A 72,089-nucleotide genomic window follows, 5' to 3' on the forward strand; every position below is an offset into this window, starting at 1 on the left:
AACTGACAGCTCACTTAATTTCTGTCTAATGTAATAGTCTTCTTTTGATCTAAGAACGAGTATTCTGTTACATAGCGGAGAAGCGTCGTCTCAGACTGTACAGTTGTTTCATTTTGTCAGGGAGTTTAGACCAACAGTCTGTCCGTTCAACAATAACGGTATGTCTATAACTTTGTATAGCTTAAACAGGGTTCCTTCTGAACGTTACAGTGTGATGTTTACAGCATTGTACAATAGAAATGTGTAATCTTTGAAGCTTCATTTCAACATCGCCTGGCGTACTATACTAAACTCCGTCCAAACAGGCCTTAGAAGGCCCAACGGTACCAACCGGCCGCTGTGTCATCCTCAGTACACAGGCCTCACTGGATACGAATAGACTAATCTGAATAAAACATTCCATGTACATGCGTCAATTTTTTTTTATAACAGATATAGAATTCGACTCTGGTGTTTACTTTTTCTTTGCATACTTAGCCTTTCAACCATTTCCGTAAGCAAAACTCTAAACGCATTAGGTCCGGGGAACTTGGTGTTAAAGAAACGCAACTATTTCTGGAGAGCCATCTTCCGGAGGACGTTAGGTTTAGATGAGGTGTTCCGTGATGACTCGAATGTGCAGGAGCCCCGTCATGCTGGAAGGACATATCCATTCTTGTAGTCAAAGGAACCTCTTTCAGTAACGCTGGGTGTCCGTTTTCATGAAGTTGTAATATATCTTTATATTCGATGAATTGTTCCGATACAATTCTACCCTGGAATGACGTTTACTAATTTTCTATCTTTATACTCGCAGAATCCATGCCCAAACTAGTTTCATACAATAGCTATGTCATTAGCGCATAATTATTCTTTGTAGTACTCTCTCTGGTGGCTGTTAGAAAAAAAGAGCATCCGAGATTGTCTTCGCGCCGATTAGCCTGAGCTTTGTTTGAAGAACTGTAATTTGATCATTGAGATTTATGACAGACGATAACTGATACGAAATTATACGATTAATAATATATATTGCTCCTTCATACAAAAGGTGTGTATTTCACATTTAGAATTAATGATATTCATCGATATATTGCGTAGCTGTTAATCAGAAGGGAACTTCCGAAAGTCTGGATCCGAACCTGCATTTATTGATCTGAGGTTTCCCGACTGATTAGACAACGCTCCCAAAATTACGAGGCATTTTATTTGTACAGATTAGCAGACTGCGGCAAAGTACGAGCCTGCAGAGAAGAAGAATCATCGCCTAATTTCATTCTAACAAGTAAAATTTCTGAATCATTTTGAGTGCCTGAGCTATGACTGTGTTTTCTATTATCAATGATTGATTGCTCGAACGAATTGAGAACTACATAATTACATAGATAGGAGGAAAAATTACAAAGTCTAGATAACGGGGTGCTGTAAGACGATGAGACGATGCGATGAAAAATAGGTCCAGTCAATTAACTGTCTATCAAATCACACACCAAACATTTACAGAGGAGCTTTCTTGAAAATGTGTCTTGACGGACTACCTAAGTGACGTACGAGTGTTATTGATACCGTCGCGCGGAAAAGTAGTTTCTTCAGTAAACAGTATATTAATGGCATTAACGGCGATCTCCAATTAGGCAACGGCTAAACTCCAATCGTCTACCATCATTTTCTCCTCGAAAGTGTTGAATTTACAGTTAATAATCGAGCTACAGTCCGTGAAGGCTTAATGTCCGCCATGTTCTTGCATTTGGAACACTGATACATAAAGAAATTCTGCCTTTTCTTGCTGAAGGACTACGTTCAAGCGACTGAAAAATGTGTTCTACTCCATCCACAGTCTGTTCATTTGCCCGTTCAGATGAAGTATGGCTACTGTGCAATAGATCAATAAACCCATAGCAACTGGGGTTAACAACACACGTGAAATGAAATCAGATGTGCCCCTAAACCAATAAAAACTGGACACCTATATCGAACTTTCCATTCGAATTAGGCCGTATTTCTACCTCCTAAAATATTTACTATTCCTGCTAAACTATCGTACTATCCCACCTAACTCTGCCACCTCTTATATTTTCGAAATGAAGCAAAATGTGAAAAAGGCACTTGACCAGGAATACACCTGTCAGGGGCACACACTGAACAGGAATGTACAATCAATAAATGTAAATAAATATCAGTTTCAACACAAAGTTACGATTTTTTAAATGGCACATGTATCTTTTTTTCCTACGGAAATGAAAACGAGCGGGACAATTAGTGACAGCAAAATTGTTTTCATTCTTCTTAACCTCGTACATTATGAAATACGTAGACTTTAAAGGAAGCAACGGCACCTGTAAAAATCCCCTTCTGTGTGACTTGCGTTTATTGACGGGGAAAGAAAAATTGTTGACTGCCAAGTGAGAGAAAGAAAGTTTAATAATTTTGAAAATCAGATGGGCCCGCAATTTGAGGATGATTCTTGATGGAATCGTTAGAAGCAGCACACAAAAGGGATTTGCATTAGCGAGAAAGGTACAAACGGGCTATTTCCGGTCCCATGTCCGCTGGGCGGCGAGAATGCCGGCACCGGGCGAGGTGGCGCAGTGGCTAGCACACTGGACTCGCATTCGGGAGGACAACGGTTCAAACCTGCGTCTTGACATCCAGACATCCAGATTTAGGTTTTCCGTGATTTCCCTGCATCACTCCAGCAAAATGGCAGGGTGGATCGTTTGAAAGGGCGTGGCCAACTTCTTTCCTCATTCTTGACACAATCCGAGTTTGTGCTCCGTCTCTAATGACCTTGATGTCGACGTAACGGTAAGCCCTATCTTCCGTCCTTCAAAAATGCTGGCGCGTACCTGGGTACACACGCAACAATTAGTGCGGTACCACAACGCGACAGCTGGTCTTCTTATCAACCACAGTTGAGCGGTGCGGTATACTTTATAACCGTGTGTGTGATACAAGCATATGTTGCCAACACCCAGAGAAGAGTAGCAAGGTTCTTGAAGAAGTCGAGAGTCCCATCCATACTACCAAATCCCGGTAAGTAACACGGCTTAATGTTTATTTGCTTGCGCCATGCTGCCTTTAGTGACATTTACTGTCCATCGTCTCAAATCTGAAACCATTTTTCCTCCATAATGGAAAGAAAACGTTCTTAAAACACGGTTTTCACAATATTAGCACTATTCGAGTGGAGTCATTCAGTTTATATTTATTTTTTAATTTAACTTCATAACAATCTTCCTTCATACCGCACTCGCTGATGAGCACAATCCGTACCTGTTTGAGAACATCACCTGCAGCATATGCATTTATTTACAATTTATTATTTACAAGACAGTTTTTTGAGGTACTGTTCCCTCTCATTATTATTCAGGGCGTAAACAAGACGGATTACAAGAGATTGCTTTGTACTACCACTACACCGTATGTCCAGACGGGTCGTCCAGAAAGCACGCGCTGTAAGTTACAATACATATTTTCCTCATAATAAATGTCCAGACGGGTCGTCCAGAAAGCACGCGCTGTAAGTTACAATACATATTTTCCTCATAATAAATGAGCTTTGTTTGATTGCTTGGTTACTTTCACATAAAACTTTCGGAGCACCGCCAAGCGCTCGGAACCGTCTCATGTTTGAGACGTCAATTCCTGTGTTCACCACGAGTTTACTGGGATGGAGGGGGAGGGAGCGGAGAATTTCATTTCCAGGAGACCCACAGAGCTACTTTGCGGTAATTATCAACTGACAGCTTTAAAACACTAACAATAATAAAAATATATAGAATAGACAAGATTATTTAACTTTCCTTTCCTTATTTATTTTTGGTTAGTGACATATTACCGTAGATAGCTTTACATCTAAGAGCGTTCCGTTTGTTATTCTCCTACTAGGTTATTCATAAAAAGTTAATTTAATTGTGTCTTTTACTTACGTTTATGCTTGCTGCATAGATCATGCCTACCAAATAAAAATAGTTTGTGCTAAAGCTGAGCTCTTTTCGTGATGCTACATATATTTCTGTCTCTTCATTCGTTTCTATGCCTCCGTCAGAGTACCAGCGTATGCTAAAAATTTACAAACGCTTGGGTCCTGTCCCTCATTACAAAACGAAGTTCTTTGCTGGTTCTTCTCAAGCGATTTGTAGTCCTACTCTTCTATAGGTTAGAAGCGATTTTTCCTACCAACTCCAAAATTTAGACCGGGGCACTCATATAATTATCTTAGAAAAAGATAAAATTAAGCCACTGTCGTTAATAGTATTTGTACTTTTCCATATGTTCCCAACAGTTGGCTCTTATTGGCGCCAAGAGTAATATTTACGTTGGTAGTGGCATGGACTATGTATATTTATACAAACACAAAAAAACATACTTTGTATCCGTTCTCTATTTCATTCCTTTAAGGAGGTGAACTTTTTGTCCAATCCTTTGTCCACTCATTTTGATAAACCTGTAGCAAAATACTTTGCTAGGATTGTGCCTATAGATTCCGGATTTCTCTATTACTTTACCTAATCTACAGTGACTAATATACTACCTTGCCTGATAGTTACAACTACATTTCCTAACTTCTTATCTGCCAGTTACAAATGTATCCTAGCCCTAGCACTAAGGAAAGTGCCCCAGTTTCGTGTGAAAGCCTTTTCTGGAGCTACTTTCGCGCTAGCTGCTGTTCCTTGTGCATGAGAAACTGGACTACGATATTCATCATTACTCCCACCTGTATAGCTACTGTCATTTCGTGCTTGTTCTGTAATATTATTCCACTCTTCTTCTAATAGTGTTCCTTTTCTTGTCTGCACTTGATACTTCCTACTTACAAGGCAAGACCGCGATGGTGGTATAACAGATTTACTTCTTTTGTTTTTCCTTTATTGACTTTATATTCCCCCCCACAGAGGAGGCGAGCTGTCAACAGCTTAGTACGCCGCTCTTCAGCCTACATAATAGTTATAAACACAGTAAGAAGATAAGAAAGAATAAAAACAGGCAATAAAAACGGCGACTTTTTAAAACTGTAAAATGACGGAAAGTTGTGGAAGTAAAAATACAAAAATAAAGGGTTACTGTTGCTAATCAAGACACGCAGTAAGCTGACAGGAACAATAGTAGACAGACAATGAAAAACGCGGCGACAGTCTGGTTTCTGTTCGCAAGAGATAAAAAACCACACCTAACATTCACTTAAATACAGCACTGAAGAGCAGACACTAAGATGAGACACCACAGCCTAAGGCAGATGGGGTTGGAGGGTGGTAGGGGACCCAGATAGATGAGGGGGGAAAATGTAGGAAAAGGGGGAGAAGAGGGAAAAGCAAAGGGTGGAGGAGCCGATGGAGGGAGGGGACACATACAAGGGGGGCGGACAATCTAAATATACCTTCATCAGGAGCAAAAATACACTAAAATCACATCCTGCGGTGGAGATACATAAAACAATCGTGCCCAAGGCTTCTGATGAAGGTATATTTAGAGGTACTGAAACCGTTGTCAAGGATTTGAATAAATGTTTATCCTTCAACTGTTTGGCTGTTATCGTTTAGTGTGAAAAAGGTCAAGGTTTTTCTGGAGAAGGTTTTGGGACTGTTGAAGTGTAGGAGCAAGGGCAAGTAAGGCGGTGTCATTCGCATACTGCAGAAAATCTGGTAGCCACGAACAGACCAGACCTCATCTACGGTGTCAGTGCTGAGACAGGGATTAGTGATCATGAGGTTGTCATTACGACTATTGTTACGAAAGTTAAAAAGTCGGTCAAGAAGGCTAGGTGAGTATTCCTACTAGAAAGAGCAGATAACCAGTTTTAGCATCCCACTTAGTAAATGAATCGACTTCATTTACTTCCGGTACGATGGACGTGGAAGCATTATGGGCAAATTTTAAGCACATTGTAAATCACGCATTGGACAAGTATGTGCCGAAAAAGTGAGTTACGGACGGAAAAGACCCACCGTGGTTTAACAGCGCATTTCGGAGAATGCTCAGGAAGGAAAGGCAGTTGCACTCGCGGTACAAGAAAGATCGGGAGAGTGAGAACAGGCAAAAGTTAGTAGAGATTCGCGCTGCTGTAAAAAGAGCGATGCGCGAAGCATACAACCACTACCACCGTCATACCTTAGCAAGAGATTTTGCTGAAAACCCAAGGAAATTCTGGTCTTACGTAAAATCGGTAAGCAGGTCGAAGGCTCCCATCCATTCACTCAATGATCAGTCTGGCCTGGCAACGGAAGACAGCAAAACGAAAACTGAAATTTTAAATTCAGCATTTGAGAAATCTTTCACGCAGGAGGATCGTACAAACATACCGGCGTTTGAGTCTCGTACAGATTCCCCTATGGAGGACATAGTGATAGACATCCCTGGGGTTGTGAAGCAGCTGAATCGGTTGAAAATAAATAAATCGCCAGGTCCTGATGGGATTCCAATTCGGTTTTAGAGGGAGTACTCTACTGCATTGGCTCCTTACTTAGCATGCATTTATCGCGAATCTCTTGTCCAACGTAAAGTCCCGAGTGACTGGAAAAAAACGCAGGTGACGCCTGTATATAAGAAGGGTAGAAGGACGGATCCTCAAAATTACAGACCAATATCCTTAACATCGTTTTGTTGCAAGATTCTCGAACATATTCTCAGTTCGAATATAATGAATTTCGTTGAGACAGAGAAGTTACTGTCCATGCATCAGCATGGCTTTAGAAAGCATCGCTCCTGCGAAGCGCAACTCGCCCTTTTTTCGAATGATATCTTGCGAACCATGGATGAAGGGTATCAGACGGATGCCATATTCCTTGACTTCCGGAAAGAGTTTGACTCTGTGCCCCACTGCAGACTCCCAACTAAGGTAAGAGCATATGGGACTGGTTCCTAAGTATGCGAATGACTCGAATACTTCTTAAGTAACAGAACGCAGTACGTTGTCCTCGATGGTGAGTGTTCATCGGATTTGAGGGTATCATCTGGAGTGCCCCGGGGAAGTGTGGTAGGTCAGTTGTTGTTTTCTATCTACAAAAATGATCTTTTGGATAGGGTGGATAGCAATGTCCGGCTGTTTGCTGATGATGCTGTGGTATACGGGAAGGTGCCGTCGTTGAGTGACTGTAGGAGGATACAAGATGACTTGGACATGATTTGTGATTGGTGTAAAGAATGCCAGCTGACTCTAAATATATATAAATGTAAATTAATGCAGATGAATAGGAAAAAGAATCCCGTAATGTTTGAATACTCCATTAGTAGTGTAGCGCTTGACACAGTCACGACGATTTAATATTTGGGCGTAACATTACAGAGCGATATGAAGTGGGGCAAGCATGTAATGGCAGTTGTGGGGAAAGCGGATAGTCGTCATCGGTACATCGGTAGAATTTTGGGGTAGATGTGGTTCATCTGTAAAGGAGACCGCTTATAAAACACTAATACGACCTATTCTTGATTACTGCTCGAGCGTTTGGGATCCCTATCAGGACGGATTGAGGGAGCACATAGAAGCAATTCAGAGGCGGGCTGCTAGATTTGTTACTGGTAGGTTTGATCATCACGCGAGTGTTACGGAAATGCTTCAGGAACTCGGGTGGGAGTCTCTAGAGGAAAGAAGGCGTTCTTTTCGTGAATCGCTGCTGAGGAAATTTAGAGAACCAGCATTTGAGGCTGTCTGCAGTACAATTTTACTGCCGCCAACTTACATTTCGCGGAAAGACCACAAAGATAAGAAAAGAGAGATTAGGGCTCGTACAGAGGCATATAGGGAGTCATTTTTCCCACGTTCTGTTTGGGAGTGGAACAGGGAGAGAAGATGCTAGTTGTGGGACGAGGTACCCTCCGCCACACACCGTATGGTGGATTGCGGAGTATGTATGTATATGTAGAGGTGGACTGGTGATTGGGGGGAGGGGGTTGAGGCATATGTTTTGTGTACAGGAGTTAGAGCAGAGAGGAGAGAACAGAGCCCTGGGCCACACCTGTGGAAGGGTGGAAGGTGCGGGAATCAGGGTTATGGGCGGTAACACTGGAGGGCCGACGGAAGAGGAAGAAGTCAATCAGACAGACATAGTTGATAGGAAGGATGTAAATCTGGAAGATGTACTTCGAACTGTCTACACGTTTAGGAGGCCACTGAAACAACATAACGTGAAAGTAGTAAGGAACACTACTCTGGCAATTCTGAGAAAATTGCAAGAGAAGTTTTGCGCTTCTGCATCCTTGTGTAGGGCCCATATTCTAACAGTTCATGCTGCTCGAGAGGTTCAGTCGGCCTTTGCCTACTCTGGCAATTCTGAGAAAACTGAACTGTGGTGAGGCACGGACGTCTTGTTTGCCTGTTTGCCTGTTGTATAGCTTGCGAACGAGTGCGCGTTTCTTTACTTCCCTCTGGCGGTTTGTTGAACGATGACTGACACCAGGCACCAGCTGTCTGTCCCGACCCCACGCTTGTTGACCATGGAGCTGTAACTTCGTCGGCTTTTTTGCCATTTGTCTACGTGTTGGACCTTCGTCGCCCGCTATCCGACACGGAATAGCAAGTTAGGAGGCAACGATCGACGAGGAAACGGAAGAAAAAATGGCGTACCCCTTCTGGTGTCTGCCTCCATCGGATGTCTGCACAGGACGACGACCCTGCTACTGATGGTGCGCTGCTCTCTGACGCCCTGACACCTAACGACGTCTCCGTCCCCTGCCAGCGTCCACCTCAGGACACCGACCTTCCCCCGCCTTCGTCTGACGCGGTTGCCTCCCTTGCTGTGTACGACATTACCTATTATTGTGTTCTACTGAACCGGCGCAGTGAGGCATCTGTCTTCTGGGCTGACCATGTCTATCGTGAGGATGAGCATTCTAGAGGTGTACTCTCCTTAATGGTATCGGCTTCCACCCTGTTATAGTGGTGTGCCATACCATGGGGGCCTAACAGAGAGTTTCATGTGCTTCCTCCATGTTTGAATCGCCTGTCTGCCTGGCGATGGCAGCTTTCCATGCTTTACTGCATGACATGCTGTATGCTAGGTCTGTTGACATTGCTCTTCTTCAGAAGGTGGACGTTGCAATTTTGTGCTCCCCTCGATTTTACACCACATGTCTCTCATGCTTCCCCCACTGGTAGGGGATGGTTATCCTCTCACATGACTGTATCCTCGCTGATGCAGTTGCCTGTCTCCCTGATGCCAGAGGTATAGCGCTCAAATACAGTGGCGTCTGGATTGTCAATGTCTATGGTCCATCTGGTTCAGGCCACCACCACCTTCTCCCCCTTGTCTAAAGATGGCCTTGTAAGCCGAAAACCTGTTAACAATAAAAGTTTCACATTCTTCTCAGAGGCAGTCACGCCTCTCTTCCTGGGTCAGCAGGACGCATTGATCATGGGAGCGATTTCAACTGCACCCAATCTCCCAAAGATCACCTACCCTGACACTCTCTATGCGTGGCACTAGCGACAATTCTCCAGTACCTCAGCCTAATAGATTCTTGGCTGGATGTTCATGGTGATCATCCCGGATTTACGTACTTCACTAGCCATTCTTCCAGCAGTCTCGATCATATTTACATCTCCAACGATATTGTCAGCAGGATGCAGGCTCTTGAAGTCTGGCCCATTGCCTTCTCTAAACATGACACATATATCAGTCTTTGCCGCCAAAGGGTACAGCAACTGAACATGATCCACCTTACTTCACCCGACTGCTGGACAGCTTGTCGTCGACACCGTGATGCCTATGAGTCTGCCCTGTATTGGTGGGTGCTCTGTGCAAAGCCTGCCCTCCACAAGGCATTGATTGGCTGTGGAAGGGAGGTTGCGGTGTGGCGGTGACAGACTCACGAATTCTATTTTAACCCTCTCTGGGACTTTAGTATGATTCGTCAGAGCGCCAGGCGCTAGCGTATTGTGCCTTGTGTGGCTCACACACCTCTCTCGCTGCCACCTTGAAGATGTTATGTTCATGGTGGGCACACATCATGGGTTAGTGCAAGAGGGTTCATCTATGTATCATCTCATAGCAGAACGACGCCACCGTCGTAAAAATTTGATTAATGTTCTTATGAACGACGATGGGCAGCGTTTTGACACACAATGAGATATCGGGTCTGCTCTCCCTGAGCAATATGTTATGCTGTACTCTGAACAATGTCATCACCCTGCCAACATTACTGCGCTCTCCGCACTCTGCTCTGGCTCGGTTCCTATGGATGCGATGATGGATCTGCTTTCTAACGTCACAGAGGATGAGGTCCATGATGCTATCCAGGCAGGTTCTACAAACAGGTCTCCTGCCCCTGACAGTCTCCCACTGGAGTTTTATGGGATATTTCGAACCCTTTTGGCGCCAGGGTGGACGAAAATTTGTTACGACCTAATGTCACCTTTCATGCTGATTCCACATGGCTTCCTCGATGGTTTCCTCATTCCCATCCAAAAGCCTCGGGGTACCTCACAGATATGCGGTTTCCGGAACTTGGCATTACTCAACAACGTCGCATAGATCTTTACGCGGCTGTTGGCTGTTCGGTCTAAACAGGCAGCATGGTGCGTGGTTTCCCCCTATCAAACTTCTTTGGGAACTGCCAATAACATCGGCACTGCCTCTGTCGATATCGGGGCATAATCGCTTTTGCTCACGCTCGTCGTATTTCTGGACTTTTGGCAGCTCTTGCCTTCAGCCAGGCGTCCGATCGTGTCGATCACGATTACCTGAAATGGGTGCTCCACAGTATGGGTTACTCTGATACTACCGTTGAGGTCGTAATGCGTTGCCTCGTGGAGGGGCCGAGTGGTTTCTACATCTACATCTACATTTATACTCCGCAAGCTACCCAACGGTGTGTGGCGGAGGGCACTTTACGTGCCACTGTCACTACCTCTCTTTCCTGTTCAAGTCTCGTATGGTTCGCGTGAAGAACGACAGTCTGAAAGCCTCCGTGCGCGCTCTAATCTCTCTCATTTTACATTCGTGATCTCATCGGGAGGTATAAGTAGGGGGAAGCAATATATTCGATATCTCATCCACAAACGCACCCTCTCGAAACCTGGCGAGCAAGCTACAATGCGATGCAGAGCGCCTCTCTTGCAGAGTTTGCCACTTGAGTTTGTTAAACATCTCCGTAACGCTATCACGGTTACCAAATAACCCTGTGACGAAACGCGCCGCTCTTCTTTCGATCTTCTCTATCTCCTCCGTCAACCCGATCTGGTACGGATTCCACACTGATGAGCAATACTCAAGTATAGGTCGAACGAGTGTTTTGTAAGCCACCTCCTTTGTTGATGGACTGCATTTTCTAAGGACTCTCCCAATGAATCTCAACCTGGTACCCGCCTTACCAACAATTAATTTTATATGATCATTCCACTTCAAATCGTTCCGCACGCAAACTCCTAGATATTTTACAGAAGTAACTGCTGCCAGTGTTTGTTCCGCTATCATATAATCTTACAATAAAGGATCCTTCTTTCTACGTATTCGCAATACACTACATTTGTCTATGTTAAGGGTCAGTTGCCACTCCCTGCACCAAGTGCCTATCCGCTGCAGATCTTCCTGCATTTCGCTACAATTTTCTAATGCTGAAACTTCTCTGTATACTACAGCATCATCCGCGAAAAGCCGCATGGAACTTCCGACACTACCTACTAGGTCATTTATATATACTGTGAAAAGCAATGGTCCCATAACACTCCCCTGTGGCACACCAGAGGTTACTTTAACGTCTGTAGACGTCTCTCCATTGATAACAACATGCTGTGTTCTGTTTGCTAAAAACTCTTCAATCCAGCCACACAGCTGGCCTGATATTCCGTAGGCTCTTACTTTATCAGGCGACAGTGCGGGACTGTATCGAATGCCTTCCGGAAGTCAAGAAAAATAGCATCTATCTGGGAGCCTGTATCTAATATTTTCTGTGTCTCATGAACAAATAAAGCGAGTTGGGTCTCACACGATCGCTGTTTCTGGAATCCATGTTGATTCCTACAGAGTAGATTCTGGGTTTCCAAAAACGACATGATAATCGAGCAAAAAACATGTTCTAAAATTCTACAACAGATCTACGTCAGAGATATAGGTCGATGGTTTTGCGCATCTGCTCGACGACCGTTCTTGAAGACTGGGACTACCTGTGCTCTTTTCCAATCATTTGGAACCTTCTGTTCCTCTGGAGACTTGCGGTACACGGCTGTTAGAAGGGGGGCAAGTTCTTTCACGTACTCTGTGTAGAATCGAATTGGTATCCCGTTAGGTCCAGTGGACTTTCCTCTGTTGACGCCATGTCACGGACTTCGCGGCCCCTGTCGCCAGATGCGCGAGTCCTCGCTCGGGTACCCTCCCTCAGGTATGGGTGTGTGTGTGTTGTTCTTAGCATAAGTTAGTTTAAGTAGTGTGTAAGTCTAGGGAGCGATAAACTCAGCAGTTTGATCTCTTAGGAACTCACTCTCACAGTAGTCGTAATGCGTCTCCCTCGTGGAGCTACGTCTCGTGTACTCTACAATGCCCAACTCACACCTCCCATCTCGATTCGTCGATCAGTGCGTCAAGGATGCCCGCTCTCTGCACTGCGTGTGGCCGATGCTGTCCGATGCTTAGGACTCGATTTCGAAAGTGATCTGCGGCGGACAATTGCCCTCAACTGCTGGCACCTACTTTTCCAACTACAAGCTGGGCTCTTGGATCACCGTTTACGAGTGCTCGATCCTCTGCAAAGGCCACAATATGTAAATGTATATTGGGCGTCACGTATCACCCACGTGGTACAGACACTTACTATTCCGCCACCCATGCCCCGCCGCATGCCAGCGGCATGGAGACCACTTGTTTGCCGCGAATTTCTGTTCGAGGTAGGGTACGGGACTCGCACACTCCTGCATTGCAGGGGCGGTTTAAGCCTGCATGATGTGCCTGACAGAGCAGTATTCCTTTTCGTTGGCACCCACATCGCGTTGTGACGTCATTGTCCTACGTGCCTCACCAACATATTACTGGAGACCCTTGCACCACACTGTCTCTCAACACGTATCCAGCTTTCGAAAGTCCCACCGCTCTTCTTTCACTTCCGTCAATTTTTTTCTCCAACTGAGCTACGTCCGTACTGACAACGCACTTGACATCCTCGAAAGCAATCTATGGTTTCCTTCAGGAGCACAGATCACCGCATGTGGTTGAGAGGAAGCATCGTCATGTCGACTTGCGTGGCGTTTGGCGAACGGTGTGCGCTCCTTATTTTCACGCTGACATCCAGTCTTCATGGTACCTTACTGTCAATGGGAAGTATGACAGACACACCTACAGAGAATTCACCTCGCAAACACCCTGCTGTATGTCGCCTGTGATGTTTTGGACACAGACGAGCACCGCCTGGTGTGCAGATCGGCAAGAATTGTCCGGTTCATCAGATACCTACTCAACTGCTCCACTCTCAGGACGCGGGATACTTAACGCAAGCGAAGACGAACTCCTTGAAATGGATTACCGGACAAGCATCTCACTACTTATTTGCTGATGGCGAAAAAAAAACATCCTTGATTTGTGGCAGTTCCTTAATGAACGGCATTGTGGAGTCACCCGGAATCCGAAATACAAACAATTTTTCCCCAATTTCCTTTGCAGTGTCTTCCTTAACCCATTTCAGAGCTGCGGTGTTCCTGTCCTGAAGAGTTATCCCCGCCTGCTCCTCATTGAGAATCGATATATTCTCTGGTCGTCGGGAGGTTCTTCTCGGAAACACTATACATCGATAGTCTTAATGAGTCGGACATCTTGCTGCGGCTCCTCCTCGCGACACCGGTTTCCGTCTATTCTGGGTTTTATTAATGTAAGCATAAATAAATAAACGATGTTCATTGTACCTCTACTTCACGTTCGCTACGCTTTCCTTGGTTCCTTGAAGGTGCGAACGGGACGTCGTGGCCAGGCTTCGGGTTGCGTCCCAATTTGCCCCCATCGCTCTCTTTGACCACCGGGAAGGTTCCTTAACACAAAAAAGGGGTGTAGCGTCTATGATTAAAAAAACATGGTCAGCGTTGGAGCATCGTAAGGCGATCGCGTATAAGGCGACGGTTCGACTCTCGCTCGTACTTGATTTTTAATATATATTTTTTCATCACTGGTCATATTATTTAAATCACATCACATCTGAGAAATAATGTAACTAAAGTAATCATGTGCTTTTGCAAGACGTTTTAGTGAATTTCATGTTATTTAACTACATACTATCTTTAATTAGAATTAATTATTCGAATAAACATACTTATAACTATCGAAAAGTAAATGAAGAAACGCATAGAGTTTTCCTAAAAATGTACACTTGTCGTGATTTGCGAAATCCATTACACATGCAATCTCGTAAGGTACCCGAAACTACTTTGCACCTCGACTCTTCAGGCTGCAGACATAGAGGCAGATCCCATTTGGCAGTTAACCTGCTTAGCGGTGGAATGTTGATAATGTACCAAGAACAAATACTGTAGGTGCAAAATCTTTGAATATCACAGAATTTATACTGTACTTCAGAAAATGAAGCTATCTACAGGATTCGACTCGTCGTCTCACACACGTTTGTCTCACGAAGCTCGAACGCCAACCACTTGCCCACACTGACTTTGTTCAGCCGTTCACATTAGTTGCGTAAGCGAGGCGTAAAACTTCCTTGCGATTTTCTCGGAACTGCCAGAGTAGTGCAACCTTTGTACTTGCATATTACGTTGTTTTAATATACCGCTACAGGTGTACAAAGTTTGAAGTAAATCCGTGATCCTGTTAGATACTTCCTTTGTAAGTGTCCTTCCTATCCGACCTAACTCACATTGTATCTTTAATAGTGACATGTTTTGCTCTGTATACACAGCGGTAATCGTTTGCTCAACAGCCTTCAGTAACTCTGTCTCTAATTTGTTATCAATTAAAGTCTCTTTCTCTCGTAACAAGTCTTTCATGTTTTGTTGCTGTTTTTTCTACTTGTTTGACTATCTGTGGAAATGTGAACTGTGCTGTTGTGTATTCTAACCGCATTGAATCAGAGTCATTTGTCAGTTTTTTTATCTGTTCTGGCATGTCTTTTACTGGTTTTCAGTGTTGAAATGTCATTAGATATTCTCCCTAATTTGCCGTGTATCAGTAGAATGACGTGATTCGAAAGTCTTTTTTCAAAGTGTTCTTCATCTGAGTAAGATTACTAACATCGCTAGGCAAAGCCTCTAATTCTGCTGTTGTCAAGTTTTTGATTATTTTCGTCAAGTTTTGATTGAGTCAAGCTTTTATCCATTGATATAACTGTACACAAGAGTTAGATGAATGGTTTGCCACATCGGAACTAGTATTGCTCACTGGCTGTGACGTTGCATCATTTGGTGGCGCGACAACATCTCCATCGCTCCCCTGAACATTTTCACATCACTCTCGGGTATAGTATCTTTCAGTGGTTGATGTCTCAGACTTAGTTTCAACCACAATTTCCGAAATTAAGTAACCTTCCCTGTCTTACTCTTATTCGTCTTATGTTCACAACGTAACCATTTCACAGACGATGTTTAGCTGTAACTTACCTCTGGTACAGACAAATATTTCTTTGCAAAACAATTGCGAAACGCTAAGCGTTTTCCCACGCTGCTGCAAGAATGTTTCCTGCAACTCGTGAGACATCGTAATGAAAAGTTACTTCAAAAATAATAAATTTTGGAACTACGCACATAAAGAAAAGGTTTGCATAACCTCGGTTCCGTGAGTAAGGAACCTGTATAGAAAATTGGAATATATATCAACATAAACATCATTTCTGTTCTTTTTATTGCTCATGAAAAGCACAAATTGCATATTGTACCACCATACAGTGAGACCTACAGAGGTGGTGGCCCAGACTGCTGTTGTAACACGACGTCCTGTGGCTGCACGAAAAGCATTAGTCAACACTGTGGCGCTGCTGTCAGGGTTCCTCCTAGCCATAATCCGTGGGTAGCTGTCATCCACTGCAGTAGTAGCCCTTGGACGGCCGGAGCGAGGCATGTCATCGACCGTTCCTGTCTCTATATATCCTCCACTTCCGAACAACATCGCTTTGGTTAACTCCAAGAAGCCTGGACATTTCTCTTGCTGAGAGGCCTTCCTAGCACAAAGTAACAACCGCGGTATTGACCGTCTAGGGATGGTTGAACTACAGACAATACGAGCCGTGTACCTCCTTCTTGGTGGAATGACTGGAACTAATCAGCTGTCGGACCCCCTCCGTCTAACAGGCGCTGCTCATGCATCGTAGTTAACATCTTCGGGCGGGTTTAGTGACATCTGTGAACAGTAAAAGGGACTGCATCTATGATACAATATCCACAGTCAACGTCTATCTTTAGGAGTTCTTCGATGTGGGTTGATTAGAAATTTTTTTGATGTGTGTACTAGGAAAGAAACTAAATTCTATGCCAACACACAGTGAGCGGCATAAAAAGCTACTCAACTGCCACATGTTACTTTAACAAGCGCCATGAACGAGTACTGGTATTCCTTACCTGGCGTGCAGTTTTTGCTGCAGACGGGACAATGTTTCAGAATCGGCATTTTTTCAGATTCTTCTTTTCTGGTTTTACTGTTACAGACATTTGGAAAATATTTCTTTACAACTGCAGTTTGCTCGGCGCCATGTGCTGATTTACATATAGCATGAACCAAACAAACAAGTATGTCACAGTAGTGTTACTGCTTTGTATATACACACATCAAAAAAGTTTGCATCATCCCGCTTCTTAGAACTCCTAAAGAAAAACGTTGCCTGTGAATATTGTATCGCAGACACTTGTAGCTGAGTGGTGCCGGCACGGTAGCTCACCGTGTCCGGTCAGAGGGCTGCGTGCACTTTGTAATATAAAAACTGAGTCAAAGAATCAACGATGAACTTGAACGGATGTCTTGTGACGTCCGCCCGGACCATACGTATCGAACAAAATGAATTTTTTTAAAAAAGTTGTTATTAAAAAAAAACAAGTGGTCAGCGCGACAGGCTGTCAATCCTAAGGGCCCGGGTTCCATTCCTGGGTTGGGTCGGAGATTTTCTCCGCCCGGGGACTGGGTGTTGTGTTGTCCTAATCATCATCATTTCATCCCCATCGACGCGCAAGTCGCCGAAGTGGCGTCAAATCGAAAGACTTGCACCTGGCGGGCGGTCTACCCGACGGGAGGCCCTCGCCACATGCCATTTTTTTTAATCGCAGACACAATCCCATTGACTGTTTAGAGTTGTTAACAACTATGCATGAGCAGCTCCTATTAGACGGAGGGTATCCGACAGCCGATCAATTCCAGTCATTCCACCGGAAAGGAGGTACAAGGCTCGTGTTGTCTCTGGTTCAGTCATGCCTAGACGGTCAATACCGCTTTCGATCGCTCCCGCATTGTTACATTGCGCCAGGAAGGGCTCTCAACAAGGGAAATGTCCAGGCGTCTCGAAGTGTACCAAAGCGATTTCGGTAGAAAATGGGGGAGACACAGAGAGACAGGAACCGTCGATGACATGCGTCACCCAAGGACTACTACTGCAGTGGATTATGGCCCGAAGGAGCCCTGACAGCAACTCCATGTTGAATAATGCGTTTCTTACAGCCTCAGGACGTTGTGTTACGACTCAAACTGTGCGCAGTAGGCTGCACGGTGTGCAACTTCATTCCCGACATCCATGGCGAAGTCCATCTTTGCAAACACGAAACTATGCAGCGCGGTACAGAAGGGTTCAACAACACGCCGAATGGAGCTTTCAGGATTGGCATCACCTTCTCTTCCCCGGTGAGTGTCTCATATGCCTCCAACCAGACAACCGTAGGAGACCTGTTTGGAGAAAACCCTGTCAGGCGGAACACCTTAGACACATTGTTCAGTGAGTGCAGCAAGGTGGAGGTTCTCTGATGTTTAGGGGTGGCATTATGTGGAGCCGAAGTACGCCACTGGTGGTCACAGAAGGCGCCGTAACGGCTCTACGATACGTGAATGCCTTTCTCCGACCGATAGTGCAACCATATCGGCAGCATACTGGCTAGGCATTTGTCTTCATGGACGAAAATTCACGCACCCATCGTGCACGTCTTTTGAATGACTTCCATCAGGATAACGATATGTCTCTACTAGAATGAACAACATGTTCTTTAGACATGAACCCTATCGAACATTCATGGTATAGATTGAGATTTATGGACGACGTGACCCACCAACTACTCTGAGGAATCTACGCGGAATCGCTGTTGAGGAGTGGGACAATCTAGACCAAAAGTGCCTTAATGAACTTGTGGATAATATGTCACTACGAATACAGGCATGAAGCATCAATGCAAGAGGACGTGCTACAGGGTATTAGAGGTACCGGTGTGTACAGCAGTTTCAACTACCAACTCTGAAGGTCTTTGTGTATGGTGGTACAACATGCAATGTGTGGTTTTCATGATCAATAAAAAGAGCGGAAATAAGTTTTACGTCGGTCTCTATTACAATATTCTGTACAAGTTCCGGAATCTCGGAACCGAGGTGATGCAAAACTTATTTTGATGTGTGTAAGAAATATTCATATGTTCACGTCAATTTACTTCCGTTTACTGACCGGGATAAAAAATGTTTTGACTCCTTAGTGGAAGAAAAAGAATTTAATGATTTTGGTAATCAGACACGGACGGGATTAGAGGATGATTCTCGGTGGAACCGTTAGTGGCAGCAAACAAAGGGTATTTATATTAGCGAGAGAGGTACGACCGAGTTATTTTTTAATGCCATCGTTGTTTTACGATCTAGAAAATAAATATCTGTGTCGCTTTAGATCGCCATGCAAGAAACGGAGGAATTCTTTAATGTCTGACCTGGGGAAAACCGTTGTTCCTTTTATATTTTGACTGTGAAATCAGTAAGTTAAAGCCTGGAAGCTCTAGAAAAGAGTGAGAATTATACTCGTTCAATTTTTACATATCGCGCAAGCGTCCATACTCACTCAGTCAAGGCCAGCCAGGAATAAATCCGTTTTAACTTATCTCCTTTTACAGCCTCGAAGAACAACTAACCTCCTCCGCCGTAAGTACAGTAAAAGATGATATAGGACAATAATAATTATGTACAGCGATTTGTTCACTTCAGTGGTTGTTATTAAATAATGGACATACTCCAATCAGCCCAAGCCGTAATTAACGCTAAAAAGGTAAAATACCAACATTTGACAAAACAAGATCAACCTGAACTTATCTACTGTTTCTCTACAGAGATCATAATATTCAATCTGACTCCGAAACTATATATTGAAACTCTTCACGCCACGTTGCCTGGTGTGATGAGCAGAGCAAGTATTCCTACAGCAGGCTTTAGGACAGCGCAGGCAACCTGCGTTACAGCTTTACCGCACGAAGGCAGAAACTGTAAAACAGTTTCCATTCTGTGAAGTATAAGTATTTCAATAGTTATAAGGTCTAGAGCAGTGAAACGAAGTCTGTTTTCATTAATTATACCTCTAGTTTTCAGTTAGATGGAACTGGAAAGGAATTTTTCACATTTTGGGATGATTCCACCATGTACAAACTCTGGGGATTGATTGATGAGGGGATATGTATAGTTTCCATGCTAGAGACCACTCATTCAATCATACATTGTTACAGAGACTGGAGTCTAATACGCGCTGTAACATGCAGCCACAGTTACAGTGTTTGATGAAAATGGTTTCCATGCGTCTCAACGCATGTGTGTCCGCGTCTAGCATCTTCTCTCTTGCATGCGCAAATCGGCGAGTCTGCATCCGAACAGTGTCAAAGACATCATGAATATGCTGCTCCATTGTCTCCACATCTGGAATGGGCTCTGCATATACGTTACTTTTGAGATCGGCCCATAACCAAAAACTAGCACAGGTTGTGATACGGTGAACGAGCATTTCATGCAACTGAAGCCCTTTGTTCGATCCATCGAGCAATGAAGATACGATTCAGATGCTTCCGGACGTTAACGGCGAAGAGGGCTGCAGCTCCATCATCTAGTAGCTACATAACCCTTGGAATCATGAATGTCATTGCTTTCAGCAGGGAAGGCAAAATCACTTGCAAGAAATGCCATTACTTCCGGTCTATTGGGCGACGCGGAAGGAAGACTGGACCACGGTCTCCAATTATCCTGGCCCACACATCCCGTCTGCACCGATGCCAACTATTCGCTGTCACCATACCTTCGGGATTCTACATACTAACCCACAGGTGACGGTTATGAAAGTTGAAGATACCACTCCGTGTATAGGTGGTCTCATCTGTGATTAGGATGTATGACAGAAATCCCAGAATCGTGATTACCTGGTGAAGAAAACAGTGACAAAACTGCTCCTGATGTGGGACGTCTGTCGCTAGTAAGCCCTGCACACTCTGTAAGAGGTAAGGGTTGTAACAGTTGTAGCGAAGATTATTCCAGACGGCCGCCTGGCTTACCCAGCACTGGCCGGCCAACTGCCTAGTACTGTCACAGTGGTCACTTTTCACAGTGTTAATCATATTTTCCTCCAAGCCTGGTGTCCGAACATTTCGGGTACGACCTTTATGATTTTCTGCTTCCTGAAACAACCCTATCTCAGCCAGACGGCAGAAAACCGTTGCGTACTTTGAATGCTGTGGTTTTCGTCAGTGGGCACAGGTCTAAAGATGTAATGTTGCTGCCAACCGCCCGTTACCATTTACCTTTCCAGAAGTAAACACCATGTCAGCAATCTCTCGATTCGAATACGGAACCATTGTGTACAACGCTGTATCACATCCACTACAAAGTGAGTGAGTAAGAGAAGTGACTTGAATACAACTTTACGAAATACAATGGCAGGATATGCCGCTAGGCATGATGTATGAGAAACAGTACCCCCCTGTAGGAGGAAACCATGCAGACTGTACTGTGGCTGCGTGGTACAGTGCGTATGTGACCACAGTGTCTGTAACAGAATATGTCTGAATAAGTGGCCTCTAGCATTGAAACCATGCCTTTCTGGACATTAGTTCATTAGGCCTTTTTTGTTTCATACTCTCTCATCGACCAATACCTACAGATCATATATGGTGTTTATTTTAACTAAAGACATTGAAATATGTCGAATACAACATATCGGATCAATAAAAGTTATAATTAGAATTTCTTTGTCTCGGAGAGGGACAGTCAATAATATCACAATCAACGCCCCACCCAACCCGTCCATGGATGCCACAGGGAAACTTTAAAATCGTCAATGGAAACCCCATTTTTATTACCGATTACGATTGTATGTCTAAATCTACGTATATTTTGCCTGAAGAATTTTCTTCATTTCACCACAGACGGCGCTGTAATCGGAAGAATAGAAACTGGCAATCAATCGTAATTTAAGACTTGCTACTCAATGGCCCTAGATCCTCCATGCTGCGAGGGTCGGACAGGCCAGTATTTCATAACTTCTAGGAGGAAACCCGTTTGGAACTTTGTATTTCTCCGACATATCTAGCAGGAGACTATGCGACGCGCCAATGTGGTCATGACTCGAAACGAGCGGTAGTCTACTTTTCCATTTACATTAAGTGTTCAGACGTAGTATCGCCAACTTCAAACCACTCAGTGATCCGCTTTTTAAATGACCGTACAGAGGACAGAAACATATGATGCATTCGACCATGTCTTCACGGCCTGTCGACACTTGAAGGTACCCTATCTTTTTAAATACGGCTACAGAAAGAAATCCGGCAACCTAGCGGGCCAGTTAACAGGACCAACTCTGCCGATCTACCGATCAGCGTAGACACGGTCTAATAACTCCCGTGCTTCAGTTGCGTAATGCACAGTGTAACAGTCATGCTGAGCCACATACGTTGTCGAACGTCCTGATGGACATCCTGCAGTAGCACCAGTAGTTCTTGTTTCAACAACTTTCGTTATTAGCGTCATTTCAACGTGCAGTCGGGAAAATACTTCCCCATGATGCCTCAACATACGTTAACTGACCAAGTACGTCGATGGTCAACCTGCTATATCCAGTAGGGGCTGCCTACACTCCAGTAATGCATGTCATGCCAGTTAACACTACCATGTTTTGTGAATGTAGATCATCGGAAAATACACTACTGCGCACTAAAATTGCTACACCAAGAAAATATGCAGATGATAAACGGGTATTCATTGGAAAAATATATTATACTATTAATGACATGTGATTACATTTTCACGCAATTTTGGTGCATAGATCCTGAGAAATCAGTACCCAGAACAACCAATTCTGGTCGTGATAACAGCGTTGATACGCCTGGGCATTGAGTCAAACAGAGCTTGGATGGCGTTTAGAGGTACAGCTGCCCATGCAGCTTCAACACAATACTACAGTTCATCAAGAGTAGTGACTGGCGTATTGTGACGAGCCAGTTGCTCGGCCACCATTGACCAGCCGTTTTCAATTGGTCAGAGATGTGGAGAATGTGCTGACCAGGGCAGCAGTCGAACATTTTCTGTATCCAGAAAGGCCAGTACAGGACCTGCCACATTCGGTCGTGCATTATCCTGCAAAAATGTAGGGTTTCGCAGGGATCGAATGAAGGGCAAAGCCACGGGTCGTAACACATCTGAAATGTAACGTCCACTGCTCAAAGTGCCATCAATGTTAACAAGAGGTGACCGAGACGTGTAAACAATAGCACCCCATACCACACGCCGGGTGATACACCAGTATGGCTATGACGAATACACGCTTCCAATGTGCGTTCACCGCGATCTCTCCAAACGCGGATGCGACCATCATGATACTGTAAACAGAACCTGGATTCATCCGAAAGAAAGACGCTTTGCCATTCATGCACCCAGGTTCGTCGTTAAGTACACCATCTCAGGCGTTCTTGACTGTGATGCAGCGTCAAGGGCAACCGCGGCCATGGTCTCCGAGCTGATAGTTCATGCTGCTGCAAACGTCGACGAACTGCTCATGCAGATGGTTGTCTTGCAAACGTCCCCATCCGTTGACTTTACAGCCATGCGGATAAGATCCTGTCCTCTCGACTACTAGTGATACGAGGCCGTTGGGATCCAGCACGGCGTTGCGTATTACCCTCCTGAACCCACTGATTCCATATTCTGCTAACAGTCAATATATCGCGACCAACGCGAGCAGCAATGGCGCGATACGATAAACTGCAATCTCGACAGGCTACATTCCGACCTTTATCAAAGTCGGAAACGTGATGGTACGCATTTCTCCTCCTTACACGAGGCGTCACAACAGCGTTTCACCAGGCAACGCCGGTCGACTGCTGTTTATGTATGAGAAATCGGTTGGAAACTCTCCTCATGTCAGCACGTTGTAGGTGTCGCCACTGGCGCCAGCCTTGTGTGAATGCTCTGGATAGCTAATCATTTGCATATCACAGCAGCTTCTTCCTGTCGTTTAAATTTCGCGTCTTCGTGGTGTAGCAATTTTAATGGCCAGTACTGTAGTACCTCCACTGGGGACGTGGGGGGTCGTTTCCATTTCTTGATGTGCTCATTCACAAAACGCTGCTCGAATGTGAAAATCGGCGCCATGAAGTTATTGATGCAGTGACATAGTTGTGGATGATACTTATGATGACGCAATATTATGTGAATTCTACCTACGAACGTACCGCAGTCGCCGTATAATTTCCGTCCGCTTATCTGTCGATTATTCTGTACTGCCGCTAGTACATGCGTTTCATTAGCTTCTCATGTAACATGTTTGCTTTGTTTCCTTTCCTCGGGCTGTATGCTGCCATCAGACATAAAGGCGTTCACAGCGTTGTAAAAGAACGAACGAGAGCGAGCTTTCTCTGGAAAAAGCTCAGCATACAGCAGCCTCAACATTTCTTCTACATTTCTTCTACATCCTCCGTAAATCAGCATCAATTCAATTTTTTCTTCTGTGGCTGCAACATTCATCGTCCACTTGCACGTTTGTTCTCCAAATGATAGGGAGGTGTGCAGGCGATAAACACTGCACAAGTATTGTAATGTTTACAGCCGCTATCTTTTTCCACGTTTGCGTGGTACGTGAGTTCCGTTCACAGTATGCTGCCTCTTACGATACGTCGTACTTCACTACACAGCCACGGTGGCGCTTCGAGCAGTATCCTTTCGGTAAGTCAGAGGAATACAACGTTGCCGAATGGTGTTTCCCATTAGAAGTTATGAAATATACTGGCCTGTTCTACAATGGCAGCATGGAGGTGGGATCCCATGTGCCATTGTATATTCAAAGACAATTGAGTAGTAAGCCTTAAATTGCCGGCCACGGTGGTCTCGCGGTTCTAGGCGCGCAGTCCGGAACCGTGCGACTGCTACGGTCGCAGGTTCGAATCCTGCCTCGGGCATGGATGTGAGTGATGCCCTTAGTTTAGTTAAGTTTAAGTAGTTCTAAGTTCTAGGGGACTGATGACCACAGCAGTTGAGTCGCATAGTGCTCAGAGTCATTTTTAAGCCTTAAATTAAGATTGTGTATCTATTTCTGTTCCTCTGTTTACTGGGCCATCTATGGCGAAACGAAGAAAATGCTTCAGGCATAACGTGTGTAGATTTAGCCGTAGAATACTAATCTTAAAAAAACGGTGATTCAAATTGTAGATTTCAAAGATGACCACCTCCCTCCATCTCCGCTATGTAAGCACGTGGAGTGGGGTAGCGGGTTGAGCGGAGTATCGTTAGATGAACTTTAGATCGGCTGACGTTGGACCTTCTTCAGTTGCCTGTCGTGATGTATAAATGCCAGACAAAGGTAATTTTTTCCAATCGCGTTAATTCTGCAATTTTCTGGCGCTGAATTTTTAGATGAGGTAATAATGACAGAGCTTTGGGGAGAAATGGCGTACAAATTGAGATGAGATTAGCGGGCAAGTTGGAGACGTCCTGTGGAGTGTCCGGCCCTCTTAAGGAAATCGGATTGGGGCGAGAGCCATCCCCCAGGGCGCCGGAGATCCACGCTGTACTGTATATAAGCAGAGGACCCGGCAGCCGGGGCTACAGTGCCACCAGCACCACTTCACTACAATCCACTCTCTCCTCACACAGGTGAGTACTCTGTTCCGCTACTTGTGACCGGCCAACAGGTATCTGACATTTCTACGCAATGTATCGCGCAGGTGGCACCTCTGTCTCCATGTCAAGTTCTTTACACTTTCCGTACAGATCATTCAAAACAACTACACTTATTCAGGAACCATGTCCAGTTTTCTGATTGGTTGAACGAGAACGTATCCCTCTGCTTCTTTCAGCTTACTTCCTAAAACTTCTTCTCCGTCAATCGTTCCATTCATTCTAGGTGTAACAATGAGACTGTATGGACGATTTAGTACCCTCAGTCTTTTACTAATGTTTAAGTCATTCTTCTGAACGTCAATACTAATAGATTGAATGTAGTTATACCCCCGTTCAGTTTTCTGAATCCCTTGGATCTCTTCCATTAATACAACCTGGCGAGGCCCTTAAATTCCTCACTAACTCTTAAGAACTGTTCATCGTGTTTTTGAAACACTAGAACTCTTCTTCGAAATCAGGCGGTTTTTTGACACCAACACATTTGTATAAAATGACTGATTCCAACTGTGACCAGCTAATACTGTAGTCACAAGAAACTACTCTTTCGTTTCGTGAAGTGCGTTTTTTGCATTTCTGAACATCTGAGTCCTGTTGTTGACCTCTGCATCATTTTTACATCTTATCAGTATTTCAATGAAAATTAATGTAGTTTATCTCAGACAGTACTTACATCATCTGCATAAAGTATTTAGTTTTCTGGATCACTTCTGCTACTTTTCTAATAGAAGAGTGTGACCTGTGCTTTCTTTAATCTACTGGTATAGTTTTTTGGCCAAGGCATCTGCAGGATATAATGATTAAAAAGGGACTAATTCATCCGAGAAATAAAGATGGAGAGAGGAAGAGGAAAGAAAGGAGATGATAAAGTGTGTCCCATCACCGATTTGGAGCGGCGGTGATGGTCTTGTAAGGACTTCGTGACAGCTGCTTCCAATTTCTATTCGTGTCCTTGAATTTGTTACTTCTCCGGTAAAACTACATGTAACTACAACTCTAACTTACTAATCTATTTACAAGACTAAACCGTGAAGCACTCCCACTGGCCAGCTCCTTCAGCTGCTCAAACGACTCAGCATCTCCGGTGGATTTTCCCCAATCTACTCCCATATCTGTCAGGTTGGGCTCTGTACAGAGGAACCACAATTAAGATGCTTCTGTCCAGGCTGCACGTCGCTGCTCACCAAGAGGCACAGGTCCCTCTGAGAGCTACCTGACATAAGCCCCTTCTCGACTGCTGACCTGGTGGAACTGGACCAGCTGATTTTCCGGAAGTCAGCTAGATGCGTTTTACTGTATCGTCGCTACAGTCGCTACAGTACGATGAGATGTTTTCAGATGCAGCCTCATTACCGTCTACCCTGTGAATTTCCTGTCAGTTTTGAATATATTCTTGCCCTTTGTGCTGTCTCGTCATAAAGTATTCTGTGTGTATCGTTTTGGAGGTAGTGTCAGTTAGTTTATTAATGGTTGTCCCTTGTTCATCGTTGTAATTCATGTCTTTGACTGTTTGTTCAATGTTTGATGTATCTATGTGTAATGTGTGTCTCATGTTTGTGTATTGTCAGCAGAAAAACACAATATGTTGAGGAAAACCATCTTCCCCACATTTGCACCTAGGTGTCTGCCACAGACGCACGCAATTCAAGTGCGTAGGATAAGGGCCGTATTCCATTACAAAGTGTACCATACCGCAGCTGGGATCGATATGTCGAAGTTTTAGTCTTCCCCTTATGTTGGGGAAGAAGTTTTATAGTCTCCGGCTCTTATCACTATTGTCTCACTCATCCTGCCAGGTATCCAATCACCACGTCATCTGTTGGTGTGTTGTTTGTATTGCTACACCAGTGATCTTCCGAACCTGGTCTTGTGTCCACAACTTTAGCCAGCTCTGCATCTTATGAACAACCATTAGAATGGAATGACAATGAAAACCTGTGCCAAATTGGGACTCGAACCCAGATTTTCTACTTATCGCGATCGGCCACCTTACAAGTTGGCTACCCGAGCACGACTCACGACTAGACCCGAACTTCCACATATCATCAACCATGCATCACAGCTATTCGGTCATGCAACGAATCATCATCACTTTCTATTTCACCGGAAATAAGTTAAAAATAAAAATAAGGTAACTCTGGAGATAGAGAGCCTAGGAATAGTTTATTAATATATGCAACACTATATAACGATATGCCCTTAAGCTATTAGGTGCTCCAAAGCAGGATAAAAGTATTATGCTAGATAAGATAGCTTTCAACTTAGATTCTATAAACTGATGTTCATCACTTACAGAATATCGCACCCTACTTTGTGCTATATGAAAAATTAAGTCATAATGAATAAACTAGACCAGCATTCTCCTTCCAATGGATTTTCCAGTGGAGAGTCTTCTCATAGTGAGGATAACAGCGCTAAATTCCTGAGTAAGATCCGGATTCATATATTTCCAGGAACTATTTTCGTGTTTGTTCAGTCCTAAGAATGTGAAATCTTCGACAGTGGTTTAGGTGGAAACATTGTTACAATCAAATTTCGGCATTCAGAGAGTTCCTCTTCAGAAACACTATACACAGTGTTTCAATTACATTAAGCTACTATTCTCTACAAGTCAAGACCGCAACGTTGTTACCTAACATCTTAGCCTCACCTTCGAGTGGTCTCACAATGATGCTTGCCTCAGCTGCACATACTATTCTTTTAATCTTGTGTTGCCTTTAGAGTCAGACATTAAGTAAGGTAAGTTAGAGAGGAGGCGGCCCTAGCACTGAGCCGTGTTGCAGAGATGGCCGCCCGCCGCTGCTGCCCCCTGGCGATGCTCCTGGCCGTGCTGTTGGTGACGTCATACCTCGCACCGCCAGCAGACGCCAACGCGGTCAGCGTCTGCATTCACAACTGCGCGCAATGCAAGAAGATGTTCGGCCCCTACTTCGAGGGGCAGCTGTGCGCCGACGCGTGCCTCAAATTCAACGGCAAGATGATGCCCGACTGCGAGGACGCCGCCTCCATCGCGCCCTTCCTCAACAAGCTGGAGTAGCCTTCACACGGCCTCTGTCTCAATAAAGCATTTCTGCAAAGCTGAAGCTGGCCGTTTTCTTTATCCCCGTCAGTTTCTTCCACTCCCTTGTCAGCTAACCACCGAAGTCTTAACAATGAAGAGACCTACACCATCTGTGTCATAACTTCTGCTGTACACCTGGAGATCTTATCAAAATATTTTTCAAAAGAGGTATGGGCTAATGCCTCCTTCCGCTTACGGAATGATGGAACTAAATCACTAGGGAGTAAAGGGGCGACTTTGGATCTGAAGAGGTCGTCAATTCAATAAACAGCGTGACTCTCCTAAGAGTCATCAGCCATTCTTGTCTCTGGTGCTTCTGTAGATATTTGCAGTTTCGTTTTCGGATTGTGTAGCTGGAGTCAGCCCAAGCAAATGGAGCTCATCATGTCTTTCATGCAATGCTCAGTGGCGAAGGAAAACGTCAGTTTGTTTCTCATTACACACAAAACTATTATTAAAGTGGAAATTTACATACTCATTTGATAGAGCGGATCCAGTTTAGTCTAATGTGGTATTTCTTTTATCGATATGTATTAACAGGGGCAGTAGAAATATAATAATAACCAGTACTCCAACAGAGACAGGACTGCCCTCGCCCACGCTGGCTGCTACCACTAAGAATGCACCGATACAGAGTTGCTGCTGGATTGCAGTCTATTCTTCGCGTTTTACTGCCTTTGTTAATACACATCAACAAAGCAAATATTGGACTGCACTAATCTGGTTCAAATGGTTCTAAGCACTGTGGGAATTTACATCTGAGGTCACCAGTGCCCTAGACTTAGAACCACTTAAACCTAACTAACCTAAGAACATCACACACATCCATGCCCGAGGCAGGATTCGAACTTGCAACCGTAGCAACAGCGCGGTTCCGGACTGAAGCGCCTAGAACCGCTCGGCAACAGCGTCTGACGACTAATATGGGACCGCTCTATCGAATGGGCAACATGCCCCTGCAAATCATTTTCTTTGTAATGGGAAAGAAACGAACATTGGGCACCACATAAAAGAAGTTTGAGCACTCTTTGTTTGGACTGACGCCAGCTGTACAATGCGGAAACGAAATGGCAAATATATTCCAAAGCACAAGAAAAATGCGCCTGATGACTCTTAGGAGAGCCACCCTGTAGAAATAAGTCGTTGAGGAAAAGATCATTTTCGGTTCCAGAGAAATGTAGGAACATAAAAGGGCTTCTACAACTCTATGATTTATTCTAGAAGATAGGATGAAGAAAGGCAAACATACATTTATAGCATTTCCAGATACAGAAAAAAATTTGATATTGTTGACTGGAGCATAGTCTCCAAAAATCTGAACGTAGCAAGGATGAAGTACACAGAAATAAATGGTGTTTACAACTCGTACAGAAATCAGATAGCTGTTATGAGAGTCAAAGGACTTGAAATGGAAGCAGTAGTTGAGAAGAAAGTGAGACAGGGTTGTATCCCACCTCAAAAGTTATTCCATCCGTACACTGAGGAAGCAGCAAAGGAAAACAGTTAGAAATTTAGAAAGGGAATTAAAGTCCAGGGGATGAAATAAAAACTCCGAAGTTTTGCGATGACATTATAATTGATTAGCTGTCCGGCGTTAAGTTTAGGTCTTCACCCGAACAGCACTCGAACAATAACTAATCACAATGTCATGGAATAGCCTGTACTCAAAAGTATCTGAATTGTTTACCAATTATGCGCTGTTGCTCCACTGCTCTTAAGCAATTTGCTCTCAATTCCAGGTCTGCAATCTATGATGAGAGGATTATGGTGTGGATATCGAGGAAACGCGTCTTTCACTGCCAGCTGTGCGCATCATCGACTGAACTCGCATTTTCTGCAAGTTTCAGCCTGTCACTACATTCACGCATTCCTACCAAGCTGGTGATTCCTAAAAGTATTGATTATTATAGGACTTGTCGAGATGGTGAAATACGATATGACATACACTGGAAGGCAGCAACCCCAACTACCATTGCTTGTGGGTATAATGGTAAAAAGAATATGTTTATCCTGCTTTACTACAGCACTTCTGCGTCGTATATGTTTGGAAACAGTGTAATTTTTTTATAGCTGTATGCATAGTTAGTAATTATATTCATGCTTGATCAGATGGTTTACATTATACAAATCGCCAGATTGCAGAGCATTGGTGAACACCACATGGCAGCTATTCTGTTATTCGTTAGCTGACACCACATGAAAGTACAGTGTAAACACCGTTTGTTAGCATTACAAACAAATTAAAAAACACCTATTAATGCTAGTACAGGGTCAAACACATGTCTAGGAGTTCACTTGCGGGCATGTAATATGATATACAGATTTATTATATATTTTACTTAGTAATTTGAGGTCATTCGCATAATACAGTCATCTCAACTGTCTTATCGTTATTCTCTATAACATTACTGCTGTGAGATGGTGAGAGCTGTGTTTACAGCCATGTGTAAACAATGACTGAAAAAGACTTCCATGTTCGAATTATGTTACAGCGAAAAAAGGTGGTGGAATAGACCAAACTGCAAATGTGCAAATAACGCTAGAATTAGCTTCCTGATGTTAAAATAACATAATTAGGGCACTACCTTCACTAGAAAAAAATCACAACTTTCACTACCCACCACGTCTGTAAGCATAACCACCAAGCGTCTTTTACAAGTAATTCGACCCGTTACGTGGCACAAACACCTAAGGCATAGGACTCGCCCTCAAATTTGCCAGCTCAGCTACCCAAATAGATAAGAAAAAATAAATAAATCGTAATACTGGAATAATGTACAACTTAGACTCATATACGCAACAGCAGCACGTCTTAGCACACGCCTGCAAATTAACATAGAGAAAGACTGTACAGCATGAGGAATTTCGCTAGGTGCTATGTCCTCCCTCCCTCTCTCTCTCTCTCTCTCTCTCTCTCTCTCTCTCTCTCTCTCTCTCAGCTCAAACAGCTGCACCGCACTCACACAAAGACATCACTATACCCTTGACGATGAATGTCAGATAGCACATGTGGCTGGCACATGTCTTGCCGCAGTGGCTTCTCATTCCAATTTAGCGATACGTAAATCACATAAACTGTAACTACCAGGGCACTTACATAACAGCTAAATCTATTGCCCAGATTGAAAAGTCTTCGGTAAACACCCAAAGTGCAGAATAGTAGTTTTCAGTATGGTCTTCTGATGGCACTGCATCACAATTCTCATAAACTACAAAGAATTTGCGACACGTTAGCAGAATTAGCTAGACTTTGTCTGGTTGTTGTTCCGAGACAGGTATATTTAAACACAGGACTGCTTTACCACCCTATAGTGAAAAAAAAAGAAAATAAGCTTCTGGCAACATCCCACCCACCCCTTAAGAGGAGTAGTCAGTGCGACAGGCCCTCATGTGTGAGACCTGCGTTGTATTGCCGGTACTACCGGAGTGGGTTTACAATTGAGGGTGAAGGGAAATCTATGATACACAATCAAGTCAAATTGTTGTATCCACCACTTATGTTCGGCGTCGACATGTAATAACCACTCTCAGACGACTGATGGCACCACTAACAGTCGAGGGAATATAAAACATGTCAGAACCCTGAAAACTGTGCAGTCGTTGTCTTTGTCGTAAAGCGTAAACACAGCGACTTATTTGACGCCCAAAAGAGCATGATCACTGGCTTTCAAGCCAAGAGAGAAGCATTGTTGAAACGGCTGAGTTTTGCAAACTGTTCGCGTGCTTCTGTGATTAGAGTATACGAGGCATGGAAAAATAGCGCTATCCATAGCGGGCACCAAGACAACTGTGGTACACCTTGGGTCAAAGACGACAGTGGTGAGCGACGGCTGCAGAGATACATGTGGACGAATAGACACATCTGAACACACATATGAACCAAGGGGCTACCACCAGTGTCTCCTCAGCGACGTTACTACATTTGGGCCTCTACGTCATGCACCTGCTTTATGCATAAATAGGGTGTTTAACTAAATGTGTTTGCCTCTGTAAGTTACGAAGTAATAGGCGACGGAAATATTTATTGCAGTGGATCACCACAAGAAACGTTACACTGTCTGCGGAGCTATGAACATAGTTTATTGTGTTATTATCAAACGAGTTACAGCTAAAAGATACAATTTTTTTAAATGGAACAATAGTTGTTTCTATTTCGCACTGGAATCAGTAACACCAGTTGTGTATACATCAATTTAAATTACATTCCTATCTCTTTTAGTCTGGGAGCTACAACCCTTCAAAGTTTCAGGGGCAGATACCACACGCTGTACATAATACATGGCTGTTTGGTCGGTGATGGATGTTCTGGCGGTGGGAAGTTGGTTTAAACGAGATGTTCACATGTGTGTCCATGTTCATGAATGCACAATGCAAGGTGCCTTCTAAAGGATCTGCGGCTGGATGTAACATCGCCGGTGTCACGAAACAACATGCGTCCTCGATGCGCCGTTGTAGATCTTCTGGGAATGTGGCTCAGTGACATAAACACGAACCTTAGATATGCCCACAAAAAGAAATCTAATGGTGTTAAATCGTGCGACCTTGCTGGACATGAATGAGGACCATGGCGCCCAAACCATCTTCCTGCAAATCTGTTGGTTAGTTCTTCCACAATAGCACGCGCAGAATGGGTTGGGTGACCATTGTGCTGCATCCACATATGGACTGTCTCTCGTGTGTAGACACACATGTTCAAGGAGACAACCCAAACTGTCGACTATAAACGCACGATATAACTTACCTGTCAGTGTATCTGGGAAATGGTGTGGACCGATGGTTTCATCGCCAAGGATTCCACACGGCATTAATAGACCACTCACGTTGGCGATAGACAGGTCGTATTCACCGATCATTGCCTACGGCCCAGTAGTGCACGCTTTGGCGATTCACTGCACCATTTGTGAATGAGGACTCATCAGAGAACGTAACACCTCGTAAAGACTCCAGCGTGAAATTACGCATGATCCATTCACAGAATGTAACTCTCGCATGGAAATCGTTCCCATGCAGCTCCTGGGTCAGTGACAGGCCGTACGGGTGAGACCTGTGGCCGTGCACTATGCGTCAAACAGATGTGAGACTGACACCAGCGACTGCAGCATCGGCTCGTAAGCTGACATGAGGATCGTGGTGTACTGCAGCTAAAACAAACACATCCGTCTCCTCACTTCTTGTAGTTCTCCGTCTGTTACTGCCGCGCATTACCAAGCTGTCTGTTTCCCGAAGTCGTTGTTCGGCGCGCAAGAACGTAATGGCTGCCGGGGCTCTTCACATAGGATATCTCACCGGGTACGCCATGGCTGCTTCAGTGGCATCGTATCGGCACTCGCCGAGCATCAGCAACATGTCAACGTACTCGTTGTTCGTGTACGCCATCTTCATCCGATGTCAGTAACTGCGGAATATTGAGCCCCGTTTGATTGTGTGGGTCGAACTGTCGGGTATACGGCCGTGTGCGGCGACAGTCGGCAGTCTAACAGCGCATCGAGGAAGCTTCTCGCTCCGTGACACCGGCGGCGTTACAACTCGGCCGCACCACGTTTAGAAGGTGCATTTGCGTTATGCGCAGCGCGTGTGGTATCTGCCCCTGAAACTTTGAAGGGTTGTAGCTACCAAACTAAAAGTGATAGGAATGTAATTTATGTCATTTATAACAGTGAATAAAGGGCAAACACGGGAAAAAAGTGAGACATTTGGATCAGAAGCAGAACTAGTAGCTGCTACGACTCATCTTTCGTTTCCTGCTGTATTAGGAAAGTAGATTTGTTACGACATCTATCGCAATTCGTAATGAAAGCAGCGTTCCAATAGTTCTGTTCGTTTCCCGTCGCTGTATACGCCTATGAAAGCAGAAAGAATGACACAATAAAGGACAATTTATTAAATCCTTGCGTTTGTTACCTTATAAATAATTTAGCAGGTGTACCTCGAGTAAGGTTGAGTGGCAAGCACGTATGCAGCCCGTAAATGTTGCTCTTATCCTAATGATTATCGATTTCTGGGGTTTCGCATCCTTAGAAATAACCTTACGCTGTATAATAATGGAAACAGATGAACTGATTCAAATACTGGTTACTTTTAGATCACATTTCTGCAAATGCAATACGTAATTACGCATGTCCTCAGAATGATGGTTTTGAAGTATAGCGTAATAACGTTTCTTATTGATGCCCTTATCACGGTTCTACATGGCGTTGCGCACGAGATATTACTCAAAACAGTGATCTAATGCACCACAAAATGGTTCAAATGGCTCTGAGTACTATGAGACTTAACTGCTGCGGTCATCAGTCCACTAGAATTTAGAACTACTTAAACCTAACTAACCTAAGGACATCACACACATCCATGCCCGAGGCAGAATTCGAACCTGCGACCGTAGCGGTCGCGCGGTTCCAGACTGTAGCGCCTAGAACCGCTCGGCCACTGCGGCCGAATGCCCCACAAAGCAAATGTTTTATATTCATCCACTGAGCTACCTTCTGGCATATAAAATTTTGAAAAAAAGAAACCAGCAAACTCCCATTTCTCAGATATCTGTTTACATTACCCAATGGCCCGTTTTCCTACTTCCTGAACTCCAGCTGATAGATACTGAGATGCCTAGGCTAGCAGGACAGAGCGGTTTAGGTTGTGGGAAGGGGCCAAAATAAGTTGCTGTCAGTTGCACTCAGCATAAAAACTTTATCAACACACAATATTACAACAAGGATGCAAAACGCTCAAAACCTTAAGCGACCTCTTTTGATTAAGTTTAGATCGGCTGAAGGCCACACTCAAATTCCAAGACACAAGGCCTAAGCAAGAAATTGAAATACAAGGTTCTTCTGGAGGTTTCACCCAAGAATATTTTCTAAACCTTCAATCTAAACAGGCTGAAGGGCTTAGGAATCTAATTTTAATAAACTTGGCTGGAGGCTGCATATTAAGCAGTAAGAAGAGTTTCTATCAAAAGGCAGAAGGCCTTATATTAAAACAATTCATGCGAAATTCGGCTGAAGGCCCCATACAGAAGCATAACAATCTTATGCCTAAAGGGCAAGGCAAGAACGTTAATTTAAGAGATATTGATACTCGGCTGAAGGCCCGCACATCAACTAAATAACGAAAACCCAAACAGGGAAATTGCTATGTAACACACAAGGAAAGGCGCTTAGAAGTTTCCAAGGATCGATCTGGGATTGCAACACTAATGCCCGTTTACGTGAGACAGGCAGCCTGTCCAACGACTTCTTAATATGAAGGCAACCCAGCCGACAGACAGCCGGCCGACCAATCAACAAAATCAGTTCCGCTCTACGCAACCAGAAAACAACCACAAGATTTCAATACAACGACACACGGAATATTGGCGCCTACAACGACCAACAACACCTCAGCTGTCGAACTACACGCCGTGCTGGACAGCAGCAACACCACGAGGAAAATACACTGCCGAAAATTACGTCAACTACCAGGGCAGGTAACCGGAACGTCAACGGCCACAGAAGACACCGCTGGTCAACTCCAATTACAGGGAATAAATTAAGTTAAACTCCACAGGAAGGCGGCTGGAATCTTAGCCGACTTGAATACACAGACGTCGTTGCTCGCAGGAATGTCCCAAAAGTGACAACCAGGATCAAACGAAGAAATTTAAACAGTTGAGGCTCGATAGCAGGAGAGAGAACTCAACTTTCATGTCCAAGATCGGTGGGCGACGAACTTCGTAGCATTCGCAGCCGGTCGGGGTGGCCGAGCAGTTCTACACACTACAGTCTGGAACCGCGCGACCACTGCGGTCGCAGGTTCGAATCCTGCCTCGGGCTTGGATGTGTGTGATGTCCTTAGGTTAGTTATGTTTAAGTAGTTCTAAGTTCTAGGGGACTGATGACCTTAGAAGTTAAGTCCCATAGTGCTCAGAGACATTTGAACCATTTGAGCACTCGCAAGCAGCACCTCACACTCCAACCACGCTTGCACACCGCCAGCGACCCAGGCCAGAGAACGCGCGATGAAGACTTCCTTGCTGCTCCACGCCAACCCACCGTTTGGTCACGCACTGCCCAGCCGGAAACAATATGCGCCACACCAAAGATAGTACAGCAGTACTAGTATCGATACTCGCTGCTGCTGCCACTCACGGAGAGGACAGCAACATTATAGCGATAACCACAGGAGAAATAAAATCACAGGACTGCTACCAAGGTTTAACCCAAGACAAGCTTGACTCGAGCCAGCCACGTCTCAGATACTTTATAAATCACCCAATGAGTTCCCTGCCGGTTTCTGAGAGAGAGAAATTCTCACTTCGCATGGTTTGCCGTCGTACTTTCTCACCCAGAAGAGATGAAGAAAAACACTTTTAGCAGGAAACAACTGCCGAAGCCGAAATGAATATCTTCCGACCAGCTTCACATCCCTCGGTTGGTTTTTTCAGAAATTCCACCAGGGTGCATTATACTGACCCTTTTTTTTTTGTTGACAGCCTCCGTAACTCCATGCATGTGCTTGTGATTGGTGCAATCAGGCGTGCTTGTGCCCTACTAGTGCTGAACAGCAGAATACAGGGCCGCGCAAACACCTACCTGAGAACGAGTCTCCAGTACCCCTGCTCCAAGCAGCCTAGTGCTTAGAAGCCGCCTAGACCGCCTAGAGTGCTCTGGTTTCTGCCCCCTAGTGCCACAGGTCTGCTCCTTTCAGGACTCCATCAGATTTATACAGCACAGCAAATACACGTAATGTACCGGGTGGTCAAAAAGTCAGTATAAATTTGAAAACTTAATAAACCACGAAATAATGTAGATAGAAAGGTACAAATTGACACACATGCTTGGAATGACATGTGGTTTTATTAGAACTAACGCTTCTTATACCTGAATGGCACGAAATTATGTTACTTAATTTATTTGATACTGTCTCGTCATTCCTGTTCAACAACTTTAGTAATTTACATTTAAGGTTTTTTTATTTACCACATGCTCCATTACACACTATTTGTAATACTGCACCGGCCGCTATGGCAGAGCGGTTCTAGGCGCTTCAGTCCGGAACCGTGCTGTTGCTACGGTCGCAGGTTCGAATCCTGCCTCAGGCATGGATGTGTGTGTTGTCCTTAGGTTAGTTAGTTTTAAGTAGTTCTAAGTCTATGGAACTGATGACCTCAGATGTTAAGTCCCATAGTGCTTAGAGCCATTTGAACCATTTGTGACACTGCGTGTATGTATTTGGATGTGTGCGCGCGCGCGTGTGTGTGTGTGTGGGATGATGATTATCAGTAGGGAGAAGGTGAAACCTAGTGCCAACACAAAGCCTACTGCTCGCGAATAGCACCAAGGTGAAAGCAAAGCTCAACGTCCCCATCCGATGGCTGGATCATCGTCAACAGAGTCATATGCCCTCACTTCATGAGGCACTTCGGAGAGGTTTGGTATTTTAAACCAGGACGTTGGTGTGAAATCTGGTGATCAGGAACTTTACGCCACCACCTCTCCTACCCTTACCGGGCAGTGAAAATTTTTTCCGACACCAAGATTCGAACTTATTTACCCTGAGGTCGAGTGCCACTGCACAAGCGTGCATTGTCATCCTCGGCCACTTAACGTGTGTCAACAGGTTACCAGTTTATGGTTTGAGTAAGCAGAACGAAAATCAATAAGGGAGTCTTAAGAAAACTTCTCCTTCATAAATTTGCACGCTGCTTCCAGTAGTCTACAGTACAAGGGGGAAAAAGTATGATACTGCACAGTTGATAACGCTTGACGAAATAAATCTCGGGTGAAGAGCCTGGTATGAGTGTGCATAGGACACAAAATTTCGGCAATCGACCGAAATATTGTGCCCTATGCACACTCATACCAGGCTGTTCACCAGAGATTTATTTCGTCATAAAATACGCCTGGAGAAATTGAAGAATCACACTTCATAACGCTTGTTAATGCTTCCATTGATATAATTTTTGATTTCCATGAATAGGCAATTTTATTTATGAAATGCCAGATTTCCACGCCATTTAAGTATGACACAGGACAGCACCTTAACACAGACCGTTTTGAAGTATCCTGAGGTGACAAAAGTCGTGACATAGCAATATGCATGTATACAGATGGCGACAGTATCGCGTACGCAATGTATAAAAGGGAGTACACTGGCGGAACTGTGATTTGTACTCACGTGATTCATGTAAAAAGTTTTCCGACATGATTTTGGCAGCACGACACTGAATGCGGGAGGCTAGTTGAAGCTGGACGCATGAACATTCCGTTTGGAAACTAGTAGAGAATTCAATATTTCGAGATCCACAATGTCAAAAATGTGCCGAAAATACGAAATTTCCGGCATTACCTCTCACCTCGGACAACACAGTGGCCGACAGCGTTCACTTAACGACAGATATCAGAGGCGTCTGCTTAGAGGTGTCACTGCGTGACGTACGAAGAAAGTATCTGTCACGACAGTGTGGCGAAATCCCGTGTTAATGGACTATGGCAGCAGACGACCGACGCGAATGCTTTTGCTAACAGCACGACATCGATTGCACCGCCTCTCCTGGGGTTGTGATCATATCGGTGAACCTTAGACGACTGGAAAACCGTGACCTGGTCAGCTGAGTCCCGACCAGTCGATAAGAGCTGATGATATGGTTCGAGTGTGCTGCAGACCCCACGAAAACATGGACCCAAGTCGACAACGAAGCACTGTGAAAGCTGGTGGCAGCTCCACAATGGTGTGTGCTATGGTTACATGGAGTAGGCTGGGTCCTCAGGTCCAACTGAACTGGAAATAGTTATGTTCGCTACCTGAAGACTATTTGTAGCCACTGAAATAGTTCCTTTTCCCACACAACGATGAAATTTTTGTGGATGAGAATGCGCTATGTCACTGGGCCACAATCGTTCGCAACCGGTTTGAAAAACAGTCTGGACACTTCGAGCGAATGATTTCGCCATCCAGATCGCCCGACGTGAAACCCATAGAATATTTGTGGGACATAATCGAGAAGCCAGTTAGTGCACAAAATCCTGCACCGACAACACTTTCGCAATTATGTATATCTATAGAGGGAGCATGGCTCAGTACTTAAGCAAGTAACTTCCAACTACTTTATGAGTTCACGCCAAGCTGAGTAGTTGCTCTACGCCAGGTAAATGGAGATCCCAGAAGCTACTAGGAGGTATCTCACGACTTTTATGACCTCAGTATACAAATTGAGTATCATTTTATTGACTGTCACCAGTAGGGGCACACTCGTATTACGGGTGATTTGTATTTTGTTAAAATAGACATTCTTTGTAAGGTTATCATGGTAAGTTCCGAAACTTTCTGGCAGATTAAAACTGTGTGCCGCACCGAGACTCGAACTTGGGACCTTTGCCTGTCGCGGGCAAGTGCTCTACCAACTGAGCTACCCAAGCCCGACTCACGCACCTTCCTCACAGCTTTACTTCTGCCAGTACCTCGTCTCCTATCTTCCAAACTTTACAGAAGCTCTCCTTCAAACCTTGCAGAACTAGCATTCCTGAAAGAAAGGATATTGAGGAGACATGGCTTAGCCACAGCCTGGGGGATGTTTCCAGACTGATATTTTCACTCTACAGCGGAGTGCGCGCTGATATGAAACTGTGATAAAGCTGTGAGGACGAGCCGTGAGTCGTGCTTGAGTAGCTCAGTTGGTAGAGCACTTGCCCGCGAAAGGCAAAGGTCACGAGTTCAAGTCTCGGTCCGGCACACAGTTTTAATCTACCAGGAAGTTTCACATCAGCGCACACTCCGCTGTAGGGTGAAAATATCATTATGGCAAGTTCTAATTGATTTGTATTATTACAATACATATTTTAGTCTTATCTCTCCATTAGTTTACTGAATACAACGGTAGACATTATCTAAAATGATCTGACAATGTTCAGATACTTTACCAATATTCACCTGCAGAAACATGTAGTCAATCCAGGTTCGAAGTGATTTTCTTCTGGAAAGAAGTTGACGCGATGTTTGTTCGTTCAGCAGTCAGGAACGTAAACATTTGAGAGTACACGATTCCCAAACAAAGTCCTGACTTTGTTGTTAGTTATGTCTGTCAGATTAGCAAAGTGCATTATCAACACTTGATGCAATGTTGCTGGTCGTCTATCTTATACTGGGACCGAAAAGTGTCTCAGTTGTTGGCAACAAATGTCGCTTGCGATGGACATACTGCTGAAAAGGATCTGATTTACTGTTTGCAAAATGTTATGCAAACTTTGTGTGACTTGTATTAGTGCTCAGCCGTTAATTTCTTTTTAAGAAGTTAACATAAAGTCATCATAACGCGTCAGTAGTAACAATATTGCAAGGAATGCTCAGTGAGGAAACTGCTGAAATAATGTAGTAATAGTAACTCCTTTGACTGTCGTTCCTTTGAGTCCCAGCATGCAGTACTCCTATTCTGAGGTGTGACCAGTTTTGTAGGCGACTTAAGTGCGTGTCTGAAGCACAGCACTCTATGGAAATGAATAATGGTCTGTGGGGAATCGAAAAGAAGTCTTTGAAGTACATTGTTGTAGAAGGATAGTTAGATATAGGCTGACTGCAACTATACATTCAGAGGCACTTTTTTTTGGACCAGTTATGAAACAGAAGCTCATCCATGGAATAGAAGGAGTTGTCCAAAAGAAATTATTTTAAGTTAGATTTAAAACTTGATCTGCTGCCTGCCATAAACTTCATGTTGTTGGGCAAATGACCAAAGATTTTTGTTGCTGAATAATGTACTCCCTTTTGAGCAACTGACAGCTTCAATAACGGATAGGAAAGGTCATTTTTCCCATTTAGAGGGGAGAGAGGGTCGAATATGTCCAACAAATAATTGAGGACGTTGGCTGAAAATGCTACTCTGAGATTGTAGTGTCCCATATGCATTTAGTTTAGAGCTACCACCTCCAATATTTTTGTTCACATCACCTGTAGAAAGCATCAAGAGATGAAAAGTGGTTGTGTGTTGGACTGTTTTTCCATCTTTGTAGTTAATTGTGATTTAAAAGAATAATAACAAAAAAATGATTTAAGCCGGAAGAAAAATATTCGTTTCAATACTTTATACTCGCATTTACGAAAAAATTACGCGCTGCGTGTAGGACTCGGCCACTGAGAGTTCCGCACGAACGTAATTACGTGTATAGGCAGATAACCCATTCCAGCAATCGAGGTCCTCGACGATTTTTTCCTTTTACAGACCTTGATACTAGCAAAGTATCGATCCCACGGATTCCAAGACTTTTGAGAATGTTTTAAATTCAAGTCTGGTGTCAGATATCAAATTACAAAAGAAATATTTTTTCGCGCGCGATGTAATATAGATTCACAATTGTCGGATTTTGTCCTGTACTTATACAGTAAAACCCTGCTTCTTGCTGAATTTCACGATTCTAGACCGACGGGAAGTACGCTCTAGGTCTTAATGAGTGAATTTGTGAACATCAAAACTTTTGACATAAATGCTCGTATCTTTTGATTGCATTGGCTTAGAAGTTTCACGTTTTTACATCGCCAAGGGAACGTAGACGTTATATATGGCCTAAATTTCAACAAGGCATGCCTACCTGTATCTGAGAAAAGGGTTTTCAACAGTCATACAGACAGACAGACAAACACTAGGACAACAAAGTGACCCTATAAGGGTACCGTTTTTACCGATTTAGGTATGGAATCCTAAAAAGGCTAAATTAGATCCTTTATGTAATTTCATTCGTCATAAATACTGCAATATCATCAGTAACGCAGTCGATTCTACTGCAGAGAAAAAAATATCTTTTCAACAGTAAGATTATACTGTCACACACGAAGTTATTCTCAGACTTCGCATTTTTAAGTATTTTTTACCGTTTTATTACTCAGTTGTGTTCGATTTAGGTTCAGTAAGTTTAAATTCACTAATAAATTTCACGCAACAGGAAAAATTAGCTGCCAACAACGCAAGCTTCTTAAGCAGAAAAAAGAAGAAACGAGTAGCGCTATTGGTGCAAGCACGTATAATATATTACGCTTCTTGTAATATCAATAAATCCCGCCCAGTTAGCCTTGCGATCTAATTCACTGCTTTCCGGCCGGGAAGGCGTGCTGGTCCCCGGCACGAATCTGCCCGGCGAGTCCAGTTATTCCGTCTCAGTTACACTATGTAGGCGATTGCTTCGTTAACACATTCTCCACGTACGCCTGCACCATAAGTACTCTACCACGCAAACATTGGATTTACACTCGTCTGGTGTGAGACGTTCCCGGAGGGGGGGGGGGGGGGGGGGGAGGAGGGGGTAGGGGTGGTCCACTGGTGGCCGAACCGATCAATAACCCCGGGTTCGGTGTGGGGCGGAGGTGGGGTGAGTAGACTGCTGTCGTCTGTCGTCAGTTGTAGGGTTGTGCACCACTGAGGGCTACGGCGGGCACGGAGCCTCTCCGTCGTTTCTAGGTCCCCAATTCCATATAATACAATACAATATCAAGAAACTATTGGGGTATTCCTCCCCCCATGAACCATGGATCTTGCTGTTGGTGGGGAGGCTTGCGTGCCTCAGCGATACAGATGGCCGTACCGTAGGTGCAACCCCAACGGAGGGGTATCTGTTGAGAGGCCAGACAAACATGTGGTTCCTGAAGAGGGGTAGCAGCCTTTTCAGTAGTTGCAGGGGCAACAGTCTGGATGATTGACTGATCTGGCCTTGCAACATTAACCAAAACGGCCTTGCTGTGCTGGTACTGCGAACGGCTGAAAGCAAGGGGAAACTACAACCGTAATTTTTCCCGAGGACATGCAGCTTTACTGTATGATTAAATGACGATGGCGTCCTCTTGGGTAAAATATTCCGGAGGTTAAATAGTCCCCCATTCGGATCTCCGGGCGGGGACTACTCAAGAGGACGTCGTTATCAGGAGAAAGAAAACTGGCGTTCTACGGATCGGAGCGTGGAATGACAGATCCCTTAATCGGGCAGGTAGGCCAGAAAATTTAAAAAGGGAAATGGATAAGTTAAAGTTAGATATAGTGGGAATTAGTGAAGTTCGGTGGCAGGAGGAACAAGACTTCTGGTCAGGTGAATACAGGGTTATAAATACAAATTCAATGCAGGAGTAGGTTTAATAATGAATAAAAAAACAGGAGTGCGGGTAAGCTACTACAAACAGCATAGTGAACGCATTATTGTGGCCAAGATAGACACAAAGCCCATGCCTACTACAGTAGTACAAGTTTATATGCCAACTAGCTCTGCAGATGATGAAGAAATTGATGAAATGTATGATGAGACAAAAGAAATTATTCAGGTAGTGAAGGGAGACGAAAATTTAATAGTCATGGGTGACTGGAATTCGTCAGTAGGAAAAGGGAGAGAAGGAAACATAGTGGGTGAATATGGACTGGGGCTAAGAAATGAAAGAGGAGGTCGTCTGGTAGAATTTTGCACAGAGCATAACTTAATCATAGCTAACACTTGGTTCAAGAATCATAAAAGAATGTTGTATACATGGAAGAATCGTGGAGATACTAAAAGGTATCAGATAGATTATATAATGGTAAGACAGAAATTTAGGAATCAGGTTTTAAATTGTAGGACATTTCCAGGGGCAGATGTGGACTCTGACCACAATCTATTGGTTATGACCTGTAGATTAAAACTGAAGAAACTGCAAAAAGGTGGGAATTTAAGGACATGGGATCTGGACAAGCTGAAAGAACCAGAGGTTGTACAAAGTTTCAAGGAGAGCATAAGGGAACAATTGACAGGAATGGGGGAAAGAAACACAGTAGAAGAACAATGGGTAGCTCTGAGGGATGAAGTAGTGAAGGCGACAGAGGATAAAGTAGGTAAAAAGATGAGGACTGCTAGAAATCCTTGGGTAACAGAAGAAATATTGAATTTAATTGATGAAAGGAGAAAATATAAAAATACAATAAATGAAGCAGGCGAAAAGGAATACAAACGTCTCAAAAATGAGATCGACAGGAAGTGCAAAATGGCTAAGCAGGGATGGCTAGAGGACAAATGTAAGGATATCGAAGCTTATCTCACTAGGGGCAAGATAGATACTGCCTACAGGAAAATGAAAGAGACCTTTGGAGAGAAGAGAACCACTTGTATGAATACCAAGAGCTCAGATGGCAACCCAGTTGTAAGCAAAGAATGGAAAGCAGAAAGGTGGAAGGAGTATATAGAGGGTTTATACAAGGGCGATGTACTTGAGGACAATATTATTGAAAGGGAAGAGGATGTAGCTGAAGACGAAATGGGGGATAAGATACTGCGTGAAGAGTTTGACAGACCACAGAAAGACCTGAGTCGAAACAAGGCCCCAGGAGTAGAGAACATTCCGTTAGAACTACTGACTGCCTTGGGAGAGCCAGTCATGACAAAACTCTATCAGCTCGTGAGCAAGATGTATCAGACAGGCGAAATACCCTCAGACTTCAAGAAGAATATAATAATTCCAATCCCAAAGAAATCAGGTGCTGACAGATGTGAAAATTACCGAACTATCAGTTTAATAAGTGACAGCTGCAAAATACTAACGCGAATTCTTTACAGACGAATGGAAAAACTGGTAGATGCGGACCTCGGGGAGGATCAGTTTGGATTCCGTACAAATGTTGGAATACGTGAGGCAATACTGACCTTACGACTTATCTTAGAAGAAAGATTAAGAAAAGGGAAACCTACGTTCCTAGCATTTGTAGACTTGGAGAAAGCTTTTGACAATGTTGACTGGAATACTCTCTTTCAAATTCTGAAGATGGCAGGGGTAAAGTACAGGGAGCGAAAGGCTATTTACAGTTTGTACAGAAACCAGATGGCAGTCATAAGAGTCGAGGGGCATGAAAGGGTAGCAGTGGTTGGGAAAGGAGTGAGACAGTGTTGTAGCCTCTCCCCGATGTTATTCAATCTGTATACTGAGCAAGCAGTAAAGGAAACAAACGAAAAATTCAGAGTAGGTATTAAAATTCATGGAGAAGAAGTAAAAACTTTGAGGTTCGCCGATGACATTGTAATTCTGTCAGAGACAGCAAAGGACCTCGAAGAGTAGTTGAACAGAATGGACAGTGTCTTGAAAGGAGGATATAAGATGAACATCAACAAAAGCAAAACGGGGATAATGGAAAGTAGTCAAATTAAATCGGGTGATGCTGAGGGAATTAGATTAGGAAATGAGACACTTAAGGTAGTAAAGGTGTTTTGCTATTTAGGAAGTAAAATAACTGATGGTGGTCGAAGTAGAGAGGATATAAAATGTAGACTGTCAATGGCAAGGAAAGCGTTTCTGAAGAAAAGAAATTTGTTAACATCGAGTATAGATTTATGTATCAGGAAGTCGTTTCTGAAAGTATTTGTTTGGAGTGTAGCCATGTATGGAAGTGAAACATGGACGATAAATAGTTTAGACAAGAAGAGAACAGAAGCTTTCGAAATGTGGTGTTACAGAAGAATGCTGAAGATAAGGTGGATAGATCACGTAACTAATGAGGAGGTATTGAATAGGATTGGGGAGAAGAGAAGTTTGTGGCACAACTTGACTAGAAGAAAGGATCAGTTAGTAGGACATGTTTTGAGGCATCAAAGAATCACAAATTTAGCATTGGAGGGCAGCGTGGAGGGTAAAAATCGTAGAGGGAGACCAAGAGATAACTACACTTAGCAGATTCAGAAGGATGTAGGTTGCAGTAGGTACTGGGAGATGAAGAAGCTTGCACAGGACAGAGTAGCATGGAGAGCTGCATCAAACCAGTCTCAGAACTGAAGACCACAACAACAGCAACAACAACAACATTGGGATATTAATAAAGAAATGGTATTAAATCTTGTACGTAAAAAAATATTATCAGTGTTTAGCAAGCCTCTGTTCTCACCTTAGTCACAAACTTGTCAGTGTAAAAGGAAATTACATTACCGTTAACAGTTCTGCTACTTGAATCTGCATTTGTTATCGTTGTAAACCTATTGAGGTAGCCGTCTGAGCGTGTTGGGTTGAGTTGAGTGGTCTTAACGAGAGATGGGACCCAGAAAGATGAAGTGGTTGACACAAGAGACGAAATCGTGTCGGGCGGCATACGAAGAAGTGACAAAAAAGGTTATATTGCAAAGCAATTTCAGTGATGCTGTTGCCTTTCAAACGTTGGTCAGGATCCTTCCGCTTTATTCTGTATTTCTTACAATATCTATAACTGAGTGCTCATTTAATTCCTGTCTAATATACTATTCTTCTTTTGATCTAGAAGCGAGTATTTCACTACATGGTGGAGAAGCACTGTTTCAAACTGTTCAATTTGTTTTATTTCGTCAGGGATTGGAGACCAACTGTCTGACCGTACAACAGTAACGACACTTCTAGAGCATTTATAGTTTCAATAGGGTTCCCTCCGTAGGTTACGTTTCGATGTTTGTAGCATTGTACCACAGAAATGTGTAATCTTTGAAGCTTCATTTCAACATCGCCTGTCTTTTTATACTTAAGATGATATCAGAGATACTTAAATTCACTTAGCATCGAACCAGGTTTTTCGTATCGCATATTGCGTTTCTGGAGATATAGTAAATATTTATGAGGTGGTAGAACAGACTAATCTGAATAAAACATTTCATTTACATGTGTCCAAATTTAATTGATTACAGAGATTACGCTCTCGTGTTTAATTTTTCTCTGCAAGCTTCACCTTTCAACAATTCACATAGGGAAAAATCTAAAGGGATCAGGCCCATACTCATCTTCCGGGGAATGTTAGGTTTAGATGATGTGTCACGTGATGACTGGAATGTCCAGGCGCCCTGTCATGCTAGAAGAACATATACACTGAAATGCCAAAGAAATTGGCATATCTGCCTCATATCGTGTAGCGCACGAGCGAGCATGCGGAAGTGCCGCAACAGGACGTCTCACGGACTCGACTAATGTCTGAAGTAGAGCTGGAGTGAAATGACACCATAAATCCTGCAGAGCTGTCCATAAACCCGTAATAGTACGAGGGGGTGGAGATCTCTTCTGAACAGCACGTTGCAAGGCATCCCCGATATCCTCAATAATGTTCATGTCTGGGGAGTTTAGTGGCAAGCGGAAGTGTTTAAACTCAGAAGAGTGTTCCCGGAGCCACTGTGTAGCAATTCTGGACATGTGAAGTGTCGCATTGTCCTGCTGGAATTGCCCAAGTCCATCGGAATCCACAATGCACATTGATGGATGCAGGTTATCAGACAGGATGCTTACGTCACCTGTCAGTGTTGTATCTAGACGTATCAGGAGTCCCATATCACTCCAACTGCACACCCCTCACACCATTTCAGAGCCTCCACCAGCGTGAACAGTCCCTTGCTGACATGCAGCGTCCATGGATTCATGAGGTTGTCTCCATACCCGTACACATCCATCCGCTTGATACAATTTGAAACGAGACTCGTACGACCAGGCAACATGATTCCAGTGATCAACAGTACAATACCGGTGATGAAGGGCCCAGGCGAGAGATAAAACTTTGAGTCGTGCAGTTATCAAGAGGACGCGAGTGGGCCTTCGGCTCCGAAAGCCCATATCGATGATGTTTCGTTGAGTAGTTCACACTCGGACACCTGTTGGTGGCCCAGCATTGAAATCTGCAGCTATTTGCGGAAGGGCTCCACTTCTGTCACGTTCAACGGTTCTCTTCAGTCGTCTTTGGTCCCGTTCTTGCAGGATCTTTATCCGGCCGCTGCAGTGTCGGAGATATGAAGTTTCACCGGAGCCCTGATACTCACGGTACACTCGTGAAATGTCCGTACGGGAAAATCCCAGTTTTATCGCTACCTCGGAGACGCTGTGTCTCATGCCTCGTGTACCGGGTGTAACACCACGTTCAAACTCACTTAAATATTGATAACCTATCTAACAACTAGACACTTGTAGTCATATATAGGCGTTGCCGACCGCAGTGCCGTATTGTGTCTGTTCACATTTCTCTGTATTTGAATATGCATTCCTATACCAGTTTATTTGGCGCTTCAGTGTACATCCTTGTAGCCAATGGAATCTCTTTCAATAATGCTGCGTGCTCGTTTGAATGAAGTCTAGATAACGAGATGCTGTAAGTCGCTGCGGTAAGAAAACAGACACAATCAACTGATTGTCTTTCGAACCACACAACAGACACTTACAGAGAAGCTTTCGTGAAAGTGTGTGTCCACAAAGATATGTTGGCTTTCGTCGTGTCACCGCCGTGACTTAGGAGTGTTTTTGACACCGTCGGGAGTGAATGATGCTATGTCACTAAACAGTATTAACGGGAACATACCGCAATTCCAAATTTGGCAAAGGCTAAATTGAAATCGTCAAACGTCATTTTTTTCGCGTAAGTATTGAATCCACTGTAAATGATAGGGACAGAGTCCGTGAAGACATGATGTCCACCATATTCTCGCATGTGTAACAGTGTTACGTAAAAACAATTCTGCCTATGCGTGTTTAAGGACTAGATTCAACCGAGGTAATGATGTGTTCTACTCCATCCACACTCTGTTCATTTGCACGTTCAGATGAATTACGACTGCTGTGCAATTCACCACTCCCACACAGTTTAGTGTAAACACTCTTGAATCTGGTACTCTGCGGTTAAGAAACTGTCTACCATATTTTCTACATGCAGCAGCGTCTCCATTGGAAAACCCATACGAAGTACCACATCAGCATACTCACCGTAAGTACGTGTAGGTGCAACAGAATTGGCCAATAAATCACAACCACAATCACAATTGAAAAGCTGAATTATGCAAACTCATTCGCAACTTAATAATTGAATTTCAGATTAAAAATTAAAATGGATGAATAAACCCATTGCAACTGTAGGAGCAATATGTGAAACGAAATTTACATCTGCAACCATATGTGTCTCTATAACCAATAAAAAACTGAACAGAAATATCGAAAGTTCCATTCGAAATAGCCCATGTTACGACCTCGTAAAAAAATTTACTATTCCTCCTAAACTAGCCTGTTGTCCCACCTAACGTAGTACACCTCATAGATTTTCCATACGAAATAAAATGTGAAAAACGCAATTGGACAGGCATGCACCTATGTCAGGGGTTCACACTGGGCAAGAATGCACAGTCCATAAATATAAACAAGCATCACTTTCAACACAAGTTTGCAATTTTTAAAATGGCATATGTATGGTTTTTTCTCCGGAAATGAAAACAAGATTTGTTTACACTCTTCTAAACCTCATAATTTGTTAAATACGTAAACTATTAAAGGATGGCAACGTCGCCTGTAAAATCTCCTGTGTGACATGCGTTTACTGATGATGATAGAAAAATTGTTGACCGCTTAGCGAAAGAAAAATAATTTAATAATTCTGTACGCCCGCAATTTGAGGATGATTCTCGATGGAATCGTTAGTCGCGGCTCAGAATAGGTATTTACGTTAGCGAGAAAGTGCGACTAGGTTGTTTCATGATTACCGTTAGTTTTACGATCTAGAGGAAAAAATTGTGTCTCGCTTTAGATCGGTATGCAGGAGGCAGAAGGCTTCTCCGATGAGCTGATCTGGAGAAAACTATTATTCCTTTTATGTTTTAACCGTGAACGCGGAGAGTTAAGTATTGCAAGCTCCTGAAAATGATGAGAATTATACTCGCTTAATTTTTATGTACCGCTCAAGCGTCGATATTGACACAGTCCAAGCCAGCCAGGAATTAATCCGTTTTAACTTAGCTTCTTTTGCAGCCTCGAAGAACAACTAACCTCCTTTGCCTTCAGAGATGCCATAGGACAATACTAATTGTGAACACAGATTTCTTAACTTCAGTGGTTGTTATTAAATAATGAACGGATGTACATGTGGACATCTAATATGAGTGGACACGGAACAAAAAAGGTCTAATGAACGCCTCACAGGTTCCCATCTGCCAGGCTGCAACCAAACAATGTCGAAGGCAGCATGAATATGGTGCTCCATTGTCTCCACATCTGGAATGGGCTCTGCATAAACGAAACTTTGGAGATGACCCCATAACCAGATATCGCACGGGTTGAGATCCGGTGAACGAGCAGTCCATGCAACTGAACTCCTTTGTTCGATCCATCATCCAGAAAAGACACGATTGAGCTGCTTCCGGATGTTAACGGCGATATGGGCTGGAGCACCATCATGTAGCAGCCATATAACCCCTCGAATCATCAACGACAAAGTCATCCGCAAGAAACGCCGACAGTTCCGGACTGTTAAGCGAAGTGCAAAGAAGACTGGTCCCAGAATGCGGTCCCCAATTATCCCGGCCCACCCATTCCGGCTGCACCGATGCTCATGATTCGCTGTCACCATACCATGGGGGTTCTGCATACCATCCAACAGATGACTGTTATGAAAGTTGAAGACGACCCTCCACGGAAAGGTGGTGTTATCTGTGAATAGGATGGATGACACTTATACCGGAATCGTTGGTTCGTGAAGAAACCAGTGACAAAAGTCCTCCCGATGCGGAAAGTCTGTCGCTAGTGAGCCCTGCACACGCGGTAAGTGATAAGGGTAGTAACAATTGTCATGCAAAATGTCCCACATGGTTGGCTGGCTTGATCAGTACTGGCTGGCCAACTGCCTGGTACTGGCACGGCGGTCACTTTCCACATGTTAATCACGTTTTCCCTCAAGGCTGGGGTCCGAACATTTCGGGTACATCCTTCATGATTTTCTGCTTCCAGAAACTATCCTATCTCACATAAACGGCGTAACACTGTTGCGTATATTAAATGCTGTAGTTGTTGTCTCCTGATATAACCTTGCTGCACGCTGCCCGTTGCCATTTGCGTTTCCGTAAGTAAGTCCCATGTCGGCAAGCTCTATATTCGAATATGGAACCATTGTGTACAACGCTGTATCACATCCACGATAAGGTGAGTCAGCAAGAGAAGTGAATTGAACACAACTTTACCAATTACTATGGCAGGAGAGGCCGCTAGGGCATGACGTATGAGGAACAGCACCACCCTCTAGGAGGAAACCATATATACTGTACCGTGGCAGCGTGGTACAGCGCGTATTAGACCGCAGTCTCTGTCACAAAGTATGATTAAATAAATGGTCTCTAACATGAAAACCATGTATTTTCGGACGTAAGTTCATTAGATCATTTTTTCCGTATCCTGTCAGCGATCAGTCACTAGAGTTTGTACACAGTAGTTAACAGTAGTTAAAATCGCCCTATATATATATATATATATATATATATATATATATATATATATATATATATAGTGTTAATTGAAGACACTGAAATATCTCGAAAAATATATCAAATCAAAAAAGTTATAAATTCATGTTGTTCGGCTTGGAGAGGGACATCCAACAATATCACACTCGACTCACCACACAACCTGTGCGTGGATGGCGGTGGGCAACTTAAAATTCTTCAGTGGAAACACCTGTTTTTTTATTGCCGATTACGATTCTATGGCTAAATTTACATATGGTTTGTGTGATGCATTTTCTTTCTTTTCTCCACAGATAGCGCTCTAATCGGAGGAATAAAAATGGGTACACAATCGTAATTTGCCACGCATTACTCAATAGCCCTTGAATATCCAACGGCACGTGGGACCCCACCTCCATGCTGCGAAGGTAGGACAGGCCAGTATTTCATAACTTCTAATTTGAAACCCCATTCTCAACGTTGTATTCTTCCGAAATATCGAACAGGGGCTACTAGAAGCGCCACTGTAGCCGTGGCTCGAGGCGAGCGCTACTGTACTTTTCCAGTTACTGTATGAGTTCAAATGTAGTACCGCCTTCTTCAATGCACTTACTGATCCGCTTTACAAATGATCGTATACAGGACAGAAGCATATAAGCTGGAATGTCACAACAGGCGTTTCTGATGCGGTCGACCATGTGTTTACGGCCTGTCGACACTTGCCGGTACACCTTATCTTTTAAATACCCTAATATAAAGAAATCTGGTGACGTCAGACCCGACGACGTAGCGGGCCAGTTAAAAGGACCACGTCTGCGTAACTGTCGACCAGTGTAAAGGCAGTCTAATAACTCCCATGCTCCAGTTGCGTAATGCGCTGAGCAACCGTCATGCTGAACCACATACGTTGTCGAACGTCCAGACCAACATCCTGCAGCAGTACCGGTAGTTCCTGCTCCAAAAACGTTCGATATTTGCGTCCATTCAACATGCTGTCGAGAAAATACTGACTAGTGATTCAGTTCCCCATGGTGGCACAACATACACTAACTGACCAAGTAACTTGATGTCAACCTGCCATATCCAGTAGGTACTGCCGACGCTCCTGTAATGCATGTTATGCCAGTTAACACTACCATGTTTTGTGAATGTAGATCATCGGAAAATAGTACCTCGGCAGGGACGTGGGGGTCGTTTCCATTTGTTTGCTTGCTCATTCACAAGACACTACCTGGTTATGGAAATCGGCGCAATGAAGTTCTTGATGCAGTGACACGAGGTATAGATGATGCAGTATTGTAACAATTGTACGTACGGACATACCGGAATCGCGGTGTAATTGCTGGGCGCTTATATGTAGGTTGTGCTGCACTGCCGCTAGTACAGCCATTTCATTAGCTTCGTTTCCTTTTCCCGGTGTATACGCTGAAATCAGACGTAAAGGCGTTCACCAAGTTGTAAAAGAACTAACGAGAGCGAGCTTTCTCTGGGAAGCGCTCGGCATGCAGGGACAGCAGCCTCAAAATTTCTCCTGCATTCTCCGTAAAACAGGAACGTTTCAGTATTTTTCTTTTGTGGTTGTAACATTCATCGTCCACTTGCACATCCGTTTTCCAAATCATAGGAAGGTGTGCAGGCAATAAACGCTACGCAAGTATTGTAATATTTAGAGTCCATCTCTTCTGCGTCCGCACGATACGTGAGCTCCATTCGCAGTGTACTGCCTTTTATGGTACGAACGTACTTCCCTACACAGCCACGGTGCCGTGTCGCGTAGTCTCCTGTTCGATATGTCGGAGGAACACAACTTTGCGAATGAGGTTTAGAACTACAAGCTACGATATACTGACCTGCCCTACCCTTGCAGCATGGAGGCGGAATCGCTTGTGCCATTGGATATTCAAGGGTCTCTGAGTAGCATGTTTAAAATTTAAAAAATTTCGTGTGACTAGGGCCTCCCTTCGGGTAGACCGTTCGCCGGGTGCAACTCTTTCGATTTGACGCCACTTCGGCGACTTGCGCGTCTATGGGGACGAAATGATGATGATTAGGAAAACACACCACCCAGTCCCTGCGAGGAGAAAATCGCCGACCCAGCCGGGACTCGAACCCTTAGGATTTATATTCTGTCGCGGTGACCACTCAGCTACTGGGGCCGGACACGTTTTAAGTTACGATTGTGTAACCATTCCCGTTCCTCCAAATACAGCGTCATCTGTAGCGAAACGAGGGAAATACTTCAGACAAAACGAATGCAGATTTTGCTGTGGAATCGTAATATGCAATAAAAACCGGGCGTTCCCATTGAAGGTTTCAAAGTTGCCCCGCCACCCACGAACAGGGGGTGGGTGTGCGGTGGCAGATCAAGTGTGCTATCGTTAGATGTCGCCCTCCGAGACAAACGAATTCGAATTATAACTTTTTATGATCTGATAAATTGTTTTCGAGATATTTCAGTTAAAATGACATCATATAATTTTCTGTCTGTGATTTTAGATCGGCTAACAACAGACTTGTTTGAATTACTAATGCCTATCGTGAAACAGAAATGCCACGTAATGGGAATTTTTTCAACAGCGTTATTTTTGCAATTTGCTCGTACTGTGTTTTTAGGTCTACTGCAGAATGAAGGAACAGTGATGGAGCTTTGGATAGAAGTGGCGTGCAGAGTGTGATGAGATTAGCGAGCAAGTTGGAGACATCCTGGAGTGTCCGGCCCTCTTAAGGAAATCTGATTGGGGCGAGAGCCATCCCCCAGGGCGCCGGCGATACATGTATATAAGAAGTGGGCCCTACAGCCGAACGTACAGTGCCGTAAGCACCTCTCCGCTACACTCCACTCTCTCTTCACACAGGTGAGTACTCTGTTCTGCAACCTTGTGTCTGGCCGGCGACTATTTGAATTTCCACACACTACATCACGTAGGAGGCACCTCTGCCTCCATCTTCCTTACAGGTTCCACACAGATCAGTCAAATCAACTACGCTTATTCTGGAGCCACGTCTAGTTCTCTGATTGGGTGAACGAAATCGTATCCATCTAGTCCTTTCAGCTTACTTCTTGAAACTTCTTCTTCTCTCCAAATGGCTCCATTCATTCTAGTTGTTAGAATGGTATTGGTCGGGCGATATTGTACCTTTAATATTTTACGAACATTTAGGTTTCTCTTCAGAATGTGAATACTGATAGCTTCCATGTAATTACACCGTCGTTTTCTGAATTTCTTAGATCTCTTCTCTTTATACACTTTGATTAACGTCTCAAATTCACGGCTAGCTCTCAGAAAGCGTTCGTCTAACGACTAACCAGTGTTGTTTGGACACTGGAACTCTTCTACGCATCAGCTGGCTTTTGCTCCTAACCCGAATTGTGACACCAAGGTATTTCTATAAAATGACTGATGTCAACTGTGACTCACTAATGTTATAGTCATAGGTTACTACTCTTTTTTGTTTTGTGAATGCGTAATTTTACATTTCTGAACATTTGAGTCGAATTGTTAAGCCCTGCATCACTTTGACATCTTGTCATTATTTGAATGAAAATTAGTGCAGTTTTCTTCAGACAGTACTTATTATGGAGATTTATACAATCTGCATGAAGTCTTTAGTTTTGTAATCACTTCTGCTACGTATCTTGTACAAGAGTGTGACCTGTGCTTTCTTCAAACTACTGGCTATAGTTATTTGCCGAAGCATATAGAGGATATAATGCTTAAAAGAGGGACTAATTTACTCGTGAATTCCATGTTGAATCTTATTAGAATTCCACAGGGCCCTGTAGATAGAGGAACTAATTCACTCGTAAATTCCATGTGAATCTTATTAGGATTGCATAGGGACCTGTAGATTTGTTCAGATTTTCACGGTCCCTTGCTGGCGGAACATTTGAAAACAAAGTTCAACATTTCTGCTTTTTCTTTGCTGTCCTCAATTCAAGTTTCTGTATCATCCATTAAGATCTGGGCACTAACTGTGGTACACTGGCACCCTCCTCATATGAACAGATTTTCTTTGGATTTTGTTACAGGTTTGTTTGGATAGATATTACTGCATTAATTGTTGCTGTTTCGACAGCCAAAAGCGCCGAGTATAGCATTTGTCTATCTGTCGCCCTTTTTCTCTGTTTCATACCTATTGTGCAGCACTCGCTGTTACTTCGTACAGGGTTGTCAGAAACAGTCTGAAAAACTTGTAAGGATATTGCAGCGGAGGCTGTGCTGAGAAATAACTGTTCAGAAAAACAATCGATGCACTGCCCCGGTTCTGAGTTATTTAGCATTGAACTTAGCGAATTAGGTAGCTGTGCGCGCAAATTCAAGCTGCCTGCCAAATACAATTAGTGTCCTTTGTTCTCACAGCGTAGATGGTAGCGCACTAGACTTATCAGCCTTTGGTTCCGATCCTTACTGCCGCTCCATGTTCGATTTTTGTATCGCTCTCTTTTCCGGTTTTAGGAAGCCAACGGAAAACAGCTTTCACGATACAGTCCCGGCGGTCCCCTTGAATTTGCGTGTGCAATGCTAATTCACTCGCAAAAGGCACAAAGTATTAAATTTTTTCTTAACAATTATTACTCAGCTCAATCTAACCTGAAACACGCTTACAGGGTTCTGAAACTGTTTCTGACCATCCAGTGTATACGATGGACCGCACAACGTGTGCCGCTGAAATTACTTATGACCATCCATTCTTTTTCCACGCTCCTAGTTTGATACCACTGTCCATTCCCACATTTCCTTTCGTGATTATAATGACAATAATTATCATGTCTTACAGTATCAGTTAGTTGCCTCAGTGTCACTATATAATAATAATAATAATAATAATAATAACCACAATTTCAAACACATAGAAGTGTTACGACAAAATGTTCGCCTACAGCAAGGGGCAAATATAATCTGCTTTTGCCTTTCCCCTTTGTTGCGGATGATGTTTGCTGTATGGTGCAGGTTATTGTAAAGTACTGGAACCTTCTTGAATGCACTACCGTGATGATCGTCTCGAACCTCAGCAGTCCATGTAGGTTCAATGGTTTCCACGTTTTTAACGCCCACAAGGCACTTTATGTGGCTCAGTTCATTGTTTGTGCGTCAGATGTATTCCACGACGACAACACTCTTGCTCTTACAGCCTTCATCTGTAAGCTGCCTCTCCCTACTTCAACTTTTATCAGCATGATACCACCCACAGGGGGAGTCGCTTCACTTTGATTAAACTAGCACAGTATACTGTATGCTGTAATACCAATGTGTGCGTCATCATAACTGTGTTAATTTCCAGTTAATGAATGGGTGTCTGAAACAACAATAGTTTGTACCCAAAAAACCGTTTCATAAAAGTTCGTGACAAAGCCACTTGTCATTGTGCATAAGTCCTATATAGTATAAAATTTCGTTTCAATTTTCATTTGCATAGTGGTCATTGCATTTTGATTGAAGCTATGATAAATGTGATTATGATTTATAAATGAACATGTTTCAAGTCTCCTTCTCTATCTTCTAAGCTCGTATACCAGAATCCCTGTAATGTTGCACGGGTCAGCCGAAACTCGTTACGAGGCCTAGCATGGCCTCAGATTTGTTTCCACTATGCTTTTCATTGTTCCAGTTACATTCTGGCCAAAAAAGAATATCCCTCACACACAATGACAGGCAGGCTGGCAAGCACACCCACACAGGGTTTTTTCTAATTTTCTTCTGGTTCTGTGTCGGCACAGAAATACAAAAACATTTTACTGTCGTCCTTCCCACACCATACTTTTTTATTCTGTCGAGGATCTCTGAGAGGTTATATCATATTTTATGTGAGTCTCCCCTGCTAAACGATGAAAGGAAACAAAATGTTTCCATAGCGTCTGGCTACCTATGGCACAGCTCATGGTCACACAACTAATCGCCACACTTGTATTTCACAGGAAGAAATAAGTCTCGAAAAACAGGGACTAGGGGTAGTTTATTAAGATTAGCAACGCCGTACAACGATAGGCTCTTAAAATATGAATAACTCCAAACCAGAAAATGTTGTGTGCTACAAGACAAGGTTCACAACTCAGATATTATGAACTGTTATTAATCACTGACATCATAGCACACACCATTTTGGCCTATGTGACATACTGAAGTCAGAATAAACAAATCAGCTTTCTTCTTTCAATGGCATTTACAGTGGAGATTCTTCTCATTTTTTTATGATAGCAGCAGCATTCAATTTCCTGTGTAAGTTTCGGATTCGTAACTTCCAAGTAAGGGTTCCACGTTTGAGGTTACAATCAAATGTCCCCTTCAGGAGAGTTCCGTTTCAGAAACGGTGTACAGTGTTTCAATGCAGTTAAACGAATGTTCTCTAAAAGCTAAGATCTGATTTATCACCAACATCTTTGCCTGACCTCTTAGCCTTACATTCGACGTTTCTCACAGTAACGCTAGCCTCACCTGCACATACTATTCTTTTAATGTTGCCTTACCTTTAGAGTCAGATGTTAAGTTAGGTGAGTAAGAGAAGCAGGGGCCCTAACACTGAGCCATGTTGCAGAGATGGCCGCCCGCCGCTGCTGCCCCCTGGCGACGCTCCTGGCAGTGCTGTTGGTGACGTCATGCCTCGCACCGCCAGCGGACGCCAACGCGGTCAGCGTCTGCATCCGCAACTGCGCGCAGTGCAAGAAGATGTTCGGCCCCTATTTCGAGGGGCAGCTGTGCGCTGACGCCTGCCTCAAGTTCAACGGCAAGATGATGCCCGACTGCGAGGACGCCGCCTCCATCGCGCCCTTCCTCAACAAGCTCGAGTAGCCTCTGCACGGCTTCTGTCTCAATAAAGTCTGTCTTCGAAGCTAACATTCGCCAGCTTCTTTATCCCAACCAGTTACCTGCTCTCCCTCGTGAGCTGCCCGCACACTCATAGCAAGAAAGTGACATCCAACAGCCACGTCACAGCTCCCATCGCAAGCCTCTACGTCTTCATAATAACAATAATAATAAATCCTAGAGAGGATTGGGCTAATATCATTCTCCAGTTACTTCAGCAGTAGGGGGTGATGCTACGACTTACCAGATAAAACTTAAGGAGGTCATCAATACAATAGAGGAGAAGTCGATGAGGAAAAGATTATTTTAGACGGAAAAATAAAGGGAAAGGAATTTAAATTGCGATTTACTTTAGTGAATATTAAACTTGAAATGTTTAAGCTGGAATGAATGTTAGCTATAAGTTCACAAACAAGGTTTCCCCCTTAGCTGGTAGGGCCTTTAAATGGATCTACACTTTCAGGACTGTCTTGCTATGCGTATGTTTAATAAGTTTACTTGTATGATGCAGGTTCGTACCGTCACCGTAATGTTCAAATGGTAGCAATACGAAGCTGTAGCCTATGCACTGTGCACCACTGCCGTTGCACGCTGCTCTTCTGAAAAGCTTATTTATTTTTCACTTTAGACATGTGTGGCGACTTACTCTCTTAGTACTGTAGGCTGTCTCAGTTTTAGGGGGAGAAAATTTAGAAAATTACAGTTCCAATGCAAAGATTGCCTATTGCGACGCAATTCTCGTAAAGGCTGCCATACAAGAATACAATTAGATTCGCTCTGATAACACGTCTTTCTATTCCAGTACCTCAAGCCATAGTAAAAAGTATTATTAATCCAGGGTCGAGGATGCTACATCAGCAAAGAGTAGCATCGTCTACACAGAATTTATTCTCGCAGTCACTTCTTTCACTGCAGATACATCAGTTCTCAAGCGGGCATAGCGGTGGATTCGTTGGACTTCAATCTGTGCCGAAGAACTCTCTCAACCAAGGATGTAGCTAGGATTTTGTCAAAATAGGGAAGGGTCCGATTTCTTAAATAGGATCTTACAAAGATTCATGTTTTCATTTATTCTGAAAATATCCATTAAGACACAAACCATTTTATTCAAAATTGATCTGGGAGTTTTCACCAAGCGGAATTATAATCTCATTACTTAGCAGTGCTGTATTTTGTCAAACCTAAGAAGCAGTCATGCTCCACCCTCCTTTCACCGTCCAAGGTCGTTTTACACTCTTCTTTCAGGCTGGATTTGAGATGAGATAGTGACCAGGGATGTACGGGAGCTAATTATTTTTGGGACACCATGATGATTATTAACAAGGCTTTTGGAAAACGAGATCTCTGTTCGACAGAGAACTTAGAATAATTTTAGGTTGCGAAAACGCAAAGGATTTGTCCTTATTCAGCGTTACAGTTTCCCCAATTTCTTCACGCATCTATCAATTGCAATGTAAGAACACCATTTTCTGCTTCAAAGAATATTCCAGCAGGCAATTTCACGAGCCTAAATGAGCACCATTTGTATTTTTTTATCATATGGCTTTTATTGCCAGGATTTCCCGAACACATGCTCGTCTCGCCTTCGATGCTACTATTTTCAATTAAGCAGAGAAGCTGCATCTTTAAGGGAATTGCAATGTGTCAGGAAAGAAAAATGTTCGGAATAACTTGGTTTGTGGCCTGCAGCAGAGGCCCAACTATAGAATTTGCCTGGAATGAAAATGGGAAACCATTGAACATCCTTTTTAAGGTTGTTAGTGGATTGATTCGAACCACCTCGCTTCAAGAATCCAGGGATTTAAAGCTTAGCGGCTCAACACGCAGAGCCACCTAAAGGCGGTGGAGAATTTGGAAAAACAGGTTGTTGTAAATTGTTTTAAAATTAAAATAAAATGTCTCATAACAGAATACTGAATTCCGACAGTGAATATTTTAATTTTAATTGTGTATGTTTAGTCATTTGATAGTGCATGAATGCGTGCATATTTTAAGATTTAATTGTTCATGGAATTGCTGGCTTCAGTTATAGTATTACAAAAACGTAAATAGGCTTTTGACAATAGGGAAGGGGGGGGGGGGGGGTTGATGAAGGGTGCTGTCTGCTCGGACGAATTCAAGCAGTCCGCTGAAAAACTTTTTCTCGCCACATATCCGTTCCGCTCTCACAAATCCCTCCCTGTCGTACCGTGTCAGAATGGGTTTTCATAACTAAATACCGCCAGGTGACCACAGAACGATATTTTGACATTTCGGCTAGTAATGAAAGAATATTGAACAAAATTTTCAAGGAAATGCAACCATCGCCATTTGGACAATATTTTTGTTGATCAACGTGATTTTTGGGTGACACAGTCAAATTCAAGTGTATTTTTATGCACTCGATTTTCATTTAATGTTACATCTACCGCTTCGTTGCATTGTGAAATACTGAAATATTGCAACCCCGAAGTTCTACTAGGTTCGAAATAATAACTTCAGTGCTAACATTAAACTGCTATAGGTAGATAATTAGGCGTGCGTAAATATTTTTAACTTACGACAATGCTAGCGGACGGATCAAAATCTGTTTTCCTCTTCTTCCTTATTACAAATTTATCCTTATTAGGAACTATCACTACAGCACACAGTACAAAAGCAATAAACGGAAGTGCTTCCATTAAATTGAGCTGCAATTAAGACCTGAACTGATTTAAAAAAACAACTGAGCTCAAGCAAGGCCAACAATTGGTCTCGGCTAAAATAGAGATGGGCGATAGCTACTGAAAGTACTATGGACATATAGGTAGCTTAAGTATATCGTTGGCCTTGCTGACAATTGATAGTGCGTATGATTGAAAATCAAAATATCATTAAATTTCGTATGATTGAAAATCAAAATATCATTAAATTTCACTACATGGCAACTAGATCTTGCTTAATTTCATTGAGGTGAATTTTTGGGGGCGGTAGGGAGGGGCGGATCTGGAACCCCTGAACCCTCGTCTCTCTTTGGCTATGTTCTTGTGTCAACACTGCTAATACACATAATTTGTTTCAAAATCAGCACATTTCTCATCTTTTAATTGTATTTGTATCATTAGATGGTCATTTGCGATTCCGCAAAAGTGTGAGAACGCACCCCACGATTCTGCGACTTACCTTAGGAGCAAGGATGAGGAAAGAGAAACTCACATTCCAGGCGCTTTGAGATTTAGGGAAATCTGTTTACAAGGTTGATTGGAATACAGTGACTGAACTTCTGAAAGTAGCAGGCCAAAAACCCACGGAGGTAAAAGTTGTCTAAACTTACATAGAAATAAGACTCCTGTTATAAGAGTCGAAGGACAAGAAAGGGAAGCAAGCAATAGTTGGGAAAGGCGTGAGAAAGGCCTGTATCCTGTCCCTCATGTTATTCAATCTGTACCTCGAAGAAGCAGTATAGGAAACCAGGGAGAAATTTGGAAAGGGAATTCGTGGGATGAAATAAAAACCCTGAAGTTCGCCGAGGACATAATTGTTTCAGAGACGCAAAGGAGTTGGAAAATCAGTTGAACGGAATATACATTACTGAAAAAGATATTCAATATAGCAGAATACGAAACATCTACACAGGCTTTAAAATAAGGAAGGTAGAATTAGCAAACCGACGAGAATAAGAAATTATCCAAAGGAGCAACCAAGGACAAATTCAAAGCAAATGTAGGAAAAGAAACACATGGATTAACCAAGACGTGTTAACTGACACGAGCTCAATTCATGCACCTAACGGTTGCCCAATACTAAATCATACACACGGAAAATACATTAAACTGGCATAACTTGTTAATGGCATATAGCACACGGGCCTTTAATTTTTAATTGACAAAAATATTGAAGATACCTACACCCTAAGACTACCTACACCAGTAGTACAGTTAAAGGCAAAACTTTCTGGATAAAAGTTAACTGATACTAACAAATTTTGAAGATGTCTAAAGTTAAATACACACACCAGTAGCGTAGCTAAAAGTCAGTCTTTTGAGATCAGGTACTGACAAACAGAACAACGTAAAACGGAAACCTCCTTAACATAAAAACGTACTGAATTTTTTTGTTAACAACGACAACCTTCCGTGCAACATTCTTACAAACTTTTCACACTGTTTCTGAGCATTCTGTATATCACAGTGGAACCAACGAAACGTGTTACTGCAATTACTTACTACCAATCAGTTCTGTATGAAAGTGCTTCGTTTATAAGATTGTATGTACAGCTAGCAGCATAAGTCATATCAGCTTACAGCAAGAACACCAAACGAAACTCAGTAGCATAGAGGTTTTCACGAACAGTGGTGGACACTTCACTCTGGACTAGAAATGGTGCTCACTGTCATTTCTTGGCGCTGTACATTGCCACGTCCACCAGCCAAGGCAGCCGGAAACATTCCCAGTTAACTCCAGAGTATGATGCAAGGAAGCAGGAAACATACCAAGTTAACTCCAGAGCATGGTCCAAGGCAGCCGGAAACATACCCAGTTAACTCCAGAGTATGGTCCAAGGAAGCAGGAAACATACCAAGTTAACTCCAGAGCATGGTCCAAGGCAGCAGGAAACACCCAGTCAACGCCAGAGTATGGTCCAGTATTGCACAGGCAGTGGAGAGCAGCGACTCTCCGGTGGGTACAGGAACGCTCCTCAAAGCTAACATCCGACATCCAAACGCGACGAACGGACCAACGCGGCTAGCAAGTTCAGTCCTTGATCCAGAGCGATTCCCGCCCAGACAGTCAAGCACCAGCAGACTGACCTCTAGCGTGAGCTGCGTGCACACATGGATCCCGCTACAGGCGCCATCACAGTGCCACCTACCGAGAAGCCAGAGAAACCGTGGTTAGGTAACGAGAGCAAAAGACGTTCAGCTCAGATGTATGGATAATTTATGCTTTGGGCGTTATTTCAATGCTGTTAGAGACAGTACAAGACGACTGTTGTGAGAAATACGACAGACAAAGATCATTCTAGCTTACGGGCATGAAGCAGGACTACTTAGTCACTCAGTCGCCGACACTGGCACACTGCATAGAGAAAAGATGAGACGATTTTTGACATGAATCTCTGAATCAAACTCATACTGATTGCGTGGCTACATCATTCTCTGAAATAAATTTCGGGTAGACGCAAAGAGCTGCAAGATTGAAGGTGTTTTACCTTATTTTATAATAAACTGGACCATTCACATGTTGTAGCAAGGTCATCAATCCATAAAGGTTTCCGTCTAAACTATTATGTTGCAAAGGAAAATCTTCCTTCTTTTCTGGTAATTCAATTCTTTGATTTTTACGAAGGCTTCTCGTGCGTTCTTTAACTGTCGAAACTCACAGAAGAGCCAATTTTAGTCTATTCTATAGGGCTGTGCCTGCCACTGTCTTTTAAGTACACTATGTAATCAAAAGTATCCGGACATCTGCCTGAAAATGACTTATAAGTTCGTGGCGCCCACCATCGGTAATGCTGGAATTCAATATTGTGTTGGCCCACTATTAGCCTTGATGACAGCTTCCACTGTCGCAGGCATACGTTTACTCAGCTGCTGGAACGTTTCTTGGGGAATGGCAGCCCATTCTTCACGGAGTGTTGCACTGAAAGAGGTATCGATGTCGGTCGGTGAGGCCTGGCACGAAGACGGCGTTCCAAAAACATCACAAAGGTCTTCTATAGGATTCAGGTCAGGACTCTGTGCAGGCCAGTCCATTGCAAGGACGTTATCGTCGTGCAACCATAGGGCGTGCATTATGAACAGGTGCTCGATCATGTTGCAAGATTCAATCGGCATCCCCGAATTACTCTTCAACAGTGGGAAGCAAGAAGGTGCTTCAAACATCAATGTAGGCCTGTGCTGTGATAGTGCCACGCAGAACAAAAATGGGTGCAAGCCCCCCCCCCCTCCCCCATGAAAAACACGACCACCCCATAACACTACCACCTCTGAATTTTATTGATGGCGCTGCACAGTTGGCAGACGACGTTCACGTGGCATTCACCATACCCACACCCTGCAATTGGATCGCCACATTGTGTACCGTGATTCGTCACTACACACAACGTTTTTCCACTGTTCAATCGCCCAATTTTTAGGTTCCTTACACCAAGCGAGGCGTCGTTTGGCATTTACCGTCGTGATGTGTGGCTTATGAGAGGCCGCTCGACCATGAAATCCAAGTTTTCTCACCTCCTGCCTAACCGCCATTGTACTTGCAGTGGACCCTGATGCAGTTTGGAATTCCTGCCTGACGTCCTGGATAGATCTCTGCCTATTACACATTAGGACCCTCTTCAAATGTCGGCGGTCTCTGTCAGTCAACATACAAGGTCGGCCTGTACGGTTTCGGCTTACGTGATCCCTTCACGTTTCCAATTCACATCGGTTTCCATTCACTACCACATCGGTGACAGTGGACCTAGGAATGTATAGGAGTGTGAAAATCTCGCGTACAGACGCATGACAAAAGTAACAACCAGTTACCAGACCACGTTCGAAATCCATGATTCCGCGGAGCGCCCCATTGTGCTCTCTCACGATGTCTACTGAGGTCGCTGATATGGAGTACCTGTCAGTAGGTGGCAACACAATACACCAAATATCAGAAACGACTGTTTTTGGGGGTGTCCGGATACTTTTGATCACATAGTGTAGCTGTGTCTTTAACTTCTCTCAAGGTGGGGAACTGACAAAACTCTTCATGGTAAATTATCTCCTGCGTTCCAGTTTAATGACTGATAAATAGTACAGGAAACTAGTTTTTGTGACACCACTGGCTCTCTTGCCTTTAAACTGATAATGACGTCACTATGATGTACTTAGGAGATTTCACCGCTCATGATGACATTCTTTCATCTTGTTCTAAAACCTCTTCTTGCTATCCCATGTCCTTTTGTCACCTGAATTGGTGTTTTCAGTAAATGGACTGTTCCTGCGACACTTGCGTCACTGATGTTCTTGTAAGCCTCCTGATTATGTTGATATGTAATTTTCAGCCTTGAGGTGGTCCTCATTCTTTTCTTGTGTGTTAACTGTTTTTACACAAGCGGTTCCTCGGCGGTAATTCATAAATGCTTCTGTATGTGCATGTGCATGTGCACTAACACACACGGTCAGGCTCAAAGTAAGAGACATCAGTGGTGAAACATCTACCTTGTTTATCAACTATTTGAATAAGAAAATCAAATATATACACTATATACATCGTTCAAAATTTTTGGTAACATTTCGGGAGATCCGTAATCTTGAAATCTACATAAAATTAATGAGAAACAATCTAGATTGTAATCGTTATATTTGTTAAAATGGCCGATTTCGGCCTAATCTGAAACCTTCTTCAGAATAACACTGTGAAGGATAGAAATCGTGCTAGTTACAAGAAGAAGTCAGTGTCTTAAAATAAATTACTTTGTACTTATTAAAATCGAATAGGTGTTATCAAATGACTCTAAGCACTATGGGACTTAACATCTGACGGAGGTATTATCCACAAATTGAAGTTGATGATGCCCATAACAGTAGACTTCATTCACTGAAACGGCTGCTGTTGGCTAGGCAGCATTGCGTTATATAGAGCTGGTGAGGGCGTGTTTGTGCTGTATGACGTCAATGTTAGACAATGAGGAACTGTTTACATAAGTTACGCATCATTTGAAGATACAGTTATCTAAAAGTGATTAATTATTAAAAAAATGTAGTGCCTACAGGACAGAACGGATTGTTAAAAATTTTGGGTAACAGTAATAAAATTATTTAAAAATAATTTCTTTTATTTCTTGTAGTACCATCTGGCGGAAAGAATTTATTTTACCAGTATAATATATCCATAGCATCGGCTATTTAATCAACAGAATGTGTGTATAGAATAAACGAAATGGATTTATGTAAAATAATTATCATTTATAATAATTATACACTAATTACATTGTGTTTTGAATAATACGAGTTGTAGTAGAACAGTGGAGCACTCTTCTGGCTTGAATTTACTGGCTACAGACGCCGTTGCCATGGAGACGTCGTAGTAAGATAAGTCAGCATATATCAAAGACGTACGTCATGCACGTCATATGTTATCATAACGACTGAGGTAGATCGCAGTTGTCAAAGATAATCAGGATGTTGTCTTAGAAAGTGGCGCCAGCACAGTTTTTTATAAGTTGCTATTCATACTCGTAATACAGACCTGCTTTATAAAAGAACAATAGTACTTGGAATCCAATGGGAATGAAATGGGCGTTTGGCGTCATTGGCCGGGAGGCCCCTTACAGGGCAGGTCCGGCTGCCTTTGTGCAGGTCTTATTACATTCGACGCTATATTCGGCGGCCTGCGCGCCGGATGGGGATGAAATGATGATAAAGACAACCAGTCCCTGAGCGGAGAAAATCTCCGACCGAGCTGGGAATCGAACCCAGGCCTGTAGGACGACAGATAATGAACAGTTACTTGTGGTGAAATTACAACAGTTCTTGGAAGCCAATAAAGTTGTTTGTGGTGAAATTAGACCAACGTACAAAATCTGATTATAAAATAGCGTCTGATCATAAAATAAAACTGGACTTCTGGTCATATTGTTTCATACAGAGCTATAGGGCGTATCGAAAAGAATCATCCAATTTTTAAAAAAATCGTAACTATTATGTTATTTGAGATATGTACGTGAACAATGTACTGTTCGAAAGAGTAAACTCTCGAGTTTTACATTGGTCCCGCCAACAGTGTGCGCCCACTTCAGTTCTAGTAAAAATGGCGTCGGGACAACATAAAGCGTTTTGTTTTCTACGTTTTACACAGTGCGGGCCAGTAATGACTGCTCAGCGTGACTTTCGTACTAGGTATGGTGTGGATCCTCCTACAGCACAGAGCATTAGACGATAGCATAAACAGTTCCGAGAAACAGCTTGTATGTATAAAGGCAAATTGCCAGGCCGTCCCCGGGTGTCAGACACAGATCCGAATGTATCCGCCATAGTTTTACAAGAAGTCCGCAGAAATCCGTTTGCAGTGCACCTCGACAGCTCAACATGCACCCGAGGTACGTCTGGCGTGTGTTGCGTTGATCGTTTACACATGAAACCATACAAAATTCACCTACTGCAGGATCTTCGTGAAGGTGACAAACGACAACGAGTGGAGTTCTGTAACTTCGTCCTTGGCAAGATTGAGGATGACAGTTTTCTTCCACGCTTAGTGTTTAGTGACGAGGCAACACTCCGTTTAAACGTAAAGGTGATCTGTCATAATATGAGAATATGGCGTCCGGAACAACCACATGAAGTTTTACAACATGAAAGGAACTCTCCAAAATTTAATGTGTTTTGTGCAGTTTCATGAGAAAAGGCGTATGGTCCATTTTTCTTTGCCGATAGCACTGTTACAGAAACCACATATCTCGATATGCTTGAGAACGTTCTTTTCCCACAGCTGGAGACTGATTCGAACGACTTTATCTACCAACAGAATTGGGTACCACCACATCGGGTTTTGGAAGAGTGGGAACTTTTAAATCAAATGATTTCTGAACGATGGATCGTTCACACTGGACCAAATGATTCTGCCTTACATTACAGGCCTCCGAGGTCACTGCACCTGACTGTATGTGATTATTTCTTGAGGGGGTTTATGTGCCTCCGTTACCAAAAACAGTGAATGAACTGAGACATCGCATAACAGCAGCTGTGGAAGCTGTAACTCAAGACATGCTCGCTGCAGTGTGAGATCAATTTGAATACGGCATGGACAAATGCCGTGCATCTCAAGGGGGGCATATTGAACACCTATGAAAGGGTATGAAAAAAACTTTTTGAGTTTCCCATTCATCAAAAAATAACATTCATTGTATATGTTTATTTTCAGAAATATAGACGTGCCAAATCGGATGATTCTTTTTGATACACCCTGTATTTCCTCACAAAAAATAATGTATTTGGAAGCCCATAAATAGCATAAATAGTTATTTGTCGAGAAATTACGTCAGCGTATAAAATCTGGTTATGGTTAGCGTATAAAACTGGGACAATTGTGGAGTAGTCTCTCATGTCAACATTTTGTTAACAAATCCAAAACAAAATTACATGTATCTGTCACGAGATTTTAGTTTACAAAATGAAAATATCATTGGAATTATAGTAAAACAGAAAAGCAGCACTCTATTTAACTGTCCTCTTCAAATAATTCGAAGAAAGCTTTTTCTCGTTAATCCACCTCTTCATTTAACAGGGTGGAAGAATTATTTATGAAATGCACAAAGATTTCTACTTCTTCCAGTGTTCAGGAGTAAACCTTTTGGAATATTATGCAGAATTTTGGTGTTATTCATGATATCTCTTTATGAATGATTATTACAATTCAGATGTTGTCCAAAGACTAATTTAGTACGTGCTGTACCTGAGATAGGTTTCGTGAACGGTGTTGTAAAACTACACCCAGTTTCATCAATATATCTTTTGTCACATTCACTGCACGTTAATTTATAAACTCATGATGTACAATGGCGATTATCAGTATTGCCAGTCACATGCGTGAGTTGATTCACAGTCGAAAAGGCGAGTGTTATACCAGAGGTTCTAAATAGTTTGTTTACTCTCTGAGATATCGTTCCCACGTATATCATTTTTGTAAAAGCTTGTTTCGTGGTTGATTATGGCTGTTTTAACTTTTTGAAACATATTGTCAAGGATACAGGGATCATAGTCACTGTTAAATGAAATCTGTTAGCCGGCCGGAGTGGCCGAGCGATTCTAGGTGCTCCAGTCTGGAACCGCGCGACCGCTACGGTCGAAGGTTCGAATCCTGCCTCGGGCATGGATGTATGTAATGTCTTTAGGTTAGTTAGGTTTAAGTAGTTCTAAGTTCTAGGGGACTGATGACCTCAGGTGTTAAGTCCCATAGTTCTCAGAGCCATTGAAATCTGTTTTAGAATCAGTAATTCTTTTTGTACCTGCTCTTCAGATAAAAGTAGTTTAATTATCCTGTTTAGCATTGATGAGAAAAAAGCTCTCTTGTATTTTGCGGGATGACACGGACTGGCATTAATGATGACATCAGTCGTACATGGCTTCATTAAAAAAAAAAAATCAGTCAGGGTGCGTGGTAAACCACGTGAGTGCTCCTGCTGTTAAACGAAATCGCACTTCAGACCTCAACTCCAGGTGTAGGTTCAGTGTTTCTATCACGAATACAAGTTGGTTGCAGGCCCTCAACCGGCGTTCTTATTACCAATACACGACCATCACTGGCACCGAGGAAGAACCAGCTTACATCAGAAAACACAACAGAGCTCCACCCTGCCCTCCAATCAGCTCTCGCTTGACATCACTGAAGTCACAAATGGTGGTGGTTTGGGGTCAATCTAATATACGCTACAGCCTGAAGCTGTCCTTGAAGTAACAGTTTTGTAACCGTTCGTTGTGTCACTGCGGTGCCAACTGCTGCTCAAATTGCTGCTGCAGATGCAGTACGACGCACCCGAGCCGTAGGCCGAACACGATGGTCTTCTCTCTCGGTAGTGTCACGTGGTCGTCCGGAGCCCGTTTTCTTGCGACCATACATTCTCGTGAGCACCGTTGCCAGCAATCATGTATAGTGGTTTCATTACTGCCAAGCCTTTCTGTAATATCTCAGAATGAACATCCAGCTTTTCGTAGCCCAATTACACGACCTCGTCCAAACACATTGAGGAGATGACAATGGCGTCTTTGTCGCCTTAAAGGCATTCTTGATTACCTCACCACGCCAAATCTCAAAAGCAACTAATGCCCACGATCGTCACAGCGTGTATTTAAAGGAAAACCTGATTTGAATCATCATGATGGCACTATTAGCGCACTCTTAAGCGACTGGCGGGAAATTGGAATAGGCATCCTATTTCAGATGTACAAACACTCCTACCGACTTTCTTTAATGTCACACAACTCCTTCTTCATCTAGCGATTTTTTTCCATCATTGTATAATATTACTGGCTCATTTTGTGTGCATGAGTTACGGAAAATGAAAATGTTGCACAAGTATGGACATAGGAAGTTTATGAAATGTTTAGGATTCGATAGAAACACACCATTGGATTACAGGGGTATATAATCTAGTTTTATTAGACAACTTGTTACATACGATTATGCTGTGTACAAATTTTCTGTTACTCAGCAACACGAACGACACTATCGCTTAATGTCACCAAGAATGCAATGAAGTGGTGAACACACCACATTCGCATCAACAGCATCGTTGTAATTACCTAAACTTACATTGCAAGATACATATTCAAATGGCAGGGCATTAACTTCCATTGAGTAGTCATCTACGCAGTACTCGTGTTATACATAGTGAGTCAGGAAGAGAGGTATATGTTTTGAGGAGTGATGGTATTGGTATTTTTTGGTCATCAGTCTACTGATTGGTTTGATGCGGCCCGCCACGAATTACTTTCCTGTGCTAACCTCTTCATCTCAGAGTAGCACTTGCAACCTATGTCCCCAATTATTTACTTGACGTATTCCAATCTCTGTCTTCCTTTACAGTTTTTGCCCTCTACAGCTCTCTCTAGTACCATGGAAGTCATTCCCTCATGTCTTAGCAGATGTCCTATCATCCTGTCCCTTCTCCTTATCAGTGTTTTCCAGATACTCCTTTCCTCTCCGATTCTGCGTAGAACCTCCTCATTCCTTACCTTATCAGTCCACCTAAATTTCAACATTCGTCTATAGCACCACATCTCAAATGTTTCGATTCTCTTCTCTTCCGGTTTTCCTACAGTCCATGTTTCACTACCATGCAATGCTGTACTCCAGACGTACATCCTCAGAAATTTCTTCCTCAAAATAAGGCCGGTATTTGATATTAGTAGAATTCTCTTGGCCAGAAATGCCTTTTTTGCCATAGCGAGTCTGCTTTTGATGTCCTCCTTGCTCCGTCCGTCATTGGTTATTTTACTGCCTAGGTAGCACAATTCCTTAACTTCATTGACTTCGTAACCATCAATCCTGATGTTAAGTTTCTCGCTGTTCTCATTTCTACTACTTCTCATTACCTTCGTCTTTCTCCGGTTTACTCTCAAACCATACTGTGTACTCATTTGACTGTTCATTCCTTTCAGCAGATCATTTAATTCTTCTTCACTTTCACTCAGGATAGCAAAATCATCAGCGAATAATATCATTGATATCCTTTCGCCTTGTATTTTAATTCCACTCCTGAACCTTTCTTTTATTTCCATCATTGCTTCCTCGATGTACAGATTGTAGAGTAGGGGCGAAAGGCTACAGACTTGTCTTACTCCCTTCTTAATACGAGCACTTCGTTCTTGATCGTCCACTCTTATTATTCCCTCTTGGTTGTTGTACATATTGTATATCACCCGTCTCTCCCTATAGCTTACCCCTACTTTTTTCAGAATCTTGAACAGTTTGCACCATTTTATATTGTCCACCGCTTTTTCCAGGTCGACAAATCCTATGAACGTGTCTTGATTTTTCTTTAGCCTTGCTTCCATTATTAGCCTTAACGTCAGAATTGCCTCTCTCGTGCCTTTACTTTTCCTAAAGCCGAACTGATCGTCACCTAGCGCATTCTCAATTTTCTTTTCCATTCTTCTGTATATTATTCTTGTAAGCAGCTTCGATGCATGAGCTGTTAAGCTGACTGTGCGATAATTCTCGCTATTGTCAACTCTTGCCGTCTTCGGAATAGTGTGGATGATGCTTTTCTGAAAGTCACATGGTATGTCGCAAGACTCATATATTCTACACACCAACGTGAATAGTCGTTTTGTTGCCACTTCCCCTAATGATTTTAGAAATTCTGATGGAATGTTATCTATCCCTTCTGCCTTATTTGACCGTAAGTCCTCCAAAGCTCTTTTAAATTCCGATTCTAATACTGGATCCCCTATCTCTTCTAAATCAACTCCTGTTTCTTCTTCTATCACATCAGACAAATCTTCACCCTCATGGAGGCTTTCAATGTATTCTTTCCACCTATCTGCTCTCTCCTCTGCATTTAACAGTGGAATTCCCGTTGCACTCTTAATGTTACCACCGTTGCTTTTAATGTCACCAAAGGTTGTTTTGACTTTCCTGTATGATGAGTCTGTCCTTCCGA

The 72,089-nt window shown here is 43.3% G+C and overlaps 1 protein-coding gene across 3 annotated transcripts; it reads left to right on the top strand.

Annotated features, from left to right (window-relative positions):
- The first annotated feature begins 24,915 nt into the window (after window positions 1–24,915).
- On the top strand, window positions 24,916–58,080 carry LOC126266900 (eclosion hormone-like). Of its 3 annotated transcripts, none has more exons than XM_049971570.1 (2): window positions 24,916–24,956; window positions 27,764–28,063. In XM_049971570.1, exon 2 carries the CDS (start codon window positions 27,766–27,768, stop codon window positions 28,015–28,017), a length of 252 nt encoding a protein of 83 aa, XP_049827527.1. In that variant the 5' UTR covers window positions 24,916–24,956; window positions 27,764–27,765; the 3' UTR covers window positions 28,018–28,063. The 3 variants fall into 3 exon arrangements, with proteins under 3 accessions (XP_049827527.1, XP_049827528.1, XP_049827525.1); XM_049971571.1 differs by lacking the exon at window positions 27,764–28,063 and adding an exon at window positions 57,726–58,080 and having other exon boundaries at window positions 24,944–24,956; XM_049971568.1 differs by lacking the exons at window positions 24,916–24,956; window positions 27,764–28,063 and adding exons at window positions 53,996–54,046; window positions 57,726–58,080.
- Window positions 58,081–72,089: the final 14,009 nt, after the last annotated feature.

This window comes from Schistocerca gregaria, chromosome 4, assembly GCF_023897955.1.
Source record: "Schistocerca gregaria isolate iqSchGreg1 chromosome 4, iqSchGreg1.2, whole genome shotgun sequence".
Taxonomy (NCBI): domain Eukaryota; kingdom Metazoa; phylum Arthropoda; class Insecta; order Orthoptera; family Acrididae; genus Schistocerca; species Schistocerca gregaria.

Coding starts and splice junctions, on each gene's coding strand:
- LOC126266900 (XM_049971570.1), top strand. CDS start 27,766: ATGGCCGCCCGCCGCTGCTGCCCCCTGGCGATGCTCCTGGCCGTGCTG.